The 72,089-nt window shown below is 34.7% G+C and overlaps 4 protein-coding genes across 6 annotated transcripts; 1 reads left to right on the top strand and 3 right to left on the bottom strand.

Moving 5' to 3' along the window:
- The first annotated feature begins 11,778 nt into the window (after nucleotides 1-11,778).
- LOC142614800 (uncharacterized) lies at nucleotides 11,779-16,947 on the top strand. The gene is made up of 5 exons (XM_075787436.1): nucleotides 11,779-12,498; nucleotides 13,587-14,030; nucleotides 14,208-14,300; nucleotides 14,808-14,947; nucleotides 16,320-16,947. Exons 1-5 carry the CDS (start codon nucleotides 12,091-12,093, stop codon nucleotides 16,759-16,761), a joined length of 1,527 nt encoding a protein of 508 aa, XP_075643551.1. The 5' UTR covers nucleotides 11,779-12,090; the 3' UTR covers nucleotides 16,762-16,947.
- Nucleotides 16,948-17,396: 449 nt separating this feature from the next.
- On the bottom strand, nucleotides 17,397-25,739 carry LOC142615186 (uncharacterized). Of its 3 annotated transcripts, none has more exons than XM_075787885.1 (15): nucleotides 25,119-25,739; nucleotides 23,702-23,866; nucleotides 22,869-23,602; nucleotides 22,640-22,700; nucleotides 22,489-22,551; nucleotides 20,663-20,726; nucleotides 20,470-20,563; nucleotides 20,118-20,201; nucleotides 19,948-20,037; nucleotides 19,792-19,819; nucleotides 19,040-19,531; nucleotides 18,905-18,966; nucleotides 18,679-18,788; nucleotides 18,499-18,586; nucleotides 17,397-18,056 (listed from the first exon to the last, which is right to left on the bottom strand). In XM_075787885.1, exons 1-15 carry the CDS (start codon nucleotides 25,555-25,557, stop codon nucleotides 17,751-17,753), a joined length of 2,880 nt encoding a protein of 959 aa, XP_075644000.1. In that variant the 5' UTR covers nucleotides 25,558-25,739; the 3' UTR covers nucleotides 17,397-17,750. The 3 variants fall into 3 exon arrangements, with proteins under 3 accessions (XP_075644000.1, XP_075644001.1, XP_075643999.1); XM_075787886.1 differs by adding an exon at nucleotides 24,967-25,028 and having other exon boundaries at nucleotides 22,869-23,866; nucleotides 25,119-25,247; XM_075787884.1 differs by having other exon boundaries at nucleotides 22,869-23,866.
- Nucleotides 25,740-40,384: 14,645 nt separating this feature from the next.
- On the bottom strand, nucleotides 40,385-45,076 carry LOC142618000 (protein mago nashi homolog). Its single transcript, XM_075790979.1, has 3 exons — nucleotides 44,711-45,076; nucleotides 43,629-43,805; nucleotides 40,385-40,697 (listed from the first exon to the last, which is right to left on the bottom strand). Exons 1-3 carry the CDS (start codon nucleotides 44,939-44,941, stop codon nucleotides 40,638-40,640), a joined length of 468 nt encoding a protein of 155 aa, XP_075647094.1. The 5' UTR covers nucleotides 44,942-45,076; the 3' UTR covers nucleotides 40,385-40,637.
- Nucleotides 45,077-49,302: 4,226 nt separating this feature from the next.
- On the bottom strand, nucleotides 49,303-51,824 carry LOC142617999 (mavicyanin-like). The gene is made up of 2 exons (XM_075790977.1): nucleotides 51,467-51,824; nucleotides 49,303-49,810 (listed from the first exon to the last, which is right to left on the bottom strand). The coding sequence occupies exons 1-2, from the start codon at nucleotides 51,618-51,620 to the stop codon at nucleotides 49,452-49,454; spliced, it is 513 nt and encodes a 170-aa protein (XP_075647092.1). The 5' UTR covers nucleotides 51,621-51,824; the 3' UTR covers nucleotides 49,303-49,451.
- Between the last annotated feature and the right edge of the window lie 20,265 nt (nucleotides 51,825-72,089).

The raw sequence follows: 72,089 nt of genomic DNA, 5'->3' as shown, positions 1-72,089 counted from the left end.
GTTATTACTTTGTATAATGTAATACTCACCAAAATAAGCTCAAAAGCTAGGCTTTTCTTTTTTGAGGGGTGCTTGTCAAATGCACTAGAGAGCTAGCTAGCTGTTCTAGCATCCCCTTGTGTTAGGGCATGATACCAGTTACCAAACTGATCAGAGAACACAATGATTAGTGGGTTTGGCAAATAGATTTTGGATATTGTTAGGCAAAACTTCATCAATGTATATCTTATAAGTTCATTCCAACTCAGCATGCCACTGAAATGGGTGAATTTCTGGGTGGAGATAATTGGGTTATAGACAAAAACATCATAGTCACTACTCACTATTCAATATGCCTTGTCCACTTCGGGAAGATTAGTACTCTTTTTATATGGCACCCAAGCAAACACAATTATTCATCCACATTGGAGGGTATAAAATCTTTTCAGATTTGATGTCTCTCATATATCAGTAATATCACTTTTAGACTTTTACCATAAACAACAACCATATATGCATTGATAAACTTTGAAATGAGATTATAGTCGTGTTGTTACCATTCTGCAGGTATGTCAAATCATCAAGTTCGTTAAAAAACGAAGACTATAAACACTAGGGAACAGCTTTATTGTAGTTAGTAGTTACAGTAAAATAATGGGTCAACTAAAAGGCCCCATAGCCATAGGCTGTATTTGTTCATCGTGGCACATCAAAGATGAGATATATGTAACGATTATAGTTACGATAATGGGGCAAAAATTGGGTCCCCTGTGAGCTAGAACCGTTAGGTTTATGATACGTGTTTATTTGTTATGATCTTAAACTAGATTTTTTTTTTCCATCCTAAATTATACTTAATTTTAGACTTCATCTCTTAAACTATCAAAATGCACAATTAACCCCCCAAGTAAGAAAAGAGCAATGTGCATTTATTTGAGAAAGTTTATTTTTATTGAACTTGGAAAAGAAGCTGGATAAATCGGTTGTTCTTATTAAAAAAATAATAATTAAAAGAGTGTGCACTAGCTAGATAACCTTAAAGGCAAATTACAACTTTTCCACTTGTGATTTGGCCAAAATTTAAGTTGCTTACCTGTGATTTGAAATTTGACACTTTACCTACTTGAGGTTAGCTCAGTTAAAGTTCTGTAATATATTTTTGTTAAAAAACATGACTATATATATAATTTTGCTCTACTTTTATGTCTCTTTCCTTCAAAAATACAAAAAAAAATATAAAAATACAATATCAAATAAGATAAAAAAAGGATCTAGTGGAACATTTTTATCATAGAATTTTAAATCACAGGTAAACAATTTCAATTCGGCCAAGTCTCAAGTGGGTAAAGTGTAATTTGCCATAACCTTAAAAAAAAAAAAAATATATATATATATATATATATATATATATAAACTAATTTCATTATACCACTCATGCAAACAAAGTCTAATAAGAACTACTTATTGAGATGGATGTCATGTGCTTTAATAATAATAGGTCATTTCTATTGTACACATTTTTTTTAAATGTAATATACCACCTTTTCTCAATATATATATATATATATATATATATATATATATATATATATATATATACACACACACATTGTGTAACATACCACCTTATTATTAACCAAGGAAGTCAATACCGTACCGGAGGCTGTACCGGTTTGGCCACCGGTACGATATATTTCAGATACCGGTCAATACCGGTGTACCGTTTCGGGTTTACCGCTATTTTATATATACACACACACACACATACCAAAATCTCTAGAACCATGTTTATAAGCATATAATATTTCACTTATATTATAGTAAATATAAAAGTTTATCATAAAACATTACCTCAATTCAGAACAAATTATTCATAGTTTTAGACTTTAGTATCAATTAAAAGGAAAAAAAACACACAATATGAAAAATAGAACGCTTAGTTGTTCATTGCATACTAAGAAAACAAATAATACTAATAAGTTAATGTAAATAAGTTACCATTATGCCCTTACAAAAATTCAAAAATTACAAAACTAAAAAAAAAAAAAAAAAAAAAGGCTTTTTTCTGTACCGGCCGGTATTGCCCGAAATTGGCCGGTATGGCTGGTACGCGGCCGGTACAGCCGGTATTTTTTCCGGTACAAAATAAAAGTGTACCGGTATCGGTGCACTGGCCGGTACTGGTACGGTATCGGTAACCTTGTTATTAACCGTTCACCTATTTATTATTATTATTTTTTTACCAATATTTATTATTACTATTACATTAGACAATATTATATGTAAACAATTTAAGATCATATAGGAATAGTAAATATATGTCCAAGAGTGTTGTAAGTCAAGGACAACACTCAATTCTCTTCACGTGGAAAACATGGGTTTGAATCATTCTTTTTCCTTATTATAAGCCAACAAAATAAAAATATGGTGCATATAAAATAAAAGCTTTTTTATTTCCTTTTGGGAGAAGGTGAAAAATACAAATTTAATTTTCCTGCTTACTATTAAGGATGGGGTGTAGTTACATTTTTATTTTTTTTATTTTTATTTTGGCGTTATATAGATAATATAAAGATAACTATTCAAAATTTCAAAGTACAAATTGAATTATTCAACAAAACAAAAAAAAAGTACAAATTGAATTAGCCTAAGGGTTTATACATTTCCCTTAAGTACACAAGGTTAGGTCTGTGCAGAAACCGACCGGAGCCGAACCAATTGATCAGCACCGCCGACTCAACCAACCCAACTCTAGCACTGACCAACTGAGCTAAGGCCGGCAATCAGATGGAGAATCCCGCTTCGACGCCAGTGCAGTGCTACCATCGGATCTGAAAATCTAAGACCGATTTTCTTACCGAACCGATTGATACATAAGTTTTATATACATATATATATATATATATATAAAGTAATAAACCTTAATACAATGACATTTGAATTAGTATTCTTTTAATTTTTTGACAAAACGACTCGTTTCACTTAGTAATTATAAAAATAAAAATAAAATCAAAATGGCGTCGTTTTGAGCCAGGTTTTCTGATTTCTACCCTAGTATAAGTAGCTTATTTCTCTCACAGCTGCTCAAATCTCTCAGACCTCAGTTGCTCTATCTCTCGCTCTTGCCTCATGAAGCTTAGCTGGCTCACCATTCACTACCAACTACCGCCTATCGCCGGTAACTCTCTCTCTCTCTCTCTCTCTCTCTCTCTCTCTCTCTCTCTCTCTCTCTCTCTCTCTCTCTCTCTCTCTCTCTCTCTCTGAAAACGAAAAAGTCTACTAACTTCAATCCTTCAAGGACAGATAATCATTTTCAACATTCTTATTTTAATCTTCAATAAGTTGCTTCGTGGGTATACAGTAACCATTTTAATCTTTAGTAAGCATTTTTTTCTTAATCTTCTTAGCCACACAGTAACCACTTTGTGGGTCATGGGTGAGTACATAAAATCAAAGTAAAAAACGTTGGTATTTAGAACATGATGAACTTAAGAAAATCAGTAGACTGGAATGCTTCGGGCTAGGGCAATGGCTTTAGGACCTAAAAGGAAAGAAAAGACTATCAAGGGTGACTGGTGTAATCCAACCAAGGACCCTCTGACGGTTAAGTCAGTTTTCTCTCTAGAACACAAAGATGGGAAACTATAAATAATAGAACTTTCCTAGGGTGAATGGGACTTGCTCCTTTTATGGAGAGTTACAAGTAGTTCTACTTGTTCAGATCCACCACCATCATGGGTGATGTGTGTGGTTAATGGAGAAAATGGAGTACGTGGAGCGGATTACGAGGAATCATCTCCATGTTTTAGGAGTAGTGCATCGTGGTCTATTTATATGGAACATTTTGAGAAGTTCTAGTCAAATTCACTAAGTGTCATTTGGTCGCCCATGGCCTTGTGTCATGGACGACTATCCTGAAATTGAATGGTCTTGTTATCAATGGACAGGTACTATTCATGCACACGACGCCGTTGTTGGGTTTCTCTCCTCTTGAAGTTTTCTGGATGTGGTCAAGTCATGGAAGACTACCTTGGACGAATTGACTTAGATTGATCCCTATCAAAACATATTTAGATGATATATAGAAAAACATTTGTGACTTTGAAGCATGCATAGAATATTTATTTTAAAGTGATAATTGTTTCTAATATCATCATCATAGCCATTTTTTATGGTTATAATGGTTATTAAAAAAAAAAATTTAAATGTTTCAAACTGACCAAACTGATTAAACCTACCATAAAAAACCGCACCACTATAGGTCGAAAAACTAACCCTAAGTGGTATGCATCAGTTCTAATTATGAGAAAACCGATCCCTATCGGCTCGATGATAGAAAAAAAACTGAGCCGACCAAACTGCGCACACCCCTACACAAGGTCCATCAAATAAAATAAAAATAAAAAAGCTTGGCTATTTCAAATTCTTGAAAAGGTTAGTCTTAAGCAAGCGTATTTAATTGTTAGCTTCTTAGTATATGTGCTGAATTAACACCTGAAACAGTCGAGAAAGAATGCCCCTTTTTTTTTTGGATGAAGAAAGAGTGATTCATTTGGATGAAGATATATATTTGACTTTAGGTTACACCAAAAACTAATTGGTGTCTTGGTCTGATAATAAGGAGCTATCCTTAAGAGCAAACGTCATACATTGAAATTCTCTCAAAAAAATAAATCAAGAAGGGAAGTACTATGAGTATGGGAAACGTTAACCGATGCCCTTAGGGTATTGGTTTAAGAGCTATTTTTAGAAATATTTTATTGAAAGAATGATAAAACAATAAATATTGTTGACAGTTTTTTATATTTCTTATGAAAGTGATGTCAAAACTTTCCTATTATGGTTTATTAACAATTTTCCTAAAAGTATCTATTACCATGACCCTATGAGTATCAATAGTATTATGGTAACATAAATCCCAAGCTAAAGTCAAATTATCTCTCACAGCATATAACTCATCGACTGAGCAATTGAAAGTAAAGCCTACTTAATCGGCAAAACCAACTATCCAATTTCCATATTATGCATTTGGATGAAGATATATATTGCGCTTTAAAAAAATTAACAATATTGATGCTAGTTGGTAACCATGAGAGGTAAATAATACCAGATCACAAGTATAGTTTAGCCATATTGAAAATGGAGATGTCAATGATAACCATGGTTTAAAAAACTAGATAAGACTAGCCAATCCAACCGAGAATTAGACCCTAAACCGTTTGGTAAATACTAGCTAAAACCAATAAAAATTGGTGGTTCAACTAGTAAAAACTGGGAATCAGACCCCTTTTCGATTATTTGACCATTCCAGCTTTTAAAACCACGATGACAATAATAGAATCATGGAGACTTATAGAATAAACCAAAAGTATAATAAATGCGTACTCTTTTTTCTTACATGAATAGTGAATCCTATTATGAATAGTTTGGGAGTACAATAAATTTGTATTCCCCTACTTCCTTTCACATGAAAAGTATATTTCATTATTAATTTAATTAGTGAGACTCATTATTATGTAAAAATGGGAAGATACGCACTTAATATACTCTTGAAATATTCCACAATTAAGCTAAAATCAGGAAGTTTTGGTTATAATATAATTTCAATAAGAAGAGAGATGTAGTTTAAAAATAGGTGATAGCAATAGCAATGGTCATATCAGCCTGTCAGGTAATGGATAGTTTAGAGTTGATAGTAGTGGCAAGAAATGAATTAGGGAGGTAGTTTAAAAATGGGTGACGGCAATAGAAATGGTTGTGTCAGCCTGTCAGGTGATGGATAGTTTAGAGTTGACAACAATGGCAAGACATGAGTTAGGGAGGTAGCGGATAAAGAGAAACAACATTGCCCCACTTGTTAATTATTTTCCTTCTTTACTCTCACAGCAAGTGAGAGAAAGATGATTTTTGAATTTATGTTATTTCTATGAGAGAAACGGATAATATCATTAAATTATAAGACTTTTAACTTTCTAAAAACTATTGTTTCTTAATCTTTTTTTCCTCAAAAATTTTTTTGCAACTTGATTTCTAAACATAAATAAAACAATGTGTTTAAGTCAAATCATTTGCAACCTTCACAATTAACATTTTGGAAATCTTTACAATTAATTACAAATTTAACATGAAAAGAAAGGGGAAAAAAAATCAGTAGGACCAAAAATGCAAGTGAAACCCTGATCAATGAACTCTTGGAGAGGGACCAATAAGAAATTGATAGTTGTTTAACCATTAAAGTTGACTATCCTCCATACTCACTGTCCTAAATCCTTTTTATTCTCCTCATTAATTTTAAGTACTTCTCCATCAATCCATTGGTATCCTTAATCTTCTTTTTAGTTTTTTTTTTTGGCTAATAAACCGAGCATATTATTAAAATACAACAGAAACAGCATCCTTCTTGCAAGCATCCAAAACTGCAACAGGAAGAATATGCAAATTACAACAAACAGTTGAACTATGTACAACTACAAATTTAGCTAATCAATGATCAGTAGTAACCTACAGTGTTAAGCTCTCTCCTAACCCAGTTAAAATTACAATTAACAAAACACTTAGCTAGACAACAATATTCTTTTAGTTAATGCATAACTAAGGTACATAAGTTAACCATCATTTAAAAAATAAATAAAATATGAAACACAAAACTGCAACATGAATAAAATATAGGGAAAATTACTTGATCTTGCCCAGATTATTAAGCAACCTGAAGCATGCGTCTCATACATGTTGAATCTTCCAAAAAGATTATATAAAACAAAAGGGTCTCAAATTTTTTTAATAAAATTAGTTCAACGGTATATATCCTAACATCAAGCTTGAACACTATTAATACTTAGAAAAAGGATTAAAAATTCTTGAGTCATTTTTCTTTCCCATTACTCCATTGATACAGTATCTTGCAAATATTTCTGCAATCTCATATTTTAATTTTCATTCTTTCTGTTCTAAAAGAATCCAACTATCACTTTGACCAAAATAGACCAAGTAAAACCCATGATTATGACCTTGGTTGAAGCATAATCATTAGGTTTGCAAAAAACTGAACAAGAAATTAAAAAGATAACACAAATCATAAATATTCTGATTTAAGAATACCTAAGATTCAGTCAACTCATCTTTGTGAGTTCTCTCAATGCTTTATAGTCAAATAAAGAATTACTATCACCAAGGATTGCTTAATAGAAATGGATCTAGCTAGGCCAGAAAGTTTAATAATTCTAAGTAGGCAAAAAGAAAAGGTTAACTAATATTTGGGTTTAATTATCCAAGATAGCATGAAAAATTCCATTTTTTCCTTGGAACTTGGACATTAATTTATCAATTTTTTAACACATAATTAGACGCTAGGTTTAGATTACAACTGCCCAACAGAAAGCTAGGAACATTGCTCAACGTATGCTCGTGATTTTAGTTTAGATTTGGTCAAATTAGATGTGCCTGTCACGTTGTGGACTACAAAATACAATTATAATATTTCATTTAATAAATAAAAAATATACAATTATTATAATATTACCATTTCCATGACACTAAAACTTGAGGTGGAAATGGAACCTCTATTCCATCAAGACCTTTGTCGGATCATAACCCATGTGTATTGGGTATCTCTTTTTAATTTCATGGTTTTCTTAGATGTTTTGATATTATATTAAATTGAAAATATAATTAAAAATAATGCAATGATTTCCCATGTACACATAAATGTATATTATCCTATATTTTGGATTATGCAACTTTACCTTCTGTTGATAAGGTTTGCAATTAGTGGAGCAGTTAACATATACTTTTGGATTGGTTTTTTTTTTTTTTCAATTAAATACAAAATTTTAAAGTCTCATTTTTCCTAAATAAATCTATACATTGTCAACTCTTAATAAATAAACCAAAAAAAAAACAACAAAAAATTTAATCCAATGACCCAAAATAAAGCGCTTGAGCTTCTTTTTAAAACTTAGTTGTGAGTTGTGACAACTATGGTTCACTGGTTCCCTTGTTTGCAATTTTGGATTCAACGGGTAGGATGTTATTGTGGTAATCCTTTAGATAAGAAAGTCACTCTAATCGTCCATTTCTACTTTTTATTTCATTAAAAAAAAATCTAATAATCGTGACATTTGAAATTCATTTTTACCAAATCAAATAGTTGTGAGTCTTGTGACAGGCTGACAGTTATAGTTTACCAGTTCTCAACTTGTAGGCCCAAATCCAATGAGTAAGCTGTTATTATGGTAACACCTAGATAAGAAAGCAACTCTAATTGTCACTCCTAAATTTTTTTGTTCATTAAAAAATAAAAATAAAAAATCTAATAGTTGTGACATTTTGAAATCCATTTTTGCAGAATCCAAGAGGTTCCTCTAAACTAAAAATTTTGTCTGCCTCTTTTTGTGAGCCTCAGGTGGTAGGCAAGGCAAGACCTCATCATCTTACGGTAGAAGCACGCTAGAGCAGTAGTAACCACATAAAAGGGCTCATAATGCTAGTAGAAGATAAAATAGATAACTTAGATAAGCTTCTTCTTTTTCATAAAGGAGAGGACCCAAAGGCCCCTTTTGCAATAGAGTCTTCATCAAAAAAGGTGTTCTCTCTTTTAATTATCACCCATATTCAATGAAATTGGACTAGATGTGGGCACCTGTACCAAACAAATGATTCAGATTTTGTTCCACAAACCTTCGACTCTTGTAGACTACCAAACATCTTTTAAAGCCAAGAAAAAGACCAGTGAGAGTGAGAGAGAGAGAGATCATAAATCAAAATGTCCTACCCAATATTAGGCCAATTAGCTTTTTGAGCTGTCCAATTGTGAAAGTTTTGGGGTTATTGAAAAACTTTTTTATAAATAAATAAATAAATAAAAAGTGTTAATTCTTTAAGCTACTTATAGTTATTGATTTAAGAAGGGTTGGCTGTATAATTAGTAAATTTTAATAATGTTAATATGTTATACAAAGGATTTTGAATAAAATACCGACTTCCTTTTTTGAGCTGATGGACCTAACTTGTAGCTTGGTGGCCAAAAAGGCAAAAAAATATCCTAAATTGGTTTAGATTGCATGTATGTATTTGTGATTAGTTGGGGTACTTGAAGAGTCTTAATCACCTTGTCGACAAAAAAAACACAAATAAAGTTTGAGGCAAAAAAAGTCCATATTATTATTCTTGTTCATTTTTTCCTTCTTTTCTAAATTTTGCACTAAACACCCAATGTCAAAATAATAGTAACAACAACAACTAGTCGTTAACCCATGCAATTAAGTTTTAACATAATATGATTTTTATCATTCTTTTTTTTTTCTTTCCAAATTTAAAATTTGAAAATTATGATGGTTGTTATTAAAAGACATTTATTATGATTAAGTTGTATATGGAACTATATATTCTAGAATTATGCATTTATTATGATTGTATCTTCTTTTTTTTTTTTTTTTTTTGAGAAACTATTATGATTGTATCTGTATATGAAATTATATAGTCTATTATTTAAAGAAAATATAATGTACCAAGATTGTAATAGAGGATTTAAATATACAATATAATTTGTAATCAATTAAAAAATATATAATATAATAACGATGTGTAAAATTGTAAGACCTCAAAAACTTATATAGTAGTGGCACAGTACAATGAGTTCAACCAAAATTCAAATAATTTCATTTTGTATGTGTTCCTAATTTTTTTTTTTTTGGCTTGATGGTCCTAGCATGACTACTAGGTAGGTCTTGTCCCCTTCATAGGATAGTAAGTCCACATTGAAGAAAGGTATGTGGGTTTACAAAATGTATCACTTGGTTTGATTTAATTCATGAAAAAAGACTCCTTTATGTTATGATGATAGCTGTATTTTCTTTGCTGCCAACATTGGTGACCAAGAAGCTTGTGCTTTATCAAAGTTGAAAAATATTGTAAGGGACCCCATGCATAAATTGAAGAAGAAGAAGAAAAAAATCTTGGCTCCATTGAATGCGTCTCAAATTGAAAGAAAAGTTTCTTCGTCTGTGGAGTCCAAAGTCCAAAGTTTCGACTCCAAGCCCATGAAAAGATTTGAGTATCCGCTATTAGATGAGGAAAGGCTGAGTTTGATATCAATGGATTTGATCCACTATTAGTTTTGGGCCATACCACAGTCACAGTCAGACCTGGCTTCATCATGTTAAGCTGACTATCATGCTGGGCTTTGTCACCTCATACAATAGGCTTAAAACCTGGTACTGGGTACATGATATCAGTCTGAAGCAAAGCTTATGAACACTTTTTTTTTTCTTTCACAATCTTTCACAATTTGTTAAGGTATTTTTTTTTCTTTCTCTTTTTGTTTAATCTCTATTTTTATTAATGTTGAAATCACCTCATTAGTGATGAAAAATTACTTTCAACTCACCTCGAAACCAACCCGCCATATTCATGTCCTACACAAGTTGTTTCGAACATCAAGGATCAGTAGGGACACTCATGATCTGACCCTACCTTGCTCATTATCATCTTTAGAATTATTTCTTTACTTAGGTAATAAGTTTTTATTGGAGTAACTATCATTTGTATATGAATCTATAATTGATATTAGTTTTATCATGTATTAATCACAACAAGCTATATAACAAGCATAAAAGAAATTGTGAAGCCGTGGGGGTATGGGTGCACAGATGAAGCTGCATCATGTTCTTGACTCATCATGAGGAGGGTTGTAATAAAGTTCTTCAATGCATACGAGTTAGGACTTAGGAAGGATAAAGGTGTGGTTATCGATGATGACAGATATCATGCGCTAATGATAAAGTCTACCTATGTTTGGGGAAAATATTCCTTATTAATCTCAAAAGATTTTTCTTTTTATACCGGAAGCTAGTTGGAATTAATTAGGGATAGCAAAAATTCTTCTTCTCATTTGACTAGCCACGTCCGACTCTTCCTTAGGATGGGTTTTGCTCGACTTGAATATGTGTGTGTGTGTATATATATATATATATATTAATTTTCTTCAATATATATTTAAATTATTTATATATAAATTTTTTTATACACACATTCTATTATTATCTCTCAACACACAAACTTTTCATTTTCTTAGCACTTTCACAATTGTCGTCTCGCCTTTTTTGTTTCATCTCTATCTCATTAATGTTGTAATCACCTTATTAGGGACAACAAATCACTTCCAACTTACCTTAAAACCGACCTGTCCTACTTATATCCTGCATGAGTTTTCTACACCCCATAGAGGGACTGAAACACTCATGATCTGACCTTATCTTATTTGTTATCATCCTTAAAATTTTCTTTTTCTTTTCTCTTCTTGAGTGTGTTTAAGGATTTTGTTTAGCATGTTATGTGCTTAACAAAGGCTAGGATCAATGAAAAGGGTGCTTTTTTTTTTTTTTTTTTTTGTAGTACAAATGAAAACAAATTTTAACTTAACTGTTTGGTTATTGATTTGCATTTAGTATTTTCTCTCATCAAAACTTTTTTTTTTTTTTTTTGAGAAACACAGACACACATACAACCGGCATGCTAACAAAATACAACTCACCCCTAGTCACAACGACTACATTCAACTCCAAAAAAATATCAACCAAAGCCATATTGTCATGACCACCACCCACCCAACCAAACCATCAGACTCAATAGCAAATTAACAATTAAGAAGGACATCAAACCCATAACTGAAGTCAAATTGACTTGTGAATCGAGCACCAAGGATGAAAAAACTAGATATAACACCCAGAGAGAGAGAGTGCAAAAAACAACTTGCCAAACCTAGATAATGATATAGTTCTCGTGACTTCACATTGTAGGTTGCACTCTCACAGTGATCTTGGTAGCAATTGTTAGAGAGTGAGAAAATGAATGAAAAACCGAAAAATTATTATTATTTTTGTGCATAGATCTACCTCCCAAAAAACATCCAACCAAACGACCAAGTAATTTGTGTATTACAAGCCGTTTAGGATTGACAACCTTAATACAAAGTCGTTTAGACAGCAACCTGTACTACAACCACGCTTCAAAGCCTGTAAATAATACCCATTATGGCTTGAAAATTCAGGTTCCAACTTCCAACACCCCGCCCAATTTCCAGCCACATAGCTTATCTCTCTCTCTCTCTGAAACATGCAATCACCAACTCTTCACCTCTGCAAAACACTAACCAGCACAAACCATCACCACCAGGTGGGGTTCCATCACACCCTTTCAACCCCACAAACCCTTTTCACCTCCAATCTCCCAAACCCAAGAAGCCCCAGAAGCCTCATAATTACTCAGACTCACAAACCCCATCACCATAACTACAACAACAACAACAACAATAATACCAACTCTAAAGCTGTGAAGGGCAAGAAGGACAATGTGTGGAGCGTGGACAACGAGCTTGCTCAGAAAGACAAAGAGAGAACCACTAAAAGGAGGCCTAAGGGGAAGAGAATGGTCAGGAGGAAGAGGACTAAGGCTGGTGCTGGTGGTAGTGTCTTGGTCTCTAGTGCTATGTTAGTGGAGGTTGAGACTGTTCTTCAAACTCAGGTAACTATCCTTTTTTTTTTTTTGCTTGAATTTTGGAATTTATGGGTGTGGAATGTTTTTGTTTTGTTGTTAAGGAAAATGGGAAAGTAAGAGAATTGGGGTTTGGGAATTGGGCAGGTACTGTCAAGTTTTTGTTTTGAACAATGGGTTATGGAAAGTTTTGGTTTTGGATGGTAAGATAATGTGGAAATGGAATGAGGGGAATTAAAATTTGGGGATGGAGTTTTTCATTTTTAGTTTTTGAATATTAATTGCATATGAATGTGCTTGTATTGTATTTGAAATTGGATATAATAAAGCGAAATTCTAAAAAAATTTGATGTAATTCCTCTGTTTGGTTATTGAGGAAAATATAGTATAGAAGTTAGGAATTCCTGAATTTTGAATATTGAGTTGAGAAGGTTGAGGAAAAGAATGTATAGAAGTTAGGAAATCCCAAATTTTGAAAATGGAGGAAAAGAGGAAAGATATTATGAATTGAGTTTGTGATTTATATAGTTTGGTTTTTAACAAAATTAAACTGGGATGAAGAACGAGAATGTAGTCCTTGATACATGGTAAATTATCTAAAAAACATTCCCAAAGTGTCTGAAATTAGTGGATTATTGGCAATTACTAGAAGCTATAGTGCTTCTTGATTCAAATTCAGCTTGAAGTATGGGACTTAAAAATGAGAGATGGTTTCATCTCCACCCTTAATCCTCCCACTCCCACTCCGATTCCTACCAACCAAAACAAAGGAAAGAAACAGAACTTATTCTTCTATAAGTATTTGTATTCTTATGTTCAGCAAGTACATATGTGCTTTGTGCATAGAACTTTCAAGTTTCAACAACTAGTTCTTTTTGTGCCTTGGAGGTCATTCTATTTCTTCAGTCTTTGATTGGATGGATGCTTGTAATTTATGTATTTGGTTATGTTGGTCCCTGGCTGTATACTTCCTGTATTCTCGGGTGACTCATTATTAAGTTATTGAATAAAATTTCCTTTACTTATCAAAAAAAGAAGAAGAAGTTCTTTTTTGTGCCTTGGAGTGTTTAACCTAATGAACGGTCCCCCCCCAATCTTTCTTTCTTTCTTTCTTTCAGGAACCTGTAATAAGGCCAATGTGGAATACATTTGCTAGTAGTGTGAGTGGGATATGGAAGGGGGTGGGAGCAGTATTCTCACCAATAACTGCCGAAATGGAGCCAATTGACATTGGAAACAAGAGTGAAAACTTATATGATTGCTATACTCTTTCTCGCATTGAGGCAGAGCCATCCTCTTCTGGAGGAATGACTTCTCAAATCCATAGGGAGATAAATTGGGTGACTTTGAATCCTTATGGCGAAAAACCAAGGCATATTGGTGGTGGTGATAGAAGCAAAGAAGAGCATGAAGCTGGGCGTGCATCTTCACCCACCAAAGAAATGACTCATGAGATTGTACCAAGTCATGTTTTGCCAAAATTTGGGTCTTTTGACTTTAAAACAAGTGATGTGATGGATGAAGATGTCATGGGCAGTGAACCTGGTCTTGTTTTCTTCGAGGTATGATCCACCCCTTTCCTCCTAGATGACTAAATGACTATTCCAGGAGAAAGTGATGATAGTGATTATTTAGCTTCCAGACTTTCAGAAAATTACTGCCGCATGAATATCTAATTATCTTTTTATAGTTATAAGACAATGCCAAAATTGTGAATGATATAATTGGTTGGTTTGCAGGATGGATCATATTCTAGGGGTCCTGTTGATATACCAATTGGTGAAGTTGATGATTCCAATTATTACCTTTCTCCAACTTTTAAATTTGAACAAGTAAGTTTAGTATGACACTTGCGGATCATTTCAAACATATTTGTAATATAAGTGATGTAACAGGTTGTTTGCTGACTATTCTTATAATCAGCTACAGATTGATCTTTAGATCTAGGGTGTTGCAGATTCATATCTTATATGTCATTTCATTTAACCAAGTACAGACAGACATACACATAAAGTGATACATGCATATAGACTTGATCATTTGTGTTATTGGGTTATGAATCATGGATTTCTAACTCCCTTGAATCACATTTATAGTAAATATTAATATATACTGTTTCCTCTTTCTTTTCTTTCTTTTTTTTTTTTTTTTTTGCATCAATTATTATGAAGCTACTTTGAAGAAAACATTTGTATTATGTCATGAACTGAGTATTTATTTCTTTAACTATTCTATTGCATATTGAACCATTTGGAAACTGGAGGAATCTGAAAATAGTTAGTAGTTTTTTATTTGTTTCAAAAAATATTTTACTCAGCTCTTGCTTTTTCCTTGCTCAGTGTTTGGTTAAAGGTTGCCACAAAAGACTCAGGATCATCCATACAATAGAATTTAATAATGGTGGCTCAGATATACAGATAATGAGAATTGCCGTTTATGAAGAAGAGTGGGTCAGTCCTGCTAGTCTTCCTGACCAAAGGTATTCTTATGCTTCATTTTGCAGTTTGCAATGCATGTTGTTCTAATATATCTTCTGTCATTCAACTATTGGAAATTAACAATGTTTACAGCTCTCTCTTCTAATGGAAATTAACAGTTTGCTTCATTTTTTTTACCTGTTTCATATTGCTCAATTTATAATACCAAATGTGTAAAAGAAACATCACATGTGCAGGTTTGATAACTCTAATGGAAGATGAACACAAGCCATAAAAACTCATGGTTCCACTATAAGTATTTTATTTATGCAAACTTTTTGGTGATATATATATATATATATAGGTTTAACTATTATGTATTAACAGATTCCAATCTTCATTATGTACTACTTTACTTGTAGAGCTGGAAGCTTAAACCCTATGAAATCCCTTGATACCTGCACCATCAACTTAATAGAAATTCTCACAATTAATAGGCTTCTCAGTACCTTCCTAGTAAAATATTGAATCAAATTGAAGTTTGGCTGAGTATTTGTAGATTTCTCTAGTTGTAAACTTTTTTTAATTTCTTAATTTATTAATATTTCTTTAAAAGACTTTACATAGTAGGGACTAGGGAGAGAATGTAGCCTGGAAGGTAAATCAACTGGAGCTTGTTCTTTGTAGAAGGTGGTCAAGATATTCAGCTAACTTTGTTTTTAAGGAACTTGACGTTGCATTACTTGTAAAGCATTTTGGTCATTTGGCAATCAATCCAGGACCATATTGTGAAATGTGGATAGTCCAGCTGGAATGCTTCATACTAGCAATGGATTTGAAAGAATTTGTTATTTTGTTAGAATTTATGGTGGCAGAGCTTAGAGCTTATGGTTCACTGGAGTATTTTGGTGTTCATCTTAAAAAAATTTCAGGGTTCATTCTCCTGACTTTCACTGAGCACAGACCTCAAATTTTTCATTTCTTGAAACCATTTAATTTGTTTATTCACACTTTTATTGTAGATGTTTGCATTGTTTTGTTATGAAATGTCTCCACATACTGCCAACAGTCTTAATTGGGAATTATTCTGAATGGAATAATTCTCAAGAATGACTTGAAAAGTCTTTGCTCATGCTTTAATCTAGCTATACATGCACATGCTTCATTCGTGTGGTGCTAGTATTATGTTAATGAAAATGGTAATGCTCCCATCATCATGATATGTTCCGCATTCAGGGATCCTCCATCACTGCCATATGTTTTTCATGAAGCAAGCCCAGGTTAAGCTATTCATTTTGAACAGGTGCTTGGTTTCTAAATTTTGATAGGTTTCAGGGTGTAGAGGTTTGACTTGCAATTATCACACTTGTGCATTGTGATTGCATTTTTAACTTCAATTAAATTATAATATAGTTTCTATATTGTTATAAACAGTGAACCAGACTTTGATTTGAAGCCATTTTCTCAGCGGAAGCGAACCCAGCCATCAGAGCTGACTGGTTCCTGGAAGGTGTTTGAGGTTAGTGCTACTCCAGTGTTTGATGAGGAGATGGTGGCAGAGGAAAGCAATGGCACCCCATATGTTTACCTTTGCACAGAAACTTTAAAGAAGAGGAGCTTGCCTGAAAATCCTGTCTACTTTGGGGAGGAAGAGATGCTGGACATGCAGGATGCGACTGTCCTTTGGCTTCCGGGTGGCGTCACGGGCTATGTTGATGTAAGCAAGGAAGGCATCCTTTGTATTGGAGTTGGATGGTACTCAGATGAAGGAATAAATCTTGTTATGGAGAGAGATTATGGAGTGGATGGGAAGCTGAAGGAGGTTCGATCGAAAACAGAGGTAAAGAGAAGGTGGTCTGACCCGCTCCCTTTGTAAAGTTTCACTTGAAAACAATTTTGGTTTGTATTTAATAGTAATTGCATGTATATTTGTTTATGTCAAGGAAGCTATGACAATGTGAATATTAAGTTGTTCCATACTAATGCTCGGAAGTTTTGCTGGCCAAAAATTTTTTTGAGAACAAGAATAGTAAAGCATTGAGTCCCTTATTTGCATCCAAAAGATCTCAGGAGAGATTTTTAGGACGAGCTGTTGCAGTTTGTTGGATATTTAAATGATCATAGCTAGCTTCGATCTTGTTAATTTAAAATGCCACATACAAAACTCAAACCAAGTTTGATTGGCTCTGGTTGACATTATGGTTCGATATATTCTGGATACCTGTTTTAACTTTTAACTCAAGAAGATCATTTGGATACCGATGCCATAGAAGCTCAACATTAGACATTCATGTTGGCTTTATTTTGGGCAGAGTAGCAGACTAGTAACAACTAACAAGGCCCCTGAGAATATTCCTTCTGGGAAGCTCTCTTTTTTTTTTTCTTTTTTTTTTTTTTGAGAACATTCCTTCTGGGAAGCTATGTGAAAGAAATGGAAAGAAAAATGGTCATGTGAAGCAAGCAGCCAGACCGCGTTGGATTTTGTAGACCGAACAAATAAATAGACTGGAATTACAGCAAGGGGTCATATTATAATCCATTGCAGATTTTGTCTAACCTCTTAAAAGGGGACATTATTTAACCTCAACTTGCAATTTATGATTTTATCAAAGTAAAGGCCCATCAAAATGTATCTGGCTTAATGCTAGTCAGTGTTAAAAGTGAATGGTAAGATGCTCTGGTGCGGATTTAACATATCTACAGCATTTTACATTACATCCATCTCTACGCATAGGCAAAAAAGAGGTGAGTCAAAAAACTTAAAATATCATAACAATGGTTATGGCAGCCAGCATAGATTGAGACTGGCTGAGCATTTCAGTTAAAATACTGAGCCTTCAAAAATGCTGATCAACCTCACTCCTTTCAGAGGTCCAATGAGACTTGACTTTGTCTATGAAGAAGGTGATCACTCTGGACATTTGCAGAGTCCAAACTGAGCCCTTGCCTGAGCATCCTCTGCTTCCTCAAACTCTCATGGCATGAAGCAAAGAACTCGTGCCTGAGGGCTTCGTCTGCACTGAGTCTAAGTCTTGGATTTACAGTCAGACACTTCTCCACAAGATCAAAGAGGGATCTGGGAATGAGCTTAAAAAACTCTGGCCTCTTCGTATGAATCTTGCACCAACTTTGCAGTTCCATGGATGGTAAGAACTTTATGTCAAATAAGTCCTGGAATATTCAGATAATCCTCAATAAAATGCAGATTATATTTGACAACAGCTGTTCTAACATTTAACAACACATCTCTAAGCCATTTTGTTGGCAAAATTTTAGAACCCAAAAGAAAAAACACTCAGGAAAGGCCATTCAGCATCAGGAAACTAAATGCAGTTAAACTTTCACTGCATTTTGATAATTTCATCAAGAACTGCTCTATTATTATTCCATAACATATTAAAATATTATTTTCCATATGATAGGTTTGGAAAATATTTTTTCTTAAATTTTTTTATGAATAATGATATCTTCAGAAAAGAAGAAAGTAATAAATACCTTGACAAGAGGTATTAGGGTAAGCATCTTGTTAAAAATATTTTCAGTGTAGGACTAGAGTCATCAGCTTTCTATTGAACATAAGACATGCTAAAAGGGAACTTTAACTAATAATTACCACTGGAAATGAGGAATCACGGTCATGCAGTTTGGCAACTTCCCATAAATCTTCACTGCCCTTCAACTTTACAATGTCTTTTATATTCCTGTCATGATTGTGATCATTCTCAGCTAAGAAAATATGGTGACAGAGAACAGAACACATAACTATGTTCATATCAAGCGTAAGGATTTTTACTGTTCTGGGTCTCCAGTAAAGGGAGTTCTTCCAATCATCAGGTAAAGTAGGGTAACTCCAGCTGACCAGACATCAACCTTGGGACCTTGATGCAGAGATCTTAACAGGACCTGCGTAATAGAGCCCAATAAAATAACAATTGAATGCATTCTAGGGTTAAAGATAAAAATGCATCTTTAAGTGCCTAAACAATAATGCTAGGAATAAGATGGCATCAAGACCTCACCTCTGGAGCACGAAATCCCTTGGTTCCAACACAAGGGCCTTCTCTTTTTTGTTTTGGAACCCCTAGAAATAACTAAAACAATTAGTAGACAAACTACTGAGGTAACTGCTCAACGTGCTGTATCTGGCTACACACCTGTGCTTTTCAGTAACTGAGCACCAGCAGATTGCAGAGGCATTGGGCTCAGATAAGCAATTTTGCTGTCAATCTTGTCTGGAGGAGCAGCAGCTCTTTCCCTTTGAGAACCAGGACTTTGCACTGCATCTTGCACCAGGCTGATCAGCTCTTTCCTTCCCAGGAAAGGAAGAGGTTCCCTCAGCCTCTCTGTGGAAGGAGTCCTGGTGCTTGTTGCATCCTTTGTGGAGGTTATACCTGAGCCATCTGCACCTTGGCTTTTAAACAAATTTCCAACAGGAAGATCACAATGGTTATTTAAGGGACCACCAATAGCCCGTTTCATCATGTTCTTATTAGGTTCATGTGTGGGCCTGGAATTAACTGACACCCCTTGTTTGGGAGCTATAAAATTTCCTCTCACAAGTTTATCATCTTTAATTGATGGAGCATATTTTGAATGAGGGAGAGGAACATGATCAATAGAAACATTATGACTTGATTTTGATTTACCTGCACAGATGCATAAATTGGCCAATTAAGGAGAGAAATTTCAAAGAACCAAATATTTATGATAACTGAGTATAACTAACAGCACAGTTAGCCAAGGAGTAAATCAGCAATAAAATCTAGTCATTTAAGAAGATATAAGCTATGACTCATACTGTGGAACTCAAGAACATAACTAAGTAGCCAACAAGAGAAAAATTACTCATACAGTGGACAAAGATTCACGCAGGACAACTTATAAGAATTAAAATGGCAGAGCTTACTTCCAATAGTGTACTTGCTCTGTAAATCCTGTAAAAAAAGAAAAATGAAGACAGACACCATCAGATTATTTTGATGTTTTAACTTTTAATTAAGTGAAATGACTGCTTAAAAAATTCACATTAGTATGGCAGCACTAGCAGGATAAGCAACTCAACCATGGCAAGATTGAAATCAATAAGATAGCCTTTATTTAGCTTCCAAGAGAAGAGAAAGTTCCCAGGCTTAACATCTCTGTGAATCACTCCCTGCAATTACAAGATAAAGACCATTACAGCTAGGCATTTTTTGAGACTTCTCTAAATGTACAACTTTAGGAGTATCTAACCTGCTTATGCAAACATGCAAGGGCCCTAAACAGACAATAACCATACCACTGGAGCTGATATACAACTATGTCTTTCTTCAAAACCTAGAAGAAAAACAATGCAGTTGACATGGCTGCTAAGCAAGGGTTCAAATCACTCATAAGCCAACAAGGTTATAGCTGTTAGAGAAAAAAAAAAAAAAAGTCTTTTTTAAGCATGTGCACAACTGAAAAAGAGTAGGTTGGAATTCCTATTTTGTCAATAATGACTGAGCTAGTCAGGTCAAAAGAGGTTTTCAGGATCTATCAGCCCAGAGCATGTCATAATTTTGATCAAAAAAGAAAAATTGAACTGTTAAAGTGTCTGATTTACCTCAGGTCTGTCATGCTGAACATGCTCCAAAACAAAGCAGTCGCTGTTGCCACTTTGGAAAGACCCTTCAAACTTTATGATGAAATTTCTACCCCTACATTAAAATAATTCAATAGAAAAATTTTCATTTGTGACAAGTCTTACATTTAAGATATAAAAACACATTTATATCTATAATCACATGTATACTTACCCAAAACGCTCCAGCATTTTGAGCTCATTATTAACATGGTGTTTAGGGGCATTGGCATGGGGACCTGAATAACCACAAATGTAAACCATAGCATCAATTTCTTGAAATGCATTATGATATCCAGTACAAGTAAAGCGGTTTTCATTTAGAACAGAAGTTAGGTTCATAGTCTTTTAATCTTTTGCAAAGTTGATTTAGACTTATAATATGAATAAACTAGCAAGACAGGTAGAGATTGAAATTTTTAAAAATGAAAAATCAAATTATTATATTATGAAAACTATGTTGAAGCTTCATTTTTGCAATCACTTATGGTAGCATTGAAACTATGCACGTGAACATATCTTCTTTTATTAATTTTTTTTTTCAATATTTATTTACCTTTTTTATAAGAAATCAATGTGAAGTCTTAAAACTTTTAATATAATCCATCTCACAACCTCTTTCTTAAATATGTACAATTCATGACTTTAGCCAAGAATTTTAAAACACGTTACCACTCCATGGGTTGCTCCAAAATAATTTGCATGCCTAGAACACACACTTGCACATATGCGTGTGTGCTATTTTGGTTCAAATTTGAACAACATTTGGTTATAGAAAAGAAAGGAAACAACCCATGAGCTGTCACTTAGAATGAAAAATATTATGAATACCAACTTTATGTTGGAAAGCATACATGTAAAATTACAAGATACATTTTCAAATATACAAATAAACCCTAACCAATTCCACAAAGTACTTTCCACAAGCTACTTTATAAGCAGTATCCTTAAGGATGAAGGACTTGGTAGTTGGTGCTGTCAATGAATTGAAAGGCTAACAATGAATAGTACATACAAAGTCAGACAAATTAATTAAGTTCTTAAACAGTCATTTGAAACATATAAACAATATAATTGTTCTAACATAAGCAGTCTTAGTGTCACCATGATGCTGTGACATCATACAATGCTTTAAAGATACCAAAGGGTGGTGATTTCAATATGCTTATAAGATTAAAAGTACATCATTAAAACCAAAGAAAAACTACATTAACTATGCCAACAAATCATTTACTCAATGATCACAAGCAGCATGATGAAAGGGAAGACATGATGGTTTATGAGAAGACCAAGATCTTATTGGAAAGAATTTACATTTTTTTCCCCCTTTTTGATGAATGGTAAGAATTTTCTTGGAGGGCAAAAGAATATATATAACTGCATATACAGGATGTATACACTACAGCCTCTCAAGATTTTACAACTGAAAATTCAAAAGAAAAATGCAATCCAGGAAAGAAGAATTTACAGATTTATACAACTAAACCAGCTAATATCCTCCTCAAAAAGAAATAAATAAATGAATTTAAAAAATAAAAAAAACAAGCGAGGAATGAATGGTGAGACTAAATTCTTTTGGACCCACATACCTAGAAGTACATATTTGTTCAACATTGTACTACATGCCTACATGTAAGTACAATCTTAGTGGTTGGCAGCCAAATATCAACAAAGCATTTAAAGCAAATTCCCATTTACCCCTTCATTCTTCCTCCTTATGTTAGGGTAGTACATATCCGTTTTTCATCAAATAGTATTGCTTAGATCTTGAACATTAAAGCACATTAACATATAGCCTATCAATATAAACTAAAACATAAACCGTCAGAAACTAGAGTCAACCATACAATGTAACAGAAAGTTTTTCTTTTATTGGTAAGTTATACTCACACCCAATGACTCTTGAACTAAAAACATCACCCTCCATCCCATCATAGGAGAAAGTGTCTTTTGAGCTAGAGATCAATGATACAACGTATAAGAAAGTTATGCCTCACGTACATTTAATAGCAAACATTTTCCCGTCATTCTTTCTCCGAGCCCTGTAAACAGTGCCATAACCGCCTGGATAGCCGAGTGCAACAAATGGCAGTAAGAAAATCAACCAAGATAGGGTTATAAACAGGAAAACACATTAATGTCGTTTCGATACCTGAACCTTCTTCTTCCTCGATTATGAAAGATTCAAAGTGTGGGAATGTTTTTTCCTCCAACTGGTTCAAGAAAGCAACCATAATAAACAACCATGTACATCCTTGAACTCAACTAGCTGGAATAAAAATTGTCTAAGCAGCCCTTCTCACAAGCACAACACCCAAACTGAAGTAGAGAACTTTGAGCAAGACTGTACAAAATAACAATTATCTTTTGTAGGAACTTACAGTTGAAGTTATAGAGTTAGTAGCATCGACCATGTTTTCTTTATCACACACGTTCTTGTTACGATTTTGCTTTAAATTCTTCTCCATAAGTATAACTTTCTGACCACTTTTACACTGATCCCGCTGCTTGGGAGTAATAACAACTTTATTATGGTCTAATGACTCCATGACAACTCGTGGTTCTTGAGGTACAGCATTCTTGCGCAAGCCCTTCAATCTGCAAGAGGATTTTGCCAGCACTTTCTGAGTGGAACAACGCTCAACAATAGGAAAGGTGGCCTGAGTCTCCACCTTTTTTACCGTCTGGTCTTTGTCTGAGGTGATATTGTCCATCACATTTCTCAACTCCAAGCAGTTCACCGGTGCATCATGAGTAACATTTGTCTTTTCTGATGGGATTAGGTTTTGCAAATCTCCTTTTGCACTAAAATTAGTGCATCCTTCCTTTCTGCTAATTTTCACTTGGGTCTCTGCATCTTCTTTTGGTTGGCTCATTGAAACATCACAAGGATGAATATCATACTTGCCAGCCACTGTTGGAGAAACATGGCATTGCCTATATTCTTCTTGGAAAATTGTGGTTGTGTAACCCGGTTGAAATCTAAATCTAATGTCACTGATCAGGGATTCTTCACATGGTAATGGATCTTGAAAGCTACTTGGGGGAGCTAGGTTTAGATCATGAACGTATTCGGTAATGCTCTCTACTTGCATTGGCTTCAGAGTATTTGAACCTGTTTCGGTTTTGAACAATCCATTACAGAATTTGAATGTATTCACAGATCCTGGGATCTCTTTACACATAGTAAGCTCTTTCCCAACATCATTTTTACCTTCTTTGTGTTCAAGATCTGTCGTAGGAAATCTCAGAAAGTTGGAAGAAGAGCCCAGAAGCACAGGGGATATCGCTGTCTCTTTATTTAAAACTCCCAATTCAACTTTTGAGGGAGGCAAGATAACGTTCAATGAATTCATGTTTCTGATCATAATATTTTCACCTTCAAAACATTTGCGCATAAAGGAAAAAATTCAGAAGCTTGCCCAAAATAATGAGCCAATAAGTCACAACTTACAAGTACGGGACAAATAATGAATGGTGATTCAAAAATGCAATGAAACCCAAACCAAAAGGCCAGAAAAGTGAAGATGGATTAGGCCAAAGCTTATCCATCAACTCAAAAATGTCAACCCCACTGATAAAAGTTTTAACCAAAAAAAAATGAAAAGAAATTCAGAAAGCGATTCATAAAAATTAACTTCAATAAAAAATAGATGCTATTATTTCACCTGATCTTGATACTTTCAAAGAACCAGAGCAATGCTTCTAACACATAAAAAATCCCACATGAAAGATGACTAAATTTACCAGAGTCAACATTCTCATTTGTTGATCTTCAATTTAGAGTCATTATAACAAAATACCACCAGGAAACTAGCATGGGCAGCATTAGGACCACCAACTTTTCAGTTCATTTAAACTTTTCAATGCATAGCAAACAAAATTAAAATGATCTGCACACAACAACTACAAAGACTTAGTCCCAAAACTATGAATCAATTATGGATCCTTACGAACTAATCTGGGTCATTCACATGTATTTTTTCTGCCATTCTATACTCTCTAATCAAATTTCTTTAGAATTTAAGAGAGAGAGAGAGAGAGAGAGAGAGAGAGAGAGAGAGAGAGAACAAACACATGGATTACAACCCACGTCCAAGGAGGAAAGCCTTTGACAGCTACATCTTCACTAAAATGAATTATATATTACAATGAATCCAATGTGGGGTATTTTATAGAAGGCTTAAACCTAGAGTAGTCGTACACTAAACCATGGTTACTAGAAATACTATACTTTGCTTGTACACCAAGTAGGAGTGTCGACTGGGCTTGATATCTTTAACAACTCCATATACCATATTTCCGTGTATTTCCGCTAATTTATTTAAAACATTCTCGCTAATTCCAAATTCAAAAACTTAAAATTCACTTACAAATTTGCTTTCCTTAAAAAAAAATGCACACAAGAGAGATTCACATTCACTCATACGTACACTAATACCCCCCCCCCCCCCCCCCAAAAAAAATGTTAAAGAATACCTTAATAGAAGTATCTTGATTCCCATTTTCCAAACACAACAAAGCTTTATCTCTTTCAATCCCTATCAGTTTATCCCAAATCAATCACCATTTAGGAAAAAAACAAAAACAAAAAAACTACAAAAATTAAAAGAAAAGTCAAAATCGTATACCATTTTCAGAGAGTAAAGATGATCTCCTTTTAGGCATTGACGCTACAAATCCATCTAATTCCATTCTCTTTCGTTTCCTAAAGTAAGTCTTCACATTACAATCCCACACTCTATCTGACTCCAAAAACCTAAATCCAAACCTCGAAACTTTCCCGCCAGAAACCGCAAACTCCCGAAACGCCGCCGAGACCGCCTCCATGGAAACCGTAACGAATCCGTTTTCCGATTGATGTATCGGCGAGCCAGGGATCGAACATAGGTACCGAACGAAGTCCGGCGGTGCATCGAAGAGGAGCACGCGTTTCGAAGAGTGTTCTTCTTCGGGACGAGCCGAGACGCCAATGCGAAAGAGAATTGGTAGAAGTTGCCAAGATTTGTCTATGACTGGTGCGGTGAGTCTGTGGTATGGTTCTGAGATTGAGAGGTGAGGATTTCGCATGGTGATTTTGAGATTGGGTGGGATTTCATTCGAGTGCGGTGGGATTTGAAGCTATGAAAAGGAATTCATGGGAGTTAGGGTTTGAGAAGGATATGAATTCGTTATCTATATCAGATATTAAGGGATGCGAGGCATATAGAGGCCAAAAAGATCTGGTTGGTTGCTAAGAAAATGTGTGAAAAATAAGGAGAGAGATAGAGAGAGAGAGGGAATTGAAAATGGGGCTCTGAGGAATTGGAGTTTGGAACGATGAGTTCCCGCCATTTCTGTAATTTGACGAAACTATCCCTATTTGGTAGTATCAAATTGACGGGAAGGCCCCGTAGATGAGAACCAATTTGACCAATTCCTATAAAAGCTAATATTATTGGACAAATTATACTTTATCCACCTCTGATTTATTTGAAAAATACTTTACTTATATGTAGTTTAAAAAATGGTAATTTACCTATTTGTGATTCTATTCGTTACCAGTCTACTGCGCACATGTGGCCTTACCGTTACTCTAACACCATTTAACTTAAAAACATATCACAAGTTGAATCAAAACATTGAATCATAGAGAAACAAACCAAGGCCACCCTTTCACTCTCTCTTCAATTTTGAGCCACTCCATCAAGATCAACACGTGAAATTCTCATCATTACTTTCGATTACCATTTTAATCAAAACCCCTATGAAAGATTTTGAGGAATTTATCTCTTGAGTTAAATTCTAAGTACATTCTCTAACCTAGGGTTTTTAAGTTGCAGTAATTGATGGTAATTGATGGTAATCTATGAACTGAAATATTAGGAATTTGTATAGGCTAAGGTAGGAAATGTTAAAAACACAGCTTGTGAATCCAACATGCATGAAAAGCTATATATATTTTTTTTTTTTTTTTTTTTTACAAAGACAAGAGACAAGAACCCCACCTACCACTACCAGATCACGTTCAGTGTGTAATAATAATTGGTCCCAAACATATCTGGTCCATTCCCGTGTGGTTGTCTCCTAAAAACAAAACAATGACTTTTTTTTTTTTTTTTTATGTATGTGCATATTTTCATAGGAAATGTTAGAAATTTTCAACAGCTAGAATTTATATATTGATTACTAATGGTTTGGTCATTTTTGTGTTGTGTTCTGTATGGACCCTCAAAATATTTTTGTATTGAGGAAAACATTTGTAGATGTGGACTTTGTGGTCCATTCCCATGTGGTTCTCTCCCAAAAACAAAACAACCAATTTTGTCTGTTTCTGCTACATTTGTGTTTTATTCTTTTTTTCTATTAACATTTTTGGAATTTAAGCAATTATTTGTATGCAGATGGCTGATTTGAATTTCACCATTGAGATTAATTATGGTGGCAAATTCGTGTGGAACGAACCCAGATGAATAATGCAGGAAAAAATGCTAGTGTGGAAGTCAATGATTGGCTTGAAGCACCTGTTGAGAATGACATGGAAAGTTTGGTAGGGTCTGATGATGATGAACTAGTAGCTACTGGTTCAACAAAGCTAGTGTTTAATGTTCAGACTAATATGAAAAAACCAGAGTCGAGAAAGGGAATGAAGCTTCTTAACTCTAAGGTGTTTAGGAGGGTCTTGAGGGAATGTGCTATACAGAAACCTGTGGATATCTGGCTCAAATTGAACGAGAAAAACAAGACATCTATCTATTGCAGGAATAAGTGTGGATGGAGGTGTTATGCATCTAAAGTTTGTGGGGAGTTGACCTTCTAAATAAAGACATGGATACCTAAGTGCACCTGCCCTAGAACCTTCCAACACAGCCAAGTGACATAAGCTTATGTTGTCAAGAAGTACATGCAGGATTTTAGAAAGATCCCTAATTGGACTACAGTTGGTGTGCAACACCATGTGAGGTCTAACATTTTTGTTGACATAAGTGTGTGTCACGTATATAGGTATAAGAGGAAAGCCATTGATTTAATTACTAGGGATGAGCAGTTGCAGTATGGGAAGCTAAGAAACTATGTAGAGATGATAAGGTTATATGATGTGGAAAGTAGGATTATTTTGCAAGTTGAAATGGAGGATGAAAATTTTCAACCAAAATTTAGGAGGATGTATATAAGGTATAATGCACAGAAGGTTGGTTTCTTGGAAGGCTGTAGACCAATCATAGGATTGAATGGATGCCACCTAAAAGGAAGATTTGGTGGGCAAATACTATCTGCCACAGCTAAGGATGGAAATGATAATATTTTTCCAATTGCCCTTGCTATGGTTGAACAAGAGAACAGAGACTCGGGTTTGGTTTCTTCAACAATTTTCAGATGACATTGGGAATCCAGAGCAACTAAATCTGATCTTTATTAGTAATAGGCAGAAGGTATAAACTTTGTATGTTCATATTACTAATACATGCCTGTGTTTTGGTTATTCATATTACTAATACATGCTTTTGTTTTATATTGAATTCTATGTGAAACAGGGACTTATACTTGCAATTGAGATGTTGTTTCCAACTGTGGAGCATAGGCGCCATGTGGAGTATAGACACTATGTGAAGCATATTTACAATAACTTCAAATTTGACCACATGGGGTTGGAGTTGAAGGATACATTATAGAGATGTGTTGGAGTCACCACTAGTAGGGATTTGAGAGGAGAATGCAGCAATTGAAGAATCTAAACCCAAGGCTTGGGAGTATCTTACTGACATCAACCCTGCACAATGGTCTAAGTCTCATTTTACTAGTAGGGCTTTAACTGATTGTTTAGCTAATAATTTGAGTGAATCCTTCAATTCCATGATTTTGCCTGCTAGGGACAAGCTCATCTTAGCAATGTTAGAGTGGATTAGAGTTAATTTAACGATCAAAATCTATACAAAAAAGAGAGGTATAGAGAAGTATGCTAGGGAGGTGTCCAAATATTCAGGACAACTTAGAGAAGTTGAAACTAGTGTGTATACCTTTTTGTGCTACTCCATCTGGTAGGTTCATGTATGAAGTTGATAATAATTGTGAAAGGCATGTGATTGATTTGACGAAAATGGGACATGCAGCTGTAGGATATGAGATTTAACAGGAATCCCTTGCAAACATAGCATTGCTGCTATTTTTAAGAACTTAGAGAAGGCGGGGGATTATGTACACCATTGCTAATTAAGGGAAACATATCTTCAAACTTACCAGGAGATTACTCAACTAATGTCTAACCAATCAAAATAGGTTCAAACTAAACAACTTGCTCTTGATGAGCCAAGGAACCTATATAGAGTTTTTAGACTGAACAAGACTATCAAATGTAGGAAGTATCATAGAGAATGACACAATTTAAAAGGTTGCAAAACTGTCATTACTGGTGAAACATGGCAGAGGAGACAGAGGCTTTAAAAAGATAAAGCTGTAAGTATTTTTAGACTTCAACTCTAGTCACTTGGCTTCTTGATTCACACGTGTATTAATCAGTGGAGTTGATACCGTACTGTACTGACTGGTATGACCGATATTTACCGTTTCGATGCTTAGGCCGGTACAAAAACGCAGCTGTTTCATACCAATTTATATACCGGTTGTACTGGGGCCGTTTCGGTCGTACCGGGGTATATACCGATTTTTGGCCGGAAAATGAAAGCTGGCCGGAATAAAAAAAAAAAAATTTTAAAAATCGGCAATAAAAAGGAAAATCACATCATCGTTGCTAATATTCCGATAATAAATTTCATTTCACCGATGGCCCACCGCCTCAGATCTCTTCATTTTCTTCGTTGTCGTCTTCTTCTTCACTCAAAGACTGCTCTTCGCTCAAAGACTTGGACTAGACACTCTCTGGCTTTCTCTATTCTCTACTCTTATTTTACTTTATCATTTTGAAGCCCAGAACCTCCTTTGAATTGTTAAGTGTGCCTTGAATGACAACACACTAATACATCCATTGCCCCACGTGAATGGCTTATGACATTACCACTGCTACATGTTAGATTCAAAGTTTTTACTGCCATCCAACTGTTTTTTTGAAAGGTTGCCATCCAACTGTTAAAAACAAATAAATGAATTTTGTAATTCACAATAACTTTGGATAAGTACCAATGGTAATTTAAAATTTTGTACAACCACTCTTTTCTTCTTTCTTTTTCTTTTTCTTTTTTTTTTTATTATATAAATTCTACTACCATTTTTGTTAGAGTTTAGATAAGTACAAGCATATCTTCTTAAAAAGTTAAAAAAAAAAAAAGAAAAAGAAAAAGAATAAGTATAAATCTACAAATTATATGGATTTTGACCAACGAACCTATGAAAAAATAAATAAATTTAACTGTGTGTGTGTGTATATATATATATATATACACACACTTAAAGAAATTTCAATTTATGTAAGGATATATAAAATTAGCGGTAAACCCGAAACGGTACACCGGTATTGAACGGTACCCAAAATATATCATACCGGTGGCCAAACAAGTACAACCTCTGCTACGGTATTGACTTCCTTGGTATTAATATGTTTGTAACTTATACTGCTGTGTTATAGACACATGAAGATAATTTTGCAAGTAGGACTAGGAAGAATGCTCCTAAAGCAATGCTCTAACCCACAACTCAACTTGCATCCCAACCTGCATATCAACCTTTTGCTAAAATGTCTAGATCTCAGCCTTCATTCTCACAACCAACTAATAGAGCTTCGACTCCATATGCTGCCACTAGGATCCATTGGTACTTTTCATCTAGTTAGCCAAACTTTCATGTACCTAGAGAGGCATAAGATTCTAGACCATCATCATCCCAGGTATTGTAGCGTGTATTTATATAATTTCTATTTTTCTTGTATTATACATTGACTTGACTGTGGTCTTCACTTTGAAGCCTATAAGTGGTGTTGCTAGTGTAATGGTGTAGCTACTATTGCTGGTATTATTGGTGTAGCTGGTCAAAGAAATGGTGGAGGTACTGCTATGAGTACTATAAGAAAGGGAAGTATACAAGAGAATCAAAATTTTCAGCCAGTAGATGAAAATGGCAAAATGTCAAGACTAGCAAAGTTTCAACTAGTAGGTAAGAATGACAGTATATGAAGACCAACAAAGCTAGACTAGATATTTTGTTTTTTTGTGTTCCACATACCTGGTGTAATTAGTAGTTTAAATGGTCAAATGCCAAAATCAATGTTTTATGTTTTGGTTGGAAGATGTGTTTGTCTATCTTTTGTCAAACAATGTTTTTTCTTTTGATTGTAAGCCTGTTATTAAGGTGGCATACAAAAAACAATGAATGTTTGGTGGAAAGATTGTAATATTTTAGTAATATATTATTGTGACAGGTTTTGACATATGCTATTTATGACAAGAGGATGTGTTGTTAGTTGTTATGATAGAATGATTAATATTTTGGTAATATATTGTTATGACAAGTCTTGACATGTGCCATTTATGACAGGGTTATTCTGTTGTTAGTTGTTATGACAAGATGATTAATATTTTGAAAAACTCTAGTTATAAGTAATGTGGAAAACCACTACTAGTTGTTAAAATGTACTTTTGGGGCAGGTTGGGCGGCTAAGTGGCAGGTTCATGGCTATTGGCCTACTTGCGAGACCGTAATAGGGGTTTAAACTATTTATGAGCCAACTATCTTGGCATATTGGTTACGGGTGTCTAGCGACTAGCCTACCCGCAACAATTATTGTGTTGTTATGAATTTACATTGTTTGGTTATGTTAGTTGAGTGCCATCAATTTACAAATACCAACAATTTATTACCAACAATCAAATCAGGTGGTTCTATTGCCAAAGTTGTTATATTACATACAACTTACAAAATGACTGTTTGAGCATTCAACTTACAAAATAGTGAATAACCACCCACTGAATTAAGGTCATTGGTCTAGCCAACCTTAACAAAACAAACAGTATTACAAACACATAACCATCATGCCAGACTCAACCTCTTAAATTTTGTTTTTTTGATTGAGGCAAAACACAAAACCAACATTACAAACACAAAAAATCGCCATGATACCACTAGTGCAAGCTTGCCCATTCTCTCTTACTCTCATTCTTTCTACCTAACTTCTACATGAAGTTCATGAGCATTTTTTTTGCCTCCCAGTAGCTTTTTCTTCCATTTCCCTAGCTGACCTTTCCCTCTGAGTTGCAAGCTGCAATTCATTCTCAAGCATATTAGTCCTTTGAATGACAAGTGGGGTGGTTTCATTTCCATGTCTACGAGTATGGTTATCCACCCACTGAAAGAAGCCACATTTGGGACTAACCTGAGAATTGATTTTTCACCCACAGAATTTATAACATGTTATTTCACAATTCACAATCCATCACCACTAACCATTAACATACAATTCAAATAAAATCGAAATACAAAATTGCTACTTACCTTGAATTGGCTACAACCCAAAAATCTCCTTCCAAAGTTGACAACTTTTAGAGTTGTTTGCAAGACACAAGTCTCATGGGTATATAAATGCCCATTTGAAGCACGACAAAAATGGGTTGTTGTAGAACAAGTACCACTCAATGAAGACATTGCATAAGTTGCCCAAGAAACCTTCACTGAAATTACTGCGATTTAAAAAAAAAATCCCCATTAGTTTAATGGACCTTTTGGTCTATTTAAGCTTAACATTAATTATTGCAACATAAGATTCTCAAAAAAAATAAAAAAATAAAAAACAAATACAAAAAAATAACAAGAATAAGAGATAAGTTTCTCAAATTTCTTAAGAAGGATAATAAGGGACCAAAATAAGGAAATTGGACCAGAATACATATGGCAAACTTGCCCAATAAATTTAAACACATCTAATTCATGCATGCAAGCATACAAATGTGTGTGTTTTAAATCTTTAGTAAGCTATAAAGCTTAGAAGATTCCAGCTTAATGCTTTGTGAGATACTTAGAAGTAATATCCCATAGACGAATAACTACAAAACAATTGCAAAAACAAAGTTAGAAAGCTAAAAAAAATTGCAAAAACAGAATTCTCTATGGATTTTGTTTTAGACCTCATAACCAGAACACACCAACTTAAGAACTGCAATGCAAAATAAACTAAAAAAAATATGCTACCTTTGCTGAATTTTCCAAACAGAGAATAATTTAATCCCTACCAGAGGGTCCATTAAACTAATTATTTGCTTCTACTTACTTTGATCCCTACCAAATGGGTTTGACTAATCCTTCAGATGGGTTTGGTTCAAAAAGTCCCTCCCAAAGGGGACTACCTCAGTCTTGACGACTGACAAGATCAACATGCTATTGCTAGTCCTGTACAAATTCCTCAAATTTCAATTCGTAGGGAAATTCTTCAAACTCTGTCACGGGGGTTTTAATCAAAATGGTGATCAATGGTGATGATGAAAATTTCACTTGATGAACTTCATAGAGCGGCTAAATCGAAGAGAGAAATTGAAGGGGTGGCCTTGGGTTTGTTTCTCTAGGATTTCTTGTGTTTTGATTCAATTAATAATATATTGTTGGAGCATTTTAATATTATTTAATTAAAATGAATAAATATGTGGGTTCTAGTCAGCTCAATTGATAAAGTCTCTGATGGTTGTATAAGAGATTTGGAGTTCAATTCCCGCCTACACCAAAAACGGATTGGTGTCTTGGTTTGATGATAAAGAGCTATCATCGGGAGCGGACACTATAGGTTAGAATTCTCTAAAAAAAAAAGAATAAATATGATAATATAAAAATAAGAGAGTTGGCTTATATATATTGCTTCAAATATTGGGCTAAATACATTTAGAATATAATTTCCTTATTCATTGGTGAGTAAATGATCTGAATTAATACTCCATTTTTATTATGAAAAATGAAGAGTCATTCACCCACTTAATGGATTAGCTGTTGGGTCTATTTATATCTTTAGAAACTCCTTATCTCATCCATTAATTGTGTAACTCTAGTCCATTATATTTATGTCTAGCAATTAATCTTGTAACACCTACTACGTTAGAATAATGGACCTAATTAATCATATTAATTTGGGTAATAATTTTGTAAGGCCCATTGAGTCTATAAATAGACTGATTCCACTACGTACCAAAAAATCCAACAGTTACAAGTATTCTTATATACTAAAAAATAGAGAGGTTCTTGGAAAAGAAGGGTGTTCTCTCTAGTGGAATTTTGGATTTGAACACTTTGTACAGTGGTTGTTCTAGTTATACGACATTTGTTGGGCTGTTATATCTTGGGAGAGATAAGTCAGAAAAGGTCTGCATCGGTTACATAGATTAGTCAACCAAGGCTTGAATCTCCTTAAAGAGAGTAAGTGGTGCAAGTGTTGTGCCTCAGTCCAAATAGTGTTGTGTATTTTCTAATCTCAAATAATTAATATTCAGAAATATTATTTAGTTTCTCTTTGTGTTATTTCCATTATTATTGTGTTTACACCAACATATGTTTTTAAGTTAAATGGTGTTAGAGTAACGGCAAGGCCATAGGTAGGCAACTGATTGTTAACAGATAGGACTACAGATGGGTAAAATGTCATTTTTTAAACCCTAAGTGGGTAAAGTGTTTTTCGGGCAAACCACAAGGGGACAAAGTGTAATTTTTCCTAATTTTTTTTATTTCTTTAGAGAATTTCAATTTATAGCGTTTGCTCAAGATAATTACTCTTTACTATCAAATCAAGACACTCAATTGGTTTTTGACTTTTTTGGTGTAGGCGGGAAAACTTAACATAGTTTGGATTAGAAACAAAACGTAAATCCATAGGAGGATTAAAAAAAACATCTCAAAATCTTGCCTAGAGTTTCAAATCTCCCATCTTTTACTGTAATTATTGAATTATAAAAAATTTAAAAGACCTTAGCACTTGGATTCGAGTTAGGGGTGGCAATTCGTGTTCATGTGTCGGATTTGTGTCGTGTCAACTCATGAGTATTCGATTATATAGGTTAACACTAACTTGACATGCTTATTAAATGAGTCAAGATTCTTTATCCCTAACACGACCCATTTATTAAACGGATTAGTCGTGTCGACCTGTTTATTAGATTTTATTAAAATGAAAAAAAAAATTATGAAAAAACATACAAATAAATATTTTTAATATAAAATTTAGAGTCAACGAGTAACTGCATCACAAATAATCATTCAAAATTAAAGCATATCCTAAAATCACAAATAATCAATCACAATATGTCAAAGAAAATAAACCACAATAACTAATAAGTTTATATACCTAGAGTTTGAAGGGAATATTGGCAAAATATAATTTAATTAAACAAATTAGACGAGTCAAATGGGTTCTATATGTTGAACACTAACCCAACCCATTTACTAAACTAGTCAGTCATGTCAACCCGAATATAACACAAACTCATTAAGCCTTAACCTATAAACTGCTAATTTTGTATTGTGTTATGTTGGGTTTGTGGATCGTGTGTAATTTTGCCACCCCTAATTTGAGTTATGTGAGACGCATTAGTATCGGGGTTGGTGAGGTCATCTAGTGCTGAGATTTAACTTATCTTGTTAGAAAGTGACTTGCTCTCAAGATTCTACTTTTTTTTTATTCAACAAAAATAAAAAATAAAAATCTCATATATATATATATATATATATATATATATATATATATATATTTGCGATGGTTCGTGTCCTTTCTCCCAAACGCATCCGCATACGTTTATGTAGCAATGATTCACACATACCAACAAGAAAGGAAAGATTTTATTATTATTATTATTATTAATAAAAAAAGATAGAAAGGATTTTTTTTTTCTTTTCTTAAAACTCATTAGAGATGGAAATCAGGTCCACTACAACTTTGACATCAATTTCAATCTTTCTTGCTTCTAATTTTAAGCTTTTTGTATATTGCCAATGAACTTAATGGTCAAATAGCACATTCCTAGGTACTAGGAGTGTGCATGGGTCAAATTAGGCGGGGTGAAGGTCAATATTTTTATTAAATCTGCCATTGGCAAGTTGGAAAAATTCCAATCCACCATTTACCCACCAAAGTCTAAATTTGGTAGATCAGTTGTGTAGTAGAACAAAAATCAGTTGCAAACCTTGAATGGGCAAAAAGTTGATATGATATAGTTCGATATAATTAATTTGTAGAGAGTGGGGTTTCAAGATCAGCTTGAACATGCTTTAATGGTCTAGTTTCACAATCAATCATAAAAACAAAAAATAATGTGAAAGAAAGAAGAAGATTTCAATGTTTAACTCTTCCTCGGGCTAATCTGAGGATATTTAGTTCATATATTGTTCAAGTCTTGGTTACAGAACGTTGATACACAGTATCTCTCTTTCTTTCTAATTTGTCCTCCTATTCTAGAGGAATTCCCTTTCCTTGTATATTAATTTTAGGTACATCTCAACCCTCCACTTGTACAGTCAGGGATCTTCATTTTGGTACTTGTCCCATCAAGGCTTTGTTGGAGGTGGTGGAACGTGCTGCAAGCTGTGAGGGTCATTCCATCATTAATGCGGCTAGTTGAGTTAGTGTAATGTATTGAATGTAGAGGTAATGGGTACTTTATTTGGGCATCTTCATTCTTCTTTACTTGCACGTTTCTTCATTCTTCTTCTTTGGCATTTTGTCCCTCATTCTCGGTGGTTCGTATAAAACCTTCCAAGGAACCTTGCTCTTCGGACTCTTCGAATGGTCTGCTTCCTCGGTTTCAACATTTGGTCTCTTATCGCTGTACTGAATTAGAACCATTGGGAGAATGAGACACCCTTTTCCTTGAGTTGGGCCTACTTGGCGCTAATTGGCTTTTGGATTCTACCCTTCCCACAAGTTGAATGTTGGCAGTTTCAACTAGACAAGTTAGGCAAACATTGTTCTTTAAAAAAAAAAAAAGATCAAATGCTACAATTTTTTTTATTAGCAACACACAAACTACCATATAATAAACTACATTCAAATATATAACTCAAGCACACAAAAAAAATTAATGGCTCATTTTATTGAATTACAAATCTTAATTCCAACATAAGGTCAATGAAAAAGAGTGATATATCAGTTGTAACTTGTAACAGCCCTGGTCTCCACAAAAGTTTTATAAAAAAAGTTAGCCTTACAAGTTACAACTAAAGAAAATTAAACCAACAAACCCAAAGTCTTAACATTTTCCAAGTCACACCAAGGATTTAAAATAATCACATACCAACATAACACTTGTAAGTGCATAATTGTACCCGGACCCAAAAGCAGGTGATGGACTCAGGCCCAACGAGCCTTATACAATGAAATTTGTAGAGTATGGATTTGAAACTTAGGTTTGAGATGTTGGAAGTTCAATTAACAGGCCAGAGTGCCACAATATATGCAAATAATAAACAAGTATGACAAGGAGACCTCCTCGGATGTAAGCCGATAACGATTTGTATAAATATTCTCTTTCTATGCCAAAGTTTACAATTCTTAGTTCCTTTTAGCTAAGGAGTCGCGCCCCCTCTCTTTCCTCTCTCGTCTCCTTATATACTTATTTTTCTTCACTGATTCCTCCACGTGTCATACAAATCTTCCCCTTAGATATTTGTCCCATCCACCACCTTTTTGAAGTCTTCAACTAATAGCAGGAAGGTTGAATTCTACTGTTCAGAGGTCATTTCGCCATTAATGTGGCTAGGGAGGTAGATGCAGGGTCTTTAATGTGATGGTAGCAGCTTTTTTCTCAGATATTTCTCACACGTTCTTGCTTCTAAAGGGTGCTTGGATCACCTTTTTACCCATCAATTTCTCCAGAATCCTGCCTCTAACCCATTTAGCAAGTCCCAGGGTCATTGCCGGGTCTGTCCGAGGAGGCACTCCTCCTCGGATAACTCCTCGGACCTCTATAGTGCGGACTGACTTGTGGGCCTAGAGGCCCTGATCAAAACAAATTAGTACCAGCCAATCAGGCCCAAAGCCTAAACGTTTATTCAAGAGCTTTTACCCCCTCCCCCCCCCCCCCCATAACACTTAAACTTCAAAATGATTTGTAGGGTCTCAAACGCTTCGACGTATATCCGTGTACTATAATATACATGGGCAAATGTTTATTATATATATTTAATATAATAATACCATAACAATTCTTATAATAAATAAAATGGATCCGATCTAAGACTAGGAATAAGATTTTAGAACATATCACTGTATTCTATAAAAAAATGATGATAAATATTTTTTAATCTCTCTTGACTTAGTAAAGGTACACTATTTCATAGATGTACAAGAATATATGGTACCCAAATAAAAAAAACAAACAAAATGCTCAATAAAAATATAAATACAACATTATACAATGCAAGACAGAAAAAGGGAACTACCTTTATGGTTTCGTAGGATGGGCGGATCGGGTCAGTTATGGCGGGTTGGTAATTTCTCAATTCATTACCCTACCCAATCCGCTAATTTGAGGGTATAACCTATCCAACCCAAACCGCTCACCTAATGGACCTGCATGGGTTGGGTAGGTATCTACACAGCCATACTAGGTACTAGGTGAGAAAGGGATCTCAAGTTCCAGACCCCAAGGGCAGGGGTGTAGATTTAGGAAATTTCTAACCATCATTTTAAAAAATAGCTTTAGCAGATTAATGGTCCATTCCTCAAAAGACCAAAGCTCCGTTGCCTGTTTCTCAAAAAACTTCAAATTCAAGCCCCTATTGCATCTCTGATCAAATCTGCCCCACCTGCCAAGCCTAGATTACCCACAGATTGACCCCATATGAATTCAAGTTGAACCACCCCATATGAGGCTTTTAACATCTCACTCTCCTAGTAATGTCTTGCCAATCCTAGTGCCTGCACATAAGGGCAAACTCTACCGCCCTCTGTAGAATCTCACAATGAAGATTAATGTTTTGCCTTTGAAATTGGAACATCACTTGTGTTTCTGTGCAGCCATAACGCCCATACTCAAATTGGGAAATACAAGTTTTCTAGGCAAGTAATATAGAGAAGTTCTGTCATCTGACTTGCAATTTCCATGTTGTGATGTTGGCAGCGAAAAAGGAGCTACACAAGCCAGGAAGGCCCAACTTATCCAACAACTCTTAGCACAGGCACAATTTCTAACAGCATGAAGAACAGTTTGAGGGTTGGTATTATTTATTATTATTATTTTTACATAAGGAACAAGAAATGCCACACTGAGTTCTGAAAAGAAAATTATCAAACAACTAAAATATAACAAAAGCAAATTTAGTCACTATTACAACTAATGTAACAACTAGAATTATGCATTAAATTTTATGTACACATCAATGGTACAAGTTCTTGCTAGAACATCCAAAACTCAAACCCCGTAGTTGACATGAATTTCCGAAGTGGAGTGGTGATGGAATAAGTAGTGGATATGAAGGACAAGACGTTGGGGGGGGGGGGGGGGGGGGGGTGGTCCCGGGGTGGGGGGTGTTGTTGGGGAGGTTCCACACTGGTAGAAATATCATGGAAGTAGAGTAGTTATGGATGAAATTGTGTATATGTAGAAAAAGTTGGACAAAAATGGCCAAATACCATTTCGGTAGAAATAATTTGTGTTTTCCTATTGTTTGTGAAATATTTAGCAATTTACTACTGTTTTTAAACTCGAGTTCTACCACTGTTTTCACAGAACTCTAGTTCATAAAGCTTGAGTTCTATCATTGTTTAGCAATCTACCACCATTTTTAAAGAACTCGAACTTATGAAAATTAAGTTAAAAAAATGTGACATGGTGACAGAAACTGATCTCACATTTTATAATTTAAAAGCCCAAGTGACAAAATCCTTTAGGAGCAAGTGTGGTCATTAGAGTAGACAAGTCAAAGACTCATTTAAGGAGCTTGTCTCACAAGCTTTACTTCATGTCAGACATCTCTTAATGAGATGTGGCATTATGTGTGTGAGACACATTGAAGTGAAAGAAGAAAAGCTGAAGGAAAAATAAGAACAGAAATAGACTAAAGAAAAGGAAGGCTATTCGGCCACTTTGGTGAGAAGTTTTATGATAAATATACAATGTTACCATTAATGATGAGGACCTCAGTTTTGGAGATACAGACCTTAGTTTTATAGCACTTGAGTTTTATAAACTTTAGTAACACATTATAAAGAATTCAAGTTCCGCGCGACATTTTTTATTTAAAATAATCCAAGTCAACAGCGGCCACCGTGGTAGTTTTTTATAGATCTCGAGTTTTTGAAATTTAAGTCACATGTCAAACTCAAGTTTCACGAACTTAAATTTTAAAAAGGTAATAAGTTACTAAATATTTTGCAAATAGTGGTAGAAAACAAATTATTTCGGCCAAAGAAGGTATTTGGCCATTTTTGCTACCCACATTGAATTTTAGCCATAACAAGAACGAAAGAGGAGAGTTTGAAAAGCTTCACTTCTAACTTTTGTAGAGGTTAGAAAGAATGCATTCTCCAAATATACAACAAAATAGAGCAGGCAAACAAACTGAAAAATTGCATTGCAACGCCTCAAAACCTGAAGAAATAGAGACACCAAACACAAACTAAAGCTAACTTCAATTTTTTGCCCCTCTCTTGCTCCTGTAGAATACAGATGTGTAGCTTTTCCGACCAAACATTCTGCAATTGCTAATTGAAATCCTAAGCATCCAAGTAATTTTCCACATATTTCTTTCAGGTAGAATTTCATGTAAAACCTTGTTGCTGATGTTAACCATATACATGAAGGCAATTATAGCAATGAAACTGAAAGATTTACAACCTTTATATGGCTAGCTTAAGCATAATGCTTCTTAAAACTTCTCAGAAGCTACTGATTCAGAAATGCTTCTGGATTACCATAATCATGTATTTCGCGTTCACCATACTTTCCTTTCACCTCATAGTTAATCTTGAACAAAAAGTAACACCCACCCACACAACATAGAAAAATAGCAAAACCATGGGAAACAATTAGTATACCAGAAACCTGAAGCTTTGGTAACATATTGTAACATTCCAACCTTTGTGTTCACATATTCCTAAATCCAATTAATCACCCCCACAAACATACTGGTGGTAACAATTGAAGTACCAAGCTATCAAATGGCAAAGACAGCATGCAAAATAAGGGTACTGTTACAATAGCAAACACAACTCCAATGCACATTGCAGAGAAAACACCGGGCCCTAGTGATTTATTGTCTTAAATTGGCTTGATCTTGAAATGGAGTGAAATGAGAGAGAATACGAAGCACTTCAGGTCCTGCAACCACAAAAGACCCATAAGAACCAGGGTGAGGGATGTAAAAATGTGGATAAATAGTAATGACATAAATATCCAATACTCAGAAAACATAGACACCAAAGAGCAATAGAGAATGAAGGAAGACCAGATCTCAACTAACAGAATGAGGAAAGGAGCAGAGAACAATAACCATAAGAACAACAACAAAAACAACAAAAAGGAAATCCAAAAGGATAATAGCTACTGTAATCTATACTGTAATTAGAACCCATTGACTGCAAAACTTGCACCTTATATCAAGGGCCACAAACTAAATTTCTCCTGAAGACAACATGCTGGCCAAATCCCCAAGGATTATGAGCCTGTAAAGCTCACCATGCTAAACATCTCTCAAGCCCTAGAAAGGAACAAATTATGCTCTCCGACTAATAAAAAATGGGTAGAGGGATGGAGAAGAGAAACATTTATAGCTGTTGACGCCCTAGGTAAGTTGTTTCCACTACAAATGATATTCAGATAATATGGATTATTTTTTCCGTTTCAAAAATCTAAAGCAAAAAATTGTTAACAAGGTAGTCACAAGCAGAAGTTGGTAATATATAAGGAATTTTATCCATATTTTTGCAATCTTGATTCTTGAACCATTACATCATGTATACCACGTTGACTACTTTAGAGGGCTTCTAATAAACTGTTGGCTCATGTAAGTTGAATTCTAAAGTAATACAGCTGGGGCAATTCTATCCAGAAATAATTTATACATAGTTTGATTATAGTTTTGCATGGAAATGGCAAGAGGACAACGTTGGTAATGTAGTTATTGGTATTACTGTAGTTTATCAAAAAGTTATTGGTATTACTGTAACTAGAATTCATGTAATATTTATTATTTTATAGTAAACATGATACATATATTTATGGTAATATAAATAAGAACTATGTAAAACTACATAACTCAAGATGCTCTGTGCTCTAAAGAAACTCTGAGGTTGAGCTATGCCATCTACCTTTCTTACTTGACAACCTTGGCAACTTGCAAGTCTCATGTTTACCATAAATTTAAGTCATTAGGTAGGGTAAAAGAATTGAACAAAAGCTTTCTGAACAATTTTTTCCTTAAGTTTTTTTCACACACTTGAAGGACACATGGTCTCAACCCATGTATAAGTGAATGATTTTGCAATTCTTGTTTCAAAATGCCCATATGAATTTCTAAACTCCTATTTTCTCAATGCTATCCAAACCAGTTCACCCACTACACCCACTACACCTACAAGTCACTGGATGATTTCATATCAAATTGATGTTTTTGGCTCATTTTTTAATTTGACCAAACATCTCAGTCACAAGAAAACTCCGGATCAAAACACAAAACTACTGCCATGTCCACAGTATATAGCTCTGAACTATATACAAGAAAGTATCAGAGGAATGAGAGAAAAGAAGGTAATAAAGAAAAAGAATGAAGAGAATTATATACGTGTCATGTTGTATTTTGTTGCATCTTTTAGCTAAATATTTGAATGTACAATCGAAATAAACCCACTGTTCAGTTTCACACAACAATTAAAATCTGATACATATCAAAGTTTCATCAAGATGACACCATTTCATTCTATTAACTATATGATATGCTACAAACCTTTTCTTTTCACTTATTTCTTTTCAAGGAACAATGGCATTAATTCTATCAATTAGTGACTCCATTTGATAGTAGAACCATGAACAATAACATAACAGCGCACTACTTTGATGATTAGCAATTAGGTGCAACCCTAATAAATGTAACATTCACACCAGTTACAACAAAAAAATAATAAAAATAAAGTCATAAAAAGTGGCTAGTACAAGCCTCAAATTCACCCCCCCCCCCTTTTAATGAATTTACACCCCTCAAAACTTGTCCAAAAAACTTCTGTAGATTAAAAGCAAAGCCTTCTACTTAAAAAGCAAAAGAAAATTGTAGATCAGTTTTCTCCATCTAAATGTTAGAAGCAGCAATTCCAGAGGTAGGCATCCACTAATGGGCCTGAGAAATAAGCAAAAATTGAGAGGAAGAGATATACCCTAGAGTTTTATTTACTGTAGAACTCTCTGGGGAACAACAGTTCTTACTTCTTAGTAGTCAGACGCTGTTTGGTCTCTATGAGATATGACCATTATGATTCTAAATTGACAATTGAAGAAGTAGAGACAATTTTAATGACCCCAAATAAGTGTATGTTAAAAATTAAGAATGGGCATTTCCCAAGAACATAGGTAGAAAAGAAGTAGATATGGTTGCAAAATGCATCAGTGACTAGCCATCAACATGGTTTTAAGGACATGTTTAAAATCTTCCTTTGATACATGCTAATTATAAAATGAGTAATAAAAATGACTCCTTAAAGAATAACTAAAATTCCAAGTAAATATATATGCATCCCGCTTAATAAACATAAAACACATATAAATGAAATTCTTTAGGGTAAGCGCAATAACTTAACTCAATTCAAGTAAGGCTGAATCCTAGTTAAATTAGGGTCAGCTTTATGGCCTTTTTTAACTAATCAACATCAACCACATGTATCCTTTTCTGCTACTCTATCCTATCTAAAATCATACTCATTGTTACCTACATGTCTGTGTACCCATGTTATTTTTACGGCTCCAACTACCTTGTTTCACTCCGTGTAAGATCCCAACACGAGGACCAGAAGTGGACTATATTAATAAAAAGTCCTTTGCTAGGACTGCTTAGAACTGAACCCAAAATTGTGGTAGACCCAAGACAAAGAAGATGTTCTGAGATTTGGAAACTAGTATCAGATACCAATTTCTTAATTCATGACTTAAACCACAATTAGAAAGAAACTAGGAAATAAAACCTAGAGATCAAAACATATACATTACAAACTACAAAAGAGAAATGCACTGTAAAACATAAAATAAATGTACTAATGAGCTGACCTGAACAAGGTAATAGAATATGCGAAGCCCTTCAGGGTCGTTACTGCTCTGCACATCAACAAGGGATCCAATCTTTGAAGTAGTAAAAGAAATATGCTCGTTCCCCATCACAATCTCAAGCTCCTGCCTCCCAACGCGGTCGGGTTCTGGCCATTGGTTATCATCTTCCTTTAGAATCTGAACAAAAAACACATATACTAGATCAGAAGCAGAAAACGTAAACATAATCAAATTTATATAATAACTCAAAAACCCCCCAACTCAATCAGATTCTGAATGAAAACATGACAAAAGTACAACCAAAGCTCACACGTTATAAAGGCACAAAATGCTTGAAACTCAAACCCCGATTTCTTAAGCCTAGTCATAAATATGATAAGCATAAACAGTGTGTTCAAACCTCCATTTCTAATAAATCCTTAAAAGTACACAGACATTATTTTTCATAGACGCATTGAAAGAGCTAAAAACTCCACTAATCCCCACACAGCAAAATAGTAAGCATTGAATTCAACCAAAATCCCTCAAACACAACAAATCCTGAAGCTCATTCCACACTAGACTCTCTCTCAAACACACAATAGAAACCCTAAAACCCTACAAAAACCAATCAAAAGTAGCACAAATGTGAAAAGCATAATCAGTGGGTTCAAACCTCCATTTCTAATCAATCCTTATTTTTCATAGACACGTTGAAAGAGCCAAAACTCTTCACTAATCCCCACACAGCAAAAGAGTAAGCATTGAATTCAACCAAAATTCCTCATACAGATCAAATCCTAAAGTTCAATTCCACACTAGACTCACTCATCAAAAAAAAAAAAAATCCCACACTAGAATCTCTCAAACACACACAATAGAAACCCTAAACCCTTCCAAAACCCAATCAAAAGTAGCACAAAGAAAAACAGAAACCCCTAAAAATAAAATATGTTACAGAAACAGCTAAATCTTCTACAACTAGAAGTAAAACACCAATTGATTCCTCAGATTTTCTCAGCAACCAAACAAGAAATCCACAACCAACAATCAACAAAACCGAAACCCTAAAAAAGAGAGTTAAATAGAGAAGAGAGAGAGACCTCGCTCTCGAGGATGATGCGGCGACACTCTTTGAGGACGGCGGGGGTGACGTAGACCTCCTTGCGAATCATGGTGTCGTTCTTGTAGTTGGAGTTGTTGGCGTAGCGAAGCATGCCATTGGAGCGGAACTCGAACTCCAAGAACTCGTGCCCGAACTTCCCCTTGTGCCCTACGTAGTACCTCACGTAAAACTCCTCCAACTCTTCCTCTCCTCCCACCACTCCTGCCATTTTTGACCTCTCTCTCTCTCTCTCTCTACTTTCTTCTCTGTGAGAAAAATTAGAATGTTCTCTAGAGTCGAATTGAAGATTGCAATTGCAGTGGGAAACAAAAGACCCTACTACTATAGTATTATCGCTACAGCGGCCCGAGGGGTTCCGAGGATTTTCTTGATATGGTCTGGGCTGGGCCTTATTGTGGGCTTTTTTTCTGATTATTGGGCTTGATGTTTTTTTAAGGTAGATTGGGGTCGATTTAGGATGGGCTCGAGGATTGGAGCTTGAAAACAGAGACCCTACTATTACCAGTTTACCAAAGATGGGTTTGGAGGATTGTGAATACAAGTTGGGCTGGGCCTTTTGTGGATGTATTTTTGTTTGGGTCAATTTTTATGGCACCAACTTGGCTCAAAGTAATGTTACTATTTTTGAGTGTGTTCCAATAAGTATTACTGTTTAGTGTTTACTCAAAAAAAAATTAGGGATGTTTAACCTACATTGGTTGTGTGTGTTTAATGTTCGCTGTTTATAGCCCTAGTTTACAATTACAAAGGTTATGACAATTTTTTAGCTGTACTTTGGTTAGTAATGTATTATAAACCTGGTTTAAAACAAGCTCAACTTGGAGGAGGATCTCATATTTGACGAAAGAGGAAAGATAAAAACAAATTATTTAACTACTAGCGAAGTAAAGAAGATAATGGGGAGTCATAGAGGAAACTAAACCAATTAGTGATTGTTTGGTTTTAGAAGTTGATTCTTCTATGGCCCATTTTTTTTTGTTTGTTTGTTTGTGGGTGGGAGAGGGGTGTGGGGTGGGTGTTGAGGTAGTTGTGATATCACATTCAAGATTGAGAATCAGAATAACAGAATTTTTTAATGAAGCCTTGCTAGCTAAACAGTTTTGGTGAATTGGAAACAACCACATACACTTTTGGCTAAAATCTTGAAAAGCAAGTATTTCCCCAAAAATAGACATATATGGGAAGTTTTTTTTTAAAGGTTTTCAACCTATGGCGTTTGCTCCTGGTGATAGTTCTTTATGGTTTAAACCTAGGATACAAAGGTATTAGAAACAATTCAACTTCAGCAAGGAACAGTAAGGGATTTGATAGACTTGGAAACAAATTCTTGGAATTCAGCTATGATAAGCACAATCTATAGCAGAGAAGAAAATATCCCAGTAATGGAGCATATCAAGTGAAGTAAGGATACAAGATGCTAACTCAAGTGGGAAGAGCATAATTTTGACAAAAGTTCAGAGAGTTGTACTACAGGAAAGCCAGTATGGCAGAAGCTTTGGAAAATTTGGATCCCTTTTTGAGTTTCAATATTCCTTTTATTAAATGTTACAATTAGCTCTTCCAGTTAAATCTGAACTAGCCAGGAGACAAATAAACACAAATCTGAATTGTGTGATGTGTGGAGATCACCAAGAATCATATCCCAAAACCATCTCTTCATGCATTGCAATTTTGCTAGAGCAATGTGGTTTGGAACTTCCATAGGGGCCAGAAGTGATTTGATTAATTCTATAAATCTTGTTCAATGGTTGACATCAAGTGTCGAGGCTTGCAGCACATCGAAACCCAAGAGACCAAGAAACAATGATAGAGCTAGCAACTCTATGGACAATTTGGAAAACAAGGAATATGGCCATCTTTGAACAGAAAGAACCAGATATACTCCAAGCCATTCAGAAGTGCAGCAGATAAATCAATTCAGCAACTTCGCTAATTGCAAAGAGTGTTCTCATTGCCGTAGAAATTTTAAAAAGTCTGAAAAGACTAAATGGCATGGAGGCGCCTTTGTGGTTAAAAACCACATAGGCTAGTCCATTAAAAGGGGAAGTTTCTCATGGCCTGTGAAAGATAAAACTATAATCACACTCCCAACTATTAGAGAAGCTTTCTATATGCAGCTTGGGAGTATGGATATAGGCATTAGGCAGGCTATCTTAGCTTGCCTTTGGTTCCATTTTAAGGAGCCAAAACGCACTTTTTGAAGTTAAAATTTAAAATGAGCGTTTGGTAACGTAATGGAAAAGTGCATCGGAAGAAAGTGGCGTTTTGACGGCTAGCCTCAGCTTTAGTAGTCAGCATAGACAAAACAGTGATCCTAGACGATCTAAAAATTCAAAAGCAAATGTTTTAGAAGCTGTACATTAGAGTTGCTCCAAACCAAATCTTTCAATAAGAGTGAGACATAACAAAAGAGACTACTCGAATGTTCATGCGAACTGTCACTCTCTAAATTTTATTTTTTCCATTAATACCAAAAAAAAGGCATATTATAGTGATTATTTACGCAATTTGCTTAAAGCGATACTTTATTGGCAAAGTTTCAAGAAATTCAGAAAATACTACTCCGATTAACCAAAAGTCTCTAAAAAACAAGATAAATTTCAATTTTTTTATTCTATTTTAAACATTCAACATATATATATATATATATATATATATATATATTTTTTTTTTTTTTTTGCTTAAACAAAAAAAATATGAGTCTTACATGTTTTGCTTGCGCTACCTGACTCAACATAAGTGTTACATGTCATATGATTTGATTTCACCATTTCATGTGCTATATGCACATGAAGACAGAGGGACAAGGGTACTCTTCTTGGTTTCCTTTTTATCATCTATTTTATTTTTTACTCTCAAATACTTTTTTATTCATAATATAAAAACAACGACATAACGAATTTTAAAGAATTTAATCCTTTGATTAATGTGTATAAATTTAACTATTTTATTCTATGGAGTTGTCAGTAATTGATGCTTGCAGGGGAGGAGACCATGATAATTTTTGTTAATCTTTGTGTTTGTAATTGGGTTGGGTTTGACATAGCCCATAGCCTATGGCCCATGGATTGTCCATATGGATTATCCGATAAGATTAGTAGTGGAGTACTTTCAAGTTTCAACTAAGTGGTTAAGTATTTTTAGGGACCACTCATCTGATAGTGGGTTTATCCCAACTTATATTTAAAAACTCCTATGACAATTAAATAAGGAGATACAAAACATACATACAATTTTGTGAGTACTCTCTCAAATAAACTATTTATTTCTAAAAACATCATTTAAAGCGTCCTAGTACAGAGGGACTCTAGTAGCCTCTCCGGTGACTTGAAGGTAGTCCAAAGGGTGAAGAGATCGTGAGGACGAATTTGTAATGCAAGCAAAGAACAAGATCCGACTAGTTTATACATGATTCGTTCTACCAAGGTATGTGCACATACAACCCTTTTAATTTTTTCAACACTTTGCAATATTCAAGTAAATTACTATAATTAATGTGCCAGCTTTCATTCATAATCTTTAGTGTTTCTTCCCCCATATGTAACATTTGAAAAAGAATTCAATATATATATATATATATATATATATATATATATATATATATTCTCTGGTTAACGAGGTGTCCCGAGCATGAAATCTGCTTTATTACTTAGTTGTTGTTGTCGCCTTATATATTATTATTAAGACTTTGCGGTCGATGGCTAAATAATTAAATATTATATATATGATGTAGAAGTTTCTCAAACAGGTAGGCTCTTGGATCATTCTAATGATTTAAAATAAGATGCGTGTTTGAATTATCAAAGAAAATGTAATTAAACAAGACAATATAATATTACATTACACTACCGGAGCTACAGGTAGGCTAACAGCCTAGCTAACACATGCATGCACCAGATGATTAGAAAAAGAGGATAACCAATAAATTCAAAGTCATAAAGAATATTAGAAACATTACAATGTCACGTAATTAAGGAATAATTTTTCATTCATAAGAGACATATATATTGTGACGGAAAGTCTACATCTTCTGTTCAATAATAAATTACACAATTCAACAAACCCACCAGCAACATTAAACATCAATATCACTGCCTACCTCTTACCTAACCCATTTCAATATATATGAAAACATGACAATAATACAGACACAAGATCTACGTGCATGGTCGTTAACACATTTATTATGTTTCGGGTGTATACATTCAGCTCTCTCATAATACATAAGACCTTACGTATGCACGAAATATGATATCATTTTGCCACTAACAATTTATTTTTATGAAAAAACGCTAACACAAGTAAATTTGTAATAGATAATAATAACTTTTTTTTTTGAGAGAAAGACAATAAGCTTTATTTAAGAAATAACAGGTACAACATGGAGAAGAACTTGTTGTAAAAAACAAGAACTATCTTCAATCCAAGCTAGATAATAATCAATGCTAGAAACAAATTTTGCTGACTAGTGTGCAAGAGATAATAATTTGTACACAAAAGAATACACTATATATTTAGACTCGCAAGTAAAATCAAAGTCAAAAAGCATATTAAAAAGAAGAAGAAAAAAATCACAAATTCTCGTAAGGGTCAATTATTCATTGATAACATGATATCGACAGCTACATCTCACATTCAATAATGATACACGCAATATAATAATTCAACAAACCAACAGAAACAATAATTTACGCCAATTGCTTAGCACTGCCTCTTGCCTAGCCCATGTATGCAAACATGGTCACAAACACAAGCAAAATCCCAAACATCAAATTGTTCATGTTACAAGAAATACTAGCCACTCCATTCTTTGCTGGTGGTGGTGGAGGTGAGGTGACGGTCGGGGTGGTGGGTGAGCCGCTTGGGGTGGTGCCAGCTGCTACAACAGTGATCGATAGTTTCATGCCCTGAGTACAGTGACCAGGAGTGGGGCATATGAAGTACATTGGGCCAGCAGTGGTTAAAGGGATTGTTGTGCTTCCACCATTGTAATTTTTGATGGCATTGCTAGAGGTGCAACTGTTGTAGTCAGCTTGATTTACTTCATCCACTTGGTGGGTAGTGTCATAGGTGAACACTGTTTTTTGAATGTTATTAAAACTATAGTTAGTATGTTTTGTCAAACAAACAATGTATGTATTTTTAATCTACTAATGAGGTTTAGTTTTTGTAAGCTAGCTAATGAAACCCATGTGTTCAATCAATGGTTGGTCGGTACAAAGAGAAATTTAGAATGATGATGATAGAAAAAACTAAACTAAAGCACTAGAAAACTAATAAAATGTAGTATATGGTAACTCCATGTATGACAATATCATATAATTAGAATAAAAAAAAAGTGGAGTAGTTGGAAAAGCTAAACTACTTCTTGTAATGGTGACTAGCTCCTTGTTTTGTCATTGACCCCTATGATTAAGGACCATTTTCAAAGGTCTTGGAAGCAATTAATTAACAACTAGCCAAATACTCCTTCAAGAGAGTCAAGATGCCAAATCTTATACGCTAACTGGAGGTAGGGTAGGGGAGAGAAATGCCTTGATTCAAGGCTAGAAGTTTAAAATCTATTCTTAGGGTCTGTTTGGATACCGCTTATTTTGCTGAAACTGAAAATTTATTGCTGAAAGTACTGTAAATAAAGGTAAAAGTTAGATGAAATAGTATAGTGGGGCCTATGAATAATACCAAAAAGTGTAGTGAGGCCTATGAATAGTAGTAAAAATAAGCTGAATAGTGAAATAATTTATAATTTTCATTACTTCCCAAATGCACACCTAAAGTCCCAAAAGCGGTTGGTTATAATAATTGATAAATTATCACTTTCTTGCAAAAGTTTAAATTGTAAGAAAATATGAATTTAATTACTTAACAGGTTAACAATCCAAAAGACTTCAATAGTTAAAAAATGTGAATTTAATCACTTAATCATCCTTCTAATATGAAAAATTAATGAGTTAAACATCAATTTGATATGAAATCAACCATAACTTTTGGTGTAATCGCCCAGTTGGTGTACTAGTCTAGTTAGAAATAAGAGACAATCAGAGAAACTAGGAGTTCAAAAAAATTTAGGTGTTGGAAATAATGCAAAGTTGAGGCCATGGATTCTTCTATTGTTTGAAAAGTTTTGAAGGAAAGAAAAATATTTAATTGACACAAAACTTGGACTCCTATTGTATATGGTAGACATGGGAATTACAAGTTGCCAAGGTTGTCAGATAAGGAAGACAAATAGTAATATAATATAATATAGCATACTTAATTCTATTTACTCTAATGCCCTAATACCAATATTGAATATACTACATAATCAATGTTAACGATTTGACCTTTTCCATGCCAAACTGCTTTAATCAATCTATGTGTATTGTGTAGGTGTAAATTATTTCTGTAGTGTGTGCTTCAAAATTCTAATTTGGTGAGACACAGCCAAACAAGAGCAGGAACATTAACCTATACAGAAGACTTCAGCTAGTTCTATATTCAACTTTCATTATATGGCCAAAATTCTTCATATATTACCAAGTTTTGCTTGTGCAATAATTATCTTTATATGTATGACCTACATGTTATTAACAGAGGAATGATACATATATCTAATACATAAGATACATTCTTCTAGCTTGAGACTACCGTTTTGCAATTTGTTATTTTAGATGTTTTGAAAAGGAAAAAAACAAATTTATATGACCTGAAATCTGAATTTTGAGTGTGATCCAAAGAGTAAACAACTTACAAAGGGTGTCACCAACTGCAAATGTCTGACTATTAGCCCAGGTGGTGTAGTCACCTGTTTGAATCCAACCCTGGCTACCACCAACAACGTGTTGTGCTCCATAGACCACTGGTGTGGCCAGAGCTAGAATTAGAAGAGCAATTCTCATGGCCATGTTTAATCAAAAGCCTTGTAGCTAGGTGTTTAGAAATCAAGGGAGTTAGTGAAAGTGGTAGAGAACTTTGAAGCATGTTCTCTGTTATATAGGCACCGAAAGGGTATGAGAGATTAGGAATATTACAAATTATTTAGTTCTTTTTTTGGGGGTTGAAAGTTATTGTTAAAGAAAGGAAAGTCAATCCTGAACACCCTTATGTGTTACCAACTATTGTCTGAAACTGAAAAGCATGATAATGTAGTTGTTAACATGTTATTTAATTCCGTAGTGGTTCTTGGTTCTTCTCTCTTGTCTGTCCAGCTACCTAATGCATTGAGACTTTTGATTCTCTATATCAGTCATAGCAGCCTAAAAAGCTTTATGGGAATAGGGATTATCTACTATGGCCTAAGGTTGTGGCGTCTTGGCTTCATTGATGAAAGTATAACTAATGGCTCAGCAGAAATTCATGTAGTAAAAGTAAAAAATATTGGTCGGACATACCAACCTATGTTTTTAATAATTTGATAGGGTGGGGAATTTGAATTTTGATTCTTATATTTCTCAATTGAAAATACTATAAAGTATCCATTAGGCTAGAAAATTTGATCCCACATATAAAAGAATTTTAAGATTCTTTTTTAAGAATATTTTCGAATATTACTTTTAACTTCTTTTCAATGAATTGGATCAAAAGTCAAATTAGTTCAACAGAAGGATGTTGTGAAAGTTATTTTGTTTGTTTGGGAACAACTTATTTATCTGAAACTGTAAATTTTTTGCTGAAAGTACTGGAGATAAAGCTAAAAGGTAGCTGAAATAGTATAATGAGACTCATGAATAGTACTAAAAAGTATAATAAAGCTCATGAAATAGTATAATGAGGCTCATGAATAGTAAAAAAAACTGGCTTTTTAAGTAATCCCAAACACACGTTACATGTTAGACATTCCTAGCTATTTCCTAATGGCAAAAATTTAAGTCGTAATTCTATCCTAGTGGTTGGAAGATGCTCTTGTAACATGCTCATGATGCATTTATTCTATATTAAAACTAATATACTGATAACAAAGCTTACAAAAGTTTCAGCAATTATAAGAAATATTAACATGCATGAAATCACTTTTATTATCTTACTTTGAAAGTATATATTATCATATTATGCAGTTTATAATAACCGGTAAAAGATATATGATATACTTTAGCTTTTTAAAAAAAAATTATTTTTAAAAGATATGATATACTTTAGTTAGTAGAGCATAATATAGATTAATTACTTAGTGTGCATTTGACTCTAAATTAAAAAGCCAGCTTATTTTACTATTTAGCTTATTTTTGCTACTATTCATGGATCCCACTGCACTTTTTGGTACTATTCATGAGTCATACTGTACTATTTCAGTTAAGTTTTATCTTTATCTACAGTACTTTCAGCAAAAAATTTTTAATTTTAGTAAAATAAGTGGATCTCAAACAGACCCTTAGTGTGCGTTTAGGACAAGCTAAAAATTTCAGCTTATTTTTGCTACTATTCAAGGGTTTCATTGCATTTTTTGGTATTATTTATGAGTCTCACCATATTATTTAGCTAATTTTTTACCTTTATCTATAGTATTTTTAGCAAAAAGTTTTGCTATTATTCAAGGGTTTCACTGCACTTTTTGGTACTATTCATGGGTCTCACCGTACTATTTAGCTAATTTTTTACCTTTATTTATAGTATTTTCAGTAAAAAGTTTTCGATTTTAGCTAAATAAGGGTCTGTTTGGGAACTACTTATTTTACTGAAACTGAAAACTTTTTCCTAAAAATACTGTAAATAAAGGTAAAAATTAGCTAAAATAATACAGTGGAACCCATGAATAGTACCAAAAAGTACAGTGAGGCTCATGAATAATAGCAAAAATAAGCTAAATAGTAAAATAAATTGATTTTTTAATTTGGAACCAAACGTACGCTAAGCTTTTCCCAAACGGACACTTAGAAGGGAAGGAACAAAAAGTTTTTTAAATTCCCATTTGTACATATGCTAGTATAATCGTTTGAAATAAATAATGATAAACAAAGATAATATCTTTATGCTATGTACATTTGTTCTCCTAGTCAATAAGTACCTTTAGAGCACTAAAATTGGTGGTGCTAAGTAGCTATATTACTAATTTTAGCACCATTAAATACCAAAATGTGGCTATATTGGTGGAGCCAAAGTCATATTTTTTGGCTATGCACTATAGCTCATATGTAAAAAAAAATATTATTAAATTGTTGTGTTCACGCTACTTTTTAATAATAAAAATATCTCATTTGGTTATATTAACACTGCTTTTTAATGAATTTCTTATATTATTTTAATCAAATAGCTAAAAATATAGATCCATTAATGTTGGGTATATTGTAAAATAAGAATGTAAAATAAATATAGTTTTTTTGTAGAGCCATTTTGCTAATTGTAAGGTCTACATCAAAATTTCTTCATAAACCAAAAATGATTTAAATAACCTTGACATGACATAGAACAAACTCAAGATTTGGTATGACCGTCACACAAATAGTTTAACTCTTTTCCATTGAGGATTCAACCGAAGGGGGTCCATTAAGAAATCAAATAAAAGGATATCAACAATAATGTTAGAGACACAATAAATATTATAATTTCTCTTACAGCTTATCTAAAATATAAGATATGACCACAAGCCATGCCAACAAAGTTGATCAAGCCAAAGGCAAGCTGAGGTGTAGAAAACATAGAATTATATTCATATCCATATGTCATGATTTCAACGCCATGTTTATTTTTAGACGTTTCTATATGATTTCCACCTAATATATGTATAGATTAGGAGCCTCTTTTTGAAAGGGTTAGGTAATAGGATCTTACTATATATATTCTTCATCTTCAAAGTTTGAAAATTGTATTAGATAGGAACATGGAAATAGGTGCGATATAAATATATTTATTTTGCCATCTCTTGAAGCAGAATCTCTACTACTGACTTTTCCTTAGAACATTTTGCTTTCATGATTTTTTTTTGTTACAAAAAATAGTAAAGGAAACGAAGTTTGAAAGTGTCACAATTAAATGTTTCCAACTCCCTAGACTAATGAAGGCTAATAGTGTTATTATATACAAAGAGTTTTACTACTACACGCAAATGAGGAGAAATATGCAAAAGCAAATAATTAATGAGAAAAGTATCCCAATTATTTGACCATAATTTTGTCATTTCACATTTGCATTCTCAGAATCCACCTTCCCAGGATTGACTCAAATGACAAAACTAATTTGGTGCCCCAATAAATGTGTTGAATTCACTGTGAAATCAGCATATCTCACTGAAAGGGAGAGAGATTTATGAACACGGATTAGTAAGACTGAATGGAATCACCTTAGGAAACTAAAAATCTAGAAGAGGTTGAAACTCTTTCTTTGGAGAATTGCAGAAAACTTAATGCCAACCAAATCCACCCATATAAATCCAAAACTCAACCAGAATATGATATGTTACCTAGATTAGATGTATGATAGAGGTAGTAAAAATAGAGCACTTTATGGCAAAAAAAAAAAAGAAAAAAAAAAAGAGCACTTATTTTTCATATGCCCCATTTTCATTCATAGTTTAGAGGAGTACAGTATGTCCAATAATCCTCTTAAAAGTAAAATTGAGCGAGGTTGAACCTTATGGTGTGAGTATAAACTGTTCATTTACTTCACATATACCATGAGGCTAACGGATGTGCGGATGCACTAGCTAAAAGGGATCGTCAACAACACAGTATTTTGGAAGTTTATGATACATGCCCATTTTTTGTATATCCAACTTTTGTATGGTATATGAAACACCTCGGGACTAGTAGAATATGACCTTTGGAGGCTTTTGAACTTGCTGTTGTATAAGCTTTTTAATATATAAATAATACTCCCTTCTTTTATCAAAAAATAAATTGAGCATGGCTTTGTGGTCACATAAATAAGTCTTTTTTTTTCTCTCATGATTTTATTTTCTATTGTTAAACGTGCTCTTATATTTGCTTAAATTTTGGATTATTTGTGGTTTTCAAGATTTTTTTTTTAATTAGTTCCATTGTAATTGTTCTATTCATTAAAGTAGACAATTCGGTCAATTAGTTTTGCAAACATCCCTTCCCAACCAATTCATGATATTGGGTTTGAACTTATCTTCTACCCCAGTAAATTCTTAGGCATTAGTAAGTAAGATGAACTTAAATTTGCTGTGATTCGTTAAGGTGCAATAGGAATAAGCTGGGGAAGAAGACCAACCAGGTTCTTTAGCACATTTTCACCAACAAGACTTGCTGCACCCAGGGGCGGTGGAGCTTTGTATTAGCTTGGGGGCCCCTCAAATAATATATATATTTTAAATTATACCATAAATATATAAATATTAAAATTTGAAAGGTTAGGAGTTGGTCCCCTCCCCAAAATGTCCAATAATTCTCTTTAAAGTAAAATTGGGTGACTGGCTTAGTGGTCACATGCCTTACATAGACAAGTTTCTCTTTCTTTTTTTCTTTATATATAAAGTTGGGTTCAAGTTACACATAGTGTAACTCTAAGCAATATTACACCACCCAATAACTTGTTATTGAATTAATATATTAAAAATCCAACCGTTGAATTACATGTTCTATATGTTCTTAACATGCATGCCAATTTTCATATCAATCGGATGCTATTTACCATTTGATCTATAACCTCATCTTTTATGTATTATTTTAAACTACAAAAATTTGAATTTTAACAAAAGTTCAAATTACATCTGGTGTAACTTCACAAAAATTACACATTTTGTGAACTATTGATTACTATTAGATCTAAGGGTAAAAAAAAAAAACTCATATATAATAGTGTCATTATTACTTCCTAGAAATTAATGATTTAGGCATTAATTAACTCTTCTTATTAAAGGAAAAAAAAAAAAAGCCACGGCATTAACTTTTTCTTTTTCTTTTCCTTTCATATCATCATCTTCTAAGTTTGAATTTTGACTTTTATTTTGAAAAGACTAACGTTCCTTTGTTAGTTGAGCATAAGCCAAGAATTTTGATTTTACACTTGTTTTCAATTTTTCATCCAAACATCTAGAATGCGATGAATTGACTTCAACAATTTTGCTTATAATTATGTAGTAAAACAGTAATAGTTTTATTATATCAATGAAGCTATGATATCCCGAATTGTATATATTTGTGTATATCACTGGTGGCTCCACCTCTAAGCGAGGGTGGTCATAGGACCACCCTAACTTGCAAAAAAAAATGTACATATATATATTTGCCATAGAAAAAATTATATACTAAACTAACCTATGGTGACCATTTTGATAAAAATGTTTAACACTTTGACTTGAAAATCACAAGAATTAGTTCAACAAAAATGAGAGTAATGATACATCTACAACAATTTCACAACAAGTCCTATGTAGTAAGGAAATACTGATTTTAATTTGGGCCAACATTGACATCACTTTTAAACCTACCACTAACAACTTGTCGAATAAAATTTATTGTGAAAATGTTATAGACATAGCATTATTCCAAAAATAATTTTGTCCTCCAAACATAATCCTTAACCCCTTAACCCCCCCCCCCCCCCCCCAAAAAAGCTTAATAACAGCAATAAAAATTAGTCAAAAAATAATTGAAATAAAAACAAGACCAAACCAAACAACAAGTGAATAAATTATTCAACAAAAAATCATGTTCTAAAATAAAAATCCTTAATCATTCAATTTTGTAACTCATTCAGCCCATTACATTAAAATAATCTTGATTTTTATTTTTCCTTAAAAAAAGTATCAAGAAAAATATTGTAATTGTGAATTCTCTTTAATGACCACTCTAAATTTTTTTTTTTTAAAACCGCCATTGGTGTATATATGTATGTGCGCGTGCATACAAAGTTTGTCCTGACTAATGTTTCAATACCATAATTTACCTGGCCCTCAAACAAAAATTCTTGGCTCCGCATCCTGACTTCACCTCAAGGCATGGCCAGACAAATTTAAATATTTATCTACCTCTTGGCAACTCCCTCCTCAACCTCAAGGCCGGATAAAGGTCAATGATGATGCTTTAGAGATCATAAGGTATTCCTATTTGGAATGCTATGCCATATTGGACCGGATCCCATTTAAAAGGCTCGGTGAATTGGGCTGAGGCCCATGCAACTCTTTCGGCGGCCCAAGGAAGTTTCAAAACTCCAACACAAATATGTTATCTTGGAGGCTAAACTCAGAGACCGTCACCGATGGAATAAAACAGGTCCCAAGTTTCTCTAATTGGGAGATTACAGAAGTAGTTGCAAGAGTTTAGATCATTTTTGGATTCATCTTACTTGATGTGCATGGCTAGCTAATTTTGTTCGCAGTCTTAAATTTTCTAGTCCGTAATTTAGCAACTTAATTGGGCTGCTTATTGCACCTCCTAAGGGTCTGTCCCCATCTATCGACACCCTACCCTCCCTTATTGGTTTTTTTTTTTTGGGTCAAAGTAGATGCTTATTTCAATGGTTCGTAGATGCTTTAATATTTATGAAAATGATAGTACCACAATCGTTTGCATAATTTTTGCCATAACTTATTATGTGGCGAATTGTGAGTGGTGAACATTTTTTCTCAATCACTCATAACTCACCATGTGACGATATGGCGAGTTATGACAAAAATTGTGTTAAATGTTTATTTTTTATCTAGAATAGAAGATGCAATACAGTCTTTAGCCCCAGGTTAGTAAAAAAATCTATTAGATATTATATAGCCAAATCATATAACTAGACAATCCAATGTATGTTTGCGACTTTACTCAACCATCCAAACGCAAGTCATTGTTTGGGACCAATCTTTAATTCAGTATTAGAAAGTCTATCTCAACTTATTAAATGGTGTTTAGAAACAAGTTTGAAACAGTAGTTAACATGTACGGATCATTTGGAAAGAGATGAATATTGCTGTATGCCACTCACTAATTATAAGCATTTTTTTTATTGTTCAAAAATCACGAAATTAAGCTCAGCAAAAGTTACAGAACACTATATAAAAAAAAAAAACACCATTACGTTTGTGAAGTGCATGATGATAGGATCAAATCCTATCTTTCAAACAAAAGACGAACAAAACAGCAAGAGCTGTGCTTCTCCTCCTAGTTTAGTCCATGAATGAAAGCATAGTCGCTAACACAAGCAAAAACCCGAGCTTCAAATCAGCAGTGGCGATTAAGCTGCGTGCAGTACCACTACTAGTACTGTTGGACTGATCAACCTTGACTGCTAGCTTCATGCCTTGAGCACAGAGACCGGGTGTTGGGCATATGAAGTACAGCTCACCGGGATTGGATAGCGTGATCACTGTGTTGCCGCCGGTATAGGCTTTGAGGGGATGGGTGGAATTGCAAGTGTTGTATTCGGTTTCATTTACTTGATCCACGCTGTACTTTGTATCGTAGTTGAGCACTGGTTTTGAAGATTACATTAGCAAAGAATAATGTTTAAAACTTTAGGCTGACTCTCAGAAAAAAAAAAGGGGAAACATGCTTCTTAGAAGTAACATAGAAGATCAATATAATTGGCAGAATTTTCAGTTGAATTAGAGTAAAAACGTTGGCAAGAAATGGTTAGGCATGCATGTTTGATTTTGTTTTCAGGAAATAGTTTTTAAAAATTGTTTTCGTATAACATAAAGAAAACTCACGAATAAGATGGTTTCAATAATTTTCCTCTATATATATATATATATATATATTAAAAAAAAAAGGAAATAGTTTTGGGAGGTACCAAGAGGTGTTCTAAATAAATGGGACGGAATTGAAATCTAATATTTGGGGGGCAGAATATGATCTCAAAAGTCTGTTAGAATATTATCTTCTCAAAGTAATATTTATACTTGAAAAACACATTAATATTACATATTCTCTAGACTAATATTTAAGAAGTTATTAACATATATGTAAAACATATAATCAATAATGATGATTAATCGTTGTTGAGGTTCAAAATGTTATAAATATTAATATCCAAAGCAGATGGGGCCTCAAAGCCAAGGATGGCCTAATCTGTGAGCCAAGGTTTGACCCATTAAGAATGGGCAAGAGTGAGCCCAAGCCCATAATAGGATAATCCTTAGGCCTTAGAGAGGAAAGAAGAAAATAAAGGAAGTTTGGCCCAGCCCTATGTAAAAGGGGATCCCTGGGAGAGCTTAGGGAGAAGAAAGGGACTAGACCAAGATATCTTGAAACTACCAAAGCCAAGGGGGATCCTTGAGAAAAGCTGAAGGAGGCCAACCAGGATGTGGACGGCACAAGGAGGCATGCCCTTGGGCACAGAGAACAAATGGGTCATGTCCCATCAGCCACCCACAGCCTAGAAGAAGGCTTTGTTGCATGGTGGCTTGGGGCCAATACCTGGTAGGAAGAGCCAGGACCTCAGACCGAGTAGGAAAGGATAAACCATGAAGGAAGGTGGCTGAGAGCTTTTCAACATGTCAAGAAGGAATCTACCTATTTGAAAGAAAGGGACAAAGGGTGAGGCAGCCAAAAAGGCTCTGAAAAGTCTTTTTAGAAGCTTTGAGAGAAGGATTGGAAGCCTTGACTTAGGAAAGACATTTGAACTTGCCCTATCAGGATCTCCCAAAAGAGAAAGGCCAGCTAGGAACTTTTGTGAGATAAATCTCAAAAGAAGATTATAATGAAGAAATAAGGAAAGAACTAGCCACCAATGTTGCTGACATAACATTAGTTTTGGTACCCAAGGTAGCAAAAGGAGGGAATCAATAGCATGCCAAAAAGGAGAATTAAGGCATAAAAGGAGGATTAAGGCATCAACAAAGGGCATTCAACAATTATTAATCAGAGCATATTAAGAGCATCAGAGAGAGTCACTAAGCTTAAGAAAAACAGATAAAAAAGAAAGGCATTGTGAAGGATTCTACAGCAAGTGTTTGAGGATACACTTGGATTCAAGGGGATTCAAACCTCATAAGTATTGGAAGCCTAGAAAGAGCTGTCAAAGTCTGTGACTTTTGAACTTATTTGAACCTCGTGGCATATCCTAGTGAGAAATCGGGTCCAATGTACTTAAAAACTTAATATAATGAACTATTGCTCTATTTTCTAAGGATCCCTGACATTCTTGCTCACATTTTTCTTGATAATTCCTTTATTGTTCCTCAACCACTTATTTTACAATATATATGTGCGCATGTATAAATGTATATGTATTGTAGGACCCATGTTTTGTGCACAAATTAGTTCATAATCAGCTCAACACAGCTGTGGTGAACCAAGCTCACCAACCATCAAACATTATTTCTTTGGAGGCTTAAGATCCTTATCGTCATTTGGGTTTGGGTATTGTCCAAAACAAGAACCCACAATCGTATAGTCATATTGTCACGGATGAAAAAAAAAACACTCAAAAAATCCTTTAGTTGGACTCAATAAATATAAAAGTATCCAAATATATTCCAATTCCACATTTTTAATTTTGGATCTCAAATAAGCAAACAATCAGAGTATAATGTCAAAGATAGTTATAAATCTTCACACCACCCCCCCTCTCTCTCTCTCTCTGAGCAGAAGTTTGCACCCAATAATTCACTTGCCACAAAATTAAAAAATTAGATAGGACATGTGATGCAAAATTGAACTTTAATTAAAATCCAATTGGATTTAAACTCTTTGATTTTTGCACCTAATAATTCATTTGACACAAAAATTTAAAAATTAGATGGGATATGTGACGCAAAATTGGACTTTAATTTAGAATCTAATTGACTTTCTCTAAGTTTTGAATTTAATATATATATAAATTGGAGCAAAGGATTATGTATGTTATCAACAATACTATGTATAAAAACATGAAACTTTCAAAAGAAAACTAAGCTACAGCTATAGCCAAACCAACCCAATCTAACAACGGGCAAGGTAGAAAGACTTAAGCAATAAGCAACCTCCACAAAACATGTCTTTCTATTATTTTACTTGATTAGGATTGTGACCTAATACTGCATGCAAAGATAGGTCAGCAAGATCCCACGCTTTTTTTTTTTTTTTTTTCATCTTCATGACTTATTGAAACGTTTTTCAGTTGTGTTCTACATGCAGTTTAGTTGGCTTGTTAAACGCATGCAATTTATTTATTAATGCGTATGGACATCATTTTTTCTCCAAAGGAAGTTTGGATTGCAATATAACAATTATATATTAAGCTGTGACCTGTCCAAGTGGTCAAGCACCGGATCAAATGTCTCTCATTATATGTGGCTTTTAAAAAACAATGTGGTCAATGCTTACTAACTTTTGTGGAATCTCACTTAATCAAAAACTAATATAAAACTAAAAGAAGTTTTCTATCAGATTTGTACTTCTTTTTATAGACATAATCTTTCGGATGTGTGTGTGATTAACCATCCTCGATGCTCTACTAGCCTAATTGTCTTGCGTTAGTATCAATTTTATACTTATTTTTCCCCGCATTATGATTATAATGACATAATTAAGCATCCTTCATGCACTACTAGTCTAACTAATTAGCCTAATGAGGCTTAACCTATGTCATTATAACCATACTGTGGGGAAAAATTAGTATAAAATTGATACTAGTACAAGACACAAGGTTTCTAAACGACTGTGATCGGCTCTCCTTAATCCCTAGCTCCATCATGGTTAAGTAGTGATCAATTTCATCTAGGCATGACACCCTAAGGCCTCTAATCATGCCAACCTTTAAACATCTAATTGGTTCTACTTCCATTCCCAGATTGTGTACAAAAAATATATTAATCATTCCAATATATGTTTAACTATGAAATTTTTCTCAGCTCATGCTAAGAACATATGCTGATTTGCTAGCAATGACTAATTACTTCCATTCCCCGATCGTGTACAAAAAATATATTAATTATTCCAATATATGTTTAACAATGAAATTTTTCTCAGCTCTTGCTAAGAACATATGCTGATTTGCTAGCCATCCGATTAGTCATTGCTAGCAAATCAGCATTAGGTTAAATTGCATCTAGCCATTTATTTGGACCTATTTCATTTGTATCTAACCAATCAATTGTGAACTATAATGCATAGCCAAGTCTGAGTAGCACTAGTGAGTGTTTCTTAAAAAACAAGGTATTCAATGTTGTTGAGTTGTCTCACATCGGTAAGGTGTGATATTGAGAAGGAGTTTATCACTTGCTCCACAACACTAACTGTCGCATGCAGTTTTGGTGTTGGCGTGTGAGTGTATTCTCTTATTTCATCTCCCTTCCCCTATATATGTGTGTGTGCGAGTGTGTGTTTCTCAAAAAAAAAAAAAAAAAAAATGTCTGAGTAGCACTATAGTGATCAACAGGGTGTACAAGGTTGCTCTCATTCAATGTTGGTACAAAGGTAACTTAATTTTTAATTATTCTTATACAAAAGTCTTCTTCTTCTTCTTCTTCTTCTTCTTCTTTTTATTTTTTTTATTTTTTTTATTTTTTATTTTTAAAGATTGCATTAAAAGTAACTCCGCCCCTGCCCAAGAGCCTCTTAAGTCTTATCTTTGATTAGAAAATAGATTGAAATGACTTTGTAACAAATCCACGATGAATCACTACTCTTGTGCTTCTTAGAGACTTTGTTTTTCAAGTTCTTCATGTTATTCAAAAAATTATGGAAGGAATTTATTCAAGGCTGCATAGCTTTAATAAAAAAAAAACTATGACAATAGACTTCTTAAATTTCTTGGATGCTTTTACGCTTCATATTCAACTAATCTTAGATGGAATTTAAACTTTGTTCTCGAATAAAAACGTATGGCATTATTAGATTAGACAAAATATTTTAATTTTAGGTAACATATGAAAATATTTAATTGATTATCTAATTAGTCACATTAAATTTAATTATGAACATATGTGAGCCTCAATTTTTTCTTTGAGTATTCTTTACCGCACTTATATATTCAATGACACTTTGACAAATTCTCATTAGTATTTGAATAATAACCATGAAACTCATCGTTACATAAGACATGGGCACTTCCCAAGTTGCTATTTTGAACGTATTAGAGCATCCACATCAGTCCAGTTAAAATCATCTAAACTACCAATTTTACACATTTTGAGCAAAAAATCCCCTACATCAGTGGAGCTAAAACTGGGTAAAATCATGTAAAACCATCTCGAGCTATAGTACCATGTATATTTACATGGTTACTGTAGCTCGTTTATACAATATTTTATCATTTCTCCTTCGCTCCTTTTTTTTTCTCTCTCTGATCCATGCTCAACAGACTCCATTCTCTCATATTTTTCTCAACACAGAATATACAGAGATATACTTTGCTCAAAAAAAAAAAAAAACACAGACATACACAAACAAACACAGATCGGTGCTTGACTGGTCAGAGCTCGTGGGTCTTGCTGGGGATTGGAGCTCGCGGACGCGGATCGGAGCTCGCGGATGCTGGATCAGAGCTCGCGGATCGCCGATCGGAGCTCGCGGATCGCCGATCGGAGCTCGCGGATCGCCGATCGGAGCTCGCAGATCGCGATCGGAGCTCGCGGATCGCCGATCGGAGCTCGCGAATCGCGATCGGAGCTCGCGGATCGCGATCGGACTCACGGATCACCGATCGGAGCTCGCAGATCGTGATCGGACTCGCGGATGGTGATCTAAGCTCTTGATCGGAGAGGGAGTTGATCGAGAGGGAGGGTTTGAGTTGATCGAGAGGGAGAGGGAGAGTTGATTGAGAGGCAGAGGGTGTTGATCAAGAGGGAGAGGGAGAGGGAGAGTTGATCGAGTGGCAGAGGGAGGGGGAGAGTCTGAGAGATGGGTATAGAGAGAGAGAGAGAGAGAGCAAAAGTCAGAAATGAATTGGGAGAGAGAGAGCGCGGTAATTTAAGAGGTAGTTGGGAAAATAATAAAATATTAAAGAAAATTGATTATTTAATTAAAAAAGGTGGTAGGATAGATGAACTGATGTGGGTGTTTTGTAAAATTAGATGTGTAAAATAGAAAAAGTGGGTTTTTAGTGTAAAAGTGGATGTGTAAAATAAAGGAGCTGATGTGGATGCTCTTACATGGATTTGACGGTGTGACGTGATGATTTGTGGTTAGTTGAAAATTTCCTTTCTTTACACCTCTTTTTTAAAATCTTACTTTCTTCTCGATTTATTACGCTTTGGTTGTAGGGTTTTTGTTATTCTTAAAAGTGGTTTTACTTTAGTTGGATTCAAAGAATACGTGTGGCTATATATGGATGGGTAAGAAAAACTTTATAAGCCCAAGGTCCAACAAAGCCTATTGTATTTTTTTGCCAAGTCCTAGTAAGTTGCACTAGAGATTTTAATTACTTCATTATAGCTAACTTGAGTTAGGTTTATATATGGTTATTCACTTATTCTTCTTTTAAATATTGTACAATGTGTCCTAAACCTAATTGCTTTACATAAGGCATGAGATCTAATATTGCATCAGATCTAGTAAGTTGTATTAGGGTTTTTAATTACTTTAGTATACCTAAGTTGAGTTGGTTTAAGGTTGTTCTTCTTATAAATTATAGTATTGTATAGTTGTTTTACACACAATAATTCAGTATTTAGTTGCTAAGTCCTGCTGTATTAATATATATCAAGCTAGCTAGATAACTTGAGTAAAGTAAAATGATGACATTCCTTTTCTTTCATTTTTCTTGTTTTGGTAAAGCTGTAGATGATAGCTTCTATCCTATATTCTTAGCTAAGCTATCAATGCATATCCATATTAGCTATCTTTTTCTTTTGTCCAACTACTTTCGGAAGTAATGTTCTTCTCAAGAGACCTGTCTTGAGGAATTGTTGTTGCTGTTTTGATAAGAAATTGAGAAACCATTAACTGGTTTTATTTTATAATTTCAATTCTCACTTTCTCCTTGTTCTTCGGCTCCATTAATGAACCTTGGTTTAATACTATAGTATACCACCTAAGTACCTAGTGTCATGAAGACTCATTTCTTTGTTTGCGGCCAGCATTGGAATTGCTGGACAAAGATAAGAACTAGAACGATGTGACAAACAGGGACGGACCTAGGTGGGGCCCAAGGGGGCCCGGGCCCCGGGTCCAAAACTTTTTTTTTTTTTTTTATAGTTATTATATATATTTTATTTTTTAGTTGGACATTTTTCTCCTCAATAAGTTTAGCTAACTTCATCCAAATAGCAACTATCTAATCCAAAAATTTAACAAAAACATTCACAATGGTGATTGTATTTTTAGCTAAAAAAAAACTATTTTACCACCAAAGAACCAAAAAATCAATTGTTATTGGAGAAGTTAAAGCTAAATTTTTTGCAACTACAGTAAATTGGAATAAATACCAGTTGACTGTAGCAAATTGTTAAAAATAAAATACAATATTTTATTAAGATTATATATCTTCCTTCAATTAAAAAACTCAAATTCTCTCTCTTCCTTTATTATTTTAATGAGTTGTGTATATTATTTTAAGTGAAGTGATAAAAAAAAAAAAAAAGAACATTTGACATCAGGTGTATTGCAAAGTGAGGTGGTAAAATATATAAAATAGCTTTTTGATATGCTAAAAGCTAAAATTTTTAGCACCACCACTGTGATTGCTCTAACTTCAACAAAAAAAAAATCCTAGCCAGCCTAGTAGGGCTGTCCACGGGTTGGGTTTGTGCCCAACCTGCAACCGACCTGCCGGATATGGGGTAGGCAGGTGCCCAACCCGCAACCGACCCGTATTAGGGTCGGGTTTTACGAGTCGGTTTCCCGTCGGGTGAGAATCGATTTCGTGTGAGGCCGAAACCTGCCGGAGAGGACCAAAAAAAGGAGAAAATCGACAAGATCTCTCCCGATCCGTCCAAGATTCGGTGCGATCTAGCTGGATTTGGTAGAGATTTCGCCAAATCTGATACTTTTTCCCCTAAATCGTGCCGAGAATCGCCGAATCTGGTGTTTTGGTCGCCAAAATCTGCCAAATCATGCTGGAAAACTTGTCGAAAAGTTTGAAATTGTAGTGGGTCATTCTCTCTTAGGGCGGGTTGGGTTGAACGGGTTTTGAAGGAAGGGAACCGAAACTGAACCGCCGGTGTCGGGTTTTGGAGCTTGAGACCCATGTTCGACCACCGGAGCAGTCGGATTTGGTTGTAGCGAGTTGGGTATGGGTGGGTCAGTGGGTGAGATGGATAGCCCTACAGCCTAGTATTAAAAAAACATTATTTTGTTGGCAAATGATTGCATCTTACTATATTTAGAAAAAACGAATTTGAGTATTTATAATTTTTTAATACTATATGGATGTCTATTTGGAGTTTTTTTTTTCTTTACACTCTGGCCTTAATGTATTTAGAAACAACGAATTTGTATATTTATAATTTTTTAGTACTATATGGATGTCTATTTGGAGGTTTTTTTTTTTCTTTATACTCCGACCCCCGCTAGCTTAAAATCCTGAGTCTATCTCTAACGACAAACATTACCTTTTTAAAGGTACATATATATATATATATATATATATATATATATATATATATATATATATGCTCCATGTTTCAAGCAACGAGGCTAGTGCTTTCCATGAAAATGAGCAATAGTGGCTAGAAATGTACAAAAAAGTTAATTATAAGAAACACAATCCTCTTGGATTCAACTCAATTTTGGCTAGACCACCGCACACCCTTGGTGCGGGGGTCACTCCATAAGTATAAATGTTTGTGGGGTGTGGGGGGCAAGGGCAAGGGTTCAACTCTGCAGGAAGGAGCTTCATACACATATAAACTTAGGAAGAACAGTGCTAAAACCAGAAAAAACTCACACAATTTTTGCCACAACTCACCATGTGTATGGCGAATTGTAAGTGGTGGATTCACAACTCGTCACGTCATGAGTTGTGGCAAAAGTTGCATAAGTTTTTGTAACCATAGCATTTTTTTCTTAGGAAATAAATATACACTTGGTGTGCGTCTAGAGAATTACCGATTCATTAACAGCTAAGATTGTGATAGGTTGATAGTGTTTATAATAAATTTCAACATTAGTTAATCACCAAATGACACGTCACGCATAAAAGTTGTAAAGTCGAGTGCATAGACTAAAAAGCCATATTGACGTATTTATAATACTAATTGGTAATCCATGCATATATACAATTCATGGAAAGTTTAACACAATATGATTTTTTTTCTCTTATTTTTTTGTTTAATATGAAATTTGATATTGATGATGCGAAGAAAATCAATAGGCTGGATGCTTCGGATTTGAAAGGACTACTTGCTGTCTTGATGGTCTGAAAAAGAAAGAACAATGATCAAAGGTGACTGGGGTTGCCGGCCAAGAACCCTCCGATGGTAAAGTTAGTTTTCTCTCTATAATTTTGGAGTTCTAACTTTTTAGGAAAATGTAAAAACGTACATTTGTCTGGTCTGAATGAGCGTTTATGTAGTGTCCTAGAAACAGTTATTAAACTTGTAACCTCCCTTGGATTTGAGGAGGTGTGAGGGTTCAGGGATAACTTCCACAACTGTTTAGGAGTTACATTTTTCTCACATAACGGCCACTGGAAGTTATGCGTGTGATAAGAAGTTGTAGTACACACTCAGGAATTTTCCTAAGTGTCAAGGGCTTGTCTAGGGGTCCTCTTGTCGAGCGTACCTCGCTTCCAAGGAAGGTCGTTCCTTTATGGATGACCTTCTTCAGGACGAGGTTGATGGCTCCCTTGGACGGAACGATGCGATTTTGTCAAACTTGACCATGCGAAGCTCGTCCAAGCATCCTCCTGCATGGACGAGCTATTTATGGACGAGGTTCTTACAACCTTTGCTTTCTTGGTCTTGTCTTGAATGACCTCCATGGACGATATTGGAGTTATATTTTATCATACCCCATTAGTTGTCCCCTTGTCTATGGGTCGTCTAGGAAGTACATCAACTGACGTCATCTTTTGGACGTGTGTCTTTATGTTAGCTGTTATATGTGCCACGTGTCGCAATTTCATTGGCAATTTGTCACGTTGATTTAATTTTTCGAGGGAAATGCCAGGTGGCGTGTCCTAGTTAGTCACGTAATTCGAGACACCATTTTTCAACACCTATAAATAGTGGAATTCCTCTCGTACCCTCTACATTTTCTCAAATTTTCTTCTTTGACATCCCTCGTCTTAGCGCCTCATCTAGAAGTTTCCTACGTCCATAGTCTCCCTTCGTCTAGACCCAGGTATTTTCTCCATCCTCGTCCTCAGGTTCTAAGCTTTCTTAAAGAATGTCTAAGGTAGTCCTTTCTTTGTCTAGCAATAGTGTTGACAAAGCCATAGACGAGTATCATGACCCTAGTAGTTTTAGTGGGTCTAGTGATAGTAGTAGTAGTGATTGCAATAGCAGTAGTGAGGGAAACACTATAGGCAAGTATACGTCTGGTGTCCCTTGGGTTCCTTTAGAGGTACTTCAGGAAAGCCTTAGGACGAGGGCTGAGTCAGGGTTTAGGGCTGGTACAAGTGCTCCCTCGTCTTCCGCTCAAGACGAGGAAGAGGTAGTTTATAGTTGTGCTGTTGGGATTGCCTCTAAGACAGATGAGAGAAAAATTAGGCATCCTTAAGACGTGGTACCAAATTCCTAAAGACTTGAATCCCAGGGTACCTATGCGTGGTGAGTGGTGTTGTAAACCCCGTTTTGGCGTTGGCATTTATGAGGCTTACCTCTTGGGGGGTTTGAGGTTGCCCTTTAATGCCTTTGCCAGGGAGTTGCTTTCTAGGTTAGGTTTAGGTATATGTCAGTTTAACCCCAATGAATGGAGGCTAATTGTCGCTATGCAAGTTTTATGAAGGGAGGTGTTTGAGGGGGATCGTCCTCTTACTATGGACTAGTTCCTCTTCTGCTATAAGTCCTCCGAGATTAACAAATCCCTTGGCTTTTATCAGTTCACAGCCAGGGGGAGAGATTATAGGATAATAAAGTCCTTAGTCACCTCAGATAGGAAAAGGAAGACGGAGTTCTTCTTCGTTTCTGGCTTTTGGGCTGGACGCCCTATTGAGGTTGACAGGGATCCATTCCCTCCCTACACAAGAGAGTTAGGGAACCTTCTTCCTGAAGGTATGTCTATGGTTGTCACTTTACTTTTTGTTATTCACTTTTGATTGTAGTTGTCTAATCACCCTTTTTTTTTTTAGGTGCTAGACAGCCTCATTTGAGCGGGTTTTATATTGAACGAGTTCAGAAGACACGTTTATATACTGACAGGACTTTCCATTCCTTGGTGAGCCTTCAACGTCTTGCCACTTGGGGGTTAGGTCCAGAGCCGTCCGCTGAAGCTATTGCCCACGAACTCACTGTTCGTAGACGTAAGTTCTTTTCTATCCTTTTCTTTTTTCCTTTTCCCTTTTTTTTTGGGTGACTGACGTCTCTCTTTTCAGGAATGGCGACGATGAAGGAGAACAAGGGCAAGGAAATGGTAGACGAGGCAGCTGGGCAGGGGGTGGAATCCCAGCCTCATCTATCCACTGGTGATGAAAGGAAGAACTTGTCACTTGGAGTTAATTTGGGGAATCTTCCAAGTAGGCGCAAAGAGAAAAAAGCTAAGCATAGGTCGTCCAAGCCTCAGGACACCCAAACTCAGGACCGCTAACCCAATCCTTTCCTCCTCCCCCAAGGGCACTTCGTCCAGATTTTGGATGTTGATTCAGAGCCCAAGGATCCTTCGTCTATGAAAATCTCGTCCAAGATCACTGAGCTTGCCTCGTCTCAACCTTCCCAACGGGTGCCTCAAAATCTTCTTGGAAATGCGGACCTTGCTTGGGAAAGGTTTGAGAAAGTCGTGATGGACGAGGACGTGACGACATGCAATGACATGTCTTTAAAGGATTTTGAGCGCTTTGATGTTCATGACCTTTTTAAGGTATGCTTTCTTCATATACATATGCCATGTCTTGTCAGTTATACTCATGTGTGTATATATATATTGTAATATTTTAATTTACGCAGGCAATGTCTAAATTTATCGCCGCGTCCAGGCAGGCAACTCAATTAGACAGGACAAGGATTCTATTGGAGAAGACAGTCCAAAAGGGGAAGGACGAGTCTAAGAGGTGGGTTGAGGTGGTTGCCAAGGCCAAGGAAGATGCAAAGAAGTTGAAAAATAATGTCGAGGAGTTAAAGACTGATGTCAAAGAGAAGGACACTCGTCTTGATCTCCTCTAGAAGAAGAACGGCGAGTTAAGCGGCCTTCTTGAAAAGGCTAAGGGAGACGCAGTTGCAGAGTGTGAGGCGTCCAAATAGTTCACCGATCTATTGGACACAAACTATGCAGCTAGGTTTGAAGATTTCAGGATGTACACAGTGGAGAAATTTCCTGAGATTGACTTCAGTCTTATTAAACTTAACCTTGGTAGGGCTGCTTCAAGCTCCCTCCTCTAGACGAGTTTAGAGAATATCAACATAGAGGACGATGCCACTACGAAGCCACCTCAGGACGACCCCAATGCTGATGCCCCTCCTGCTTGAAGACGAGATTTTGATATTTGCGTATTCAAGTGTTTGTTTTGTTTTGTTTCGTTTTTTTTTTGGTCCACTGTTTTGGACCTTTTGATGTAACTCAAGTACATTTACTTTGTCCACATTTTTAGGACGAGCTTTCAAACAATTTAGCTTTATCCTTTTCTTTTTAAGGGTTTTTGGGCGTAGGTCATCCGCCCTATTTAAACTTTGATGAATATTCATTTTTATGCATCATTAAATGTTATTGTATGGACGAGTCTATCCTTTGTTTTCATGACTAATGTTACTGGCTTCTAAGTAGTCTGCCCACTCTAAGTATTGGAGGGTCGCCCACGCATTTTTCTTATGGACGACCCATTTATGCATAGGCGTCTTGTTTGCCGTTTATATTTTCATAAGTGTGATTCGTCCTAGAAGTGGCAATGATGATTTTGTCAATCCTTTTCCACGTCCATGGGCTAGGCAGTTGGCATTCGTCTTTCGTCAAGACGTTTCTAGTGTTTGACTCATCCTAGAACACCTAAGCGTCTTGGCCAGATGCCCGTCCATGGATTAATGCTTCCTTGTATGCCCTTTTCTCGTCCGTCTATTTTCAGACGAGTATGCCTTAGCTTGTTTTTCTTTATTTTATCCTCATTTCGAGGAAAGTTTATGAACGTTTCATCCCTGTGTCCAGAGATTTTCATTCGTTTTAGGCTTTTGCCCCCCTTGAGGGTACTATTATGGAAATTAGATTTATGCATTAAATACATTAGAAATCCAAACCATATTATTATATATATTGTCCACAAATATGGCACATGTTTAGAAGCTAGTGCCTTAGGAAAATACGTAAGAAAATGCTTTTACATACATAACCTTGTCTTTCACTAATGTGTCTGTAGACGGTGCAAAAGTTTAAGAACTAGTGCACTTTTTATTCTTAAAACTCACCATAGTAGTAGTAAGAACACAGTTGTAAATATAAGTAAACATATAGACCATAGCTGTAACTTTGTCCATAGCTGCA

Source organism: Castanea sativa, chromosome 11 (assembly GCF_040712315.1).
Source record: "Castanea sativa cultivar Marrone di Chiusa Pesio chromosome 11, ASM4071231v1".
NCBI lineage: Eukaryota > Viridiplantae > Streptophyta > Magnoliopsida > Fagales > Fagaceae > Castanea > Castanea sativa.
Note: the sequence above shows the minus strand (reverse complement) of the source record. Positions and strands in the feature narration are given on the sequence as shown.

Bases quoted from the DNA above. Each gene is read 5' to 3' on its own strand.
- LOC142617999 (XM_075790977.1), bottom strand. From the start codon at position 51,620: ATGGCCATGAGAATTGCTCTTCTAATTCTAGCTCTGGCCACACCAGTG. The intron at 49,811-51,466 runs GTAAGTTGTTTA...TTCAAAAAACAG, and splicing joins TGCAGTTGGTGACACCCTTT to TGTTCACCTATGACACTACC.
- LOC142615186 (XM_075787884.1), bottom strand. From the start codon at position 25,557: ATGCGAAATCCTCACCTCTCAATCTCAGAACCATACCACAGACTCACC. The intron at 22,552-22,639 runs GTATCGAAACGA...TCGGCTATCCAG, and splicing joins CGAGGAAGAAGAAGGTTCAG to GCGGTTATGGCACTGTTTAC. The intron at 20,564-20,662 runs GTAAGTATACAT...ATTTTAATGTAG, and splicing joins AAAATGCTGGAGCGTTTTGG to GGGTAGAAATTTCATCATAA.
- LOC142614800 (XM_075787436.1), top strand. From the start codon at position 12,091: ATGCAATCACCAACTCTTCACCTCTGCAAAACACTAACCAGCACAAAC. The intron at 12,499-13,586 runs GTAACTATCCTT...TCTTTCTTTCAG, and splicing joins AGACTGTTCTTCAAACTCAG to GAACCTGTAATAAGGCCAAT. The intron at 14,031-14,207 runs GTATGATCCACC...GTTGGTTTGCAG, and splicing joins CTGGTCTTGTTTTCTTCGAG to GATGGATCATATTCTAGGGG.
- LOC142618000 (XM_075790979.1), bottom strand. From the start codon at position 44,941: ATGGCAGGAGTGGTGGGAGGAGAGGAAGAGTTGGAGGAGTTTTACGTG. The intron at 43,806-44,710 runs GTCTCTCTCTCT...TTTTTTGTTCAG, and splicing joins GCATCATCCTCGAGAGCGAG to ATTCTAAAGGAAGATGATAA. The intron at 40,698-43,628 runs GTCAGCTCATTA...TTGTGGTTGCAG, and splicing joins TATTCTATTACCTTGTTCAG to GACCTGAAGTGCTTCGTATT.